Raw genomic sequence first — 72089 nt, forward strand, 5'->3', positions numbered from 1 at the left:
TCATTTTACACTTGAATGAAGAAATTATCTTTTTCCAGATTCTTGTTTCATCTCTCTCAATCATGTTCATGGGAAAAGTTGAAATGGTATCAGAGCTTAATCTAAATTCTTCATTCCACTTCCGCTGATCTTCATCAATTCATCAAAGGATCGATCATGTTCTTCGGATTTTAATTCAGATTTGCGATTCATCAATTTTTTTTCTTTTTTTTTTCTCTCTTCGATCGATTCGTTTCATCAAAAGCGATTGATCTTTGTTCTTCCTTTTCCTCGATTGATCGATTTCAATGGCCGATTCATCTATTTTCTTTCGGTGCTGTTGATTATCAACTGATCTCGAGCTTGAAGAACTTTACTCACCGATCGATTCATCAATTTCGATTTGGTTCATCTGTTTCACTATTGATTCAGATTTCTATATTTTTCTTCATCGAGCCCTGATCTCCTCGAAGTCAGCTCCAATTTCTTTGAATCGAGCTTTCACCTCTTCATTTGTTAGTTTGATTCCTCATATTTGAGTTCTTATCCTCGATTTTGAGATCAGATTTCCTCGATTGTCTGATTTGTTTGTTTGTTTGAAGCGATTAATCATCTCAAATCGTCTTGTATTTTCAGAATTTTCTTCTGGTTATTCCGCCAGATTTATGCTCCATTTTTTTGTCTGGATTTGTGCTCGATTTGCCAATCTCCAGCTTCTTCTCCGATTAAAATCGGATTTTATTCTTTCAATGATCGATTATTCCGTCGATTCCTTGGTTAATCCACCGATTTGTTGGATTTATACGGTTGTTTACAGTTGTTGATGCTCCAGATCACTTTTGATTCCGCCGCAAGAAGCTTGTTGATGCGATTTCAATTGATCCACATATTGCTTTAGTTTATCACGGTGTGGTGATATCGTTGCACTTGTTCAGTGATTACTTTTGTGATGGAACCATTTCCTGGTTTTGTTGAGTCTATGGCTCCACCATGAGAGATTTTTGTCGATGACAATTTATTTGGAGAACATCCATGGTTGAAATTGTTGATTGAGCCGGTGTTGTCGTTCGGATCTCTTCCGCGACCACCAGATTTGCAATCTAATGAGGTTAGTTCATGTTTTCTGACTTTGCTCTATGAGGTATTTCACAAGTAGATATGCTCATCGAGAGGGGGAGCTATAGTTAGACAGTTTTAAGGAGATTCTTTCATATGGAACTGATAAAGGCTGTTTAGACTTCTTTGAAGCTAAGGTTATGAGGTTGTGCAACTTTGAAAGTTTGCGAGTAATAGCTGCTGTTATTGATGGCTTTCATGCCACTACAAGTGCTACTATGTGTTGGTGTCGGATCCCGCACCAGAGGTTCGGGACCAACTAAAGATTGCCACGTAGTTGGGTTAACAGCCCATAAGGGATAAAGCCCGTTAGACCTGCAAGTCAAAAGGAACATTCGAAGTGGTTATCACCATAAGGGGAATCCGAAGTGACTGCACCTCGATACAATTCCGGAGACGAAGTCACGGTTAAGATGGTTCAAGGACATTTGGGCCAAAAGGCGAGGCCCACTAAGATCGGAGTCAACACAAATTCAAATGTTGAGCATTAAAGTCAAAGACCAAAACGGTCACATTTAAGAGAGAATAATTGTACTTAATTAGCCCATTAAATGTCATTTTTCTATGTATAAATATAAAGGCCAATGACCATGTAAAGGGGGATCTCTTTCTCGAATAAGAAATATTACAGCAATTTTTGTAGCAATTCATAAGCTTTTTGCATATTTATTTTTGTCTCTCAAGAGTAATCTTTCCTACTTAATAAAAATACTTGAGTGTGTGAATCCGACATCCACATTTTGGCGCCGCCTGTGGGGATCGAGGATTCTTGAGTGGTCAGATTTTTTCTTTACTACATTTCCGAAGATAAGCAACAATGTCCGGAGGAGACGCTGCTGAATTATCATTGGCCGAAACCCTTAAAGCCATGCAACAAACCATGTCGAAAATGTCGCAGAAGTTCTCGAATGTGGAAAAGGCTGTCGACACGTTACAAACATCCTAGGTATCTCTTAGTCAAAACGTCAGTACTATACAAACTCGTGTTTGCTCTTTAAGTGCAGGAAACCCTGTGGGTATCCGAAGAAGGATACTCAACTCGCCAAGTTCCGTTGCGCGAAATGAAACCAGCGGACAAACAACTCCTGGTGCTACTAATAATGTAGTTCAGCCATTGGAGGAAGAGACACAGCTCAAAGATGAAGTTCAACTTGCAGATCAATACGAGCAGGAAAACCTCGACCAGTTCGAGACTATGAGGAAGGTTAGCCAAGAACTAAAAGAATTGAAGTCAAAATTCCATCAGGCTACAAGTTCGGAGCCGGATATCAATCGAGTCATTGAAGAAGCTAGGCGAACACCTTTCGTTCCGCGAATCGCAAGTTTAAGAATCAAAGATTCTCGGAAGCTCAAGTTGGACCCTTACAGCGGATTAGAGGATCCAAAAAGCTATCTCGCAGCTTTCCTGATAGCTGCCGGAAGAGTCGAATTGGATGAAGCCGATGAGGATGCAGGGTACTGTAAGCTTTTTTCGGAAAATCTATGTGGCCAAGCTCTAATGTGGTTCACCCAATTAGAGCCGGGTTCGATCAGCAATTTCGACGAACTATCAGATGTGTTCTTAAAACAATATTCCATCCTTATGGACAAAAGTGTTTCGGATGCCGATCTTTGGAACCTGTCACAAGGATCAAATGAGTCACTTCGAGTTTTTATCACCAAGTTCAAAGGAGTACTGTCAAAGCTCCCAAGAATCTCACAACAATCAGCTTTGTCTGCCCTACGGAAAGGATTGCGACATGATTCAAGGTTTAAAGAAGATTTAGTACTTCATAAACCAGACACAATTCAGGATGCACTCTTCCGCGCAAACAACTGGATGGAAGTAGAGGACGAAAAAGAAAATTTCGCCAAAAGAAATAAGCAAGAAATGCCGGCAATCACCGTCCCTACCAAGAAGTTCGAGCCTAAGGAGAACAAAGGACCAAGAAAATTTTGGTCGCAACCCTTTAACAGTACCGTCGGAAAGCAATTCCAAGGAAAAAGAAGGTCAAACACTTGGGTCCGTGATGAAAGTTTATATTGCGATATTCATAACATAACCGGACATTTAACCAAGGATTGTAGTGTCCTTAAGAGGCATCTCGCGAAGCTTTGGGCCAATGGAGATCTTTCCAAATTCGATATAAAAAATTTCGTAAAGGAATACCACAAATCAAAGGATAACTCCAAAGATCAAAATTCTAAAAGACCAAAGTTATCCAATGAGGAAGAGCCAAGGAGTTCGAAGGGTAAGATCAATGTGATTCTAGGAGGTTCTAAATTTTGCTAAGATTCGATAAGTTCCATCAAAAAACATAGGCGAAATGTTTTACTCAAAGCAAGTTTGAGTGAAGAAGTCGAGTTTCAAGGTGCATCAATATCATTTGACGAAGAAGAAACGCGGCACCTCGAGAGACCTCATGATGATGCATTAGTCATTACCCTGGACGTTGCCAACTTCGAAGTATCAAGGATTCTTATCGATACAGGTAGTTCGGTCGATCTAATCTTTTTAAGTACTTTGGAAAGGATGGGAATTAGTCGGGCAGACATTATAGGGCCTCCATCTCCGTTAGTGGCATTCACAAGTGAATCAGCTATGTCCCTCGGAACAATCAAACTACCAGTCCTTGCTAAACGGGTGTCAAAGATCGTGGATTTCGTTGTCTTCGATAAGCCCGCGGCTTACAACATCATCCTCGAGACTCCCTGGATTTATCAAATGAAAGCAGTCCCCTCTACATATCATCAATGTATCAAATTTCCAACATCAAGAGGAGTGGAAACAATTCGGGGAGATCAAGAAGCTTCACGGACGTGTTATCTAGCTAGCCACCGTATGAAGATTCAATAGCAATTAACGAAGCCCGCAAAAGAGGGACTAAGAACAAAATTTCCTAGCAGGCAGAAAAAAGATGATGTAGTAATCGAAGTGGTGTTGGAAGAAGACAAACCGGACCGGAAAATTCGAATTGGGGCAACTTTGACTGGCCAAATAAAAGAAGCTTTGATCGAACTTTTGAGAAAAAACATAACATCATTCGCATGGTCAGCGGCAGATATGTCCGGCATAGATCCAAGCATAATTTGTCATGAACTAAACGTGGATCCAAGCTTCAAGCCGGTAAAACAAAAAAGAAGAAAGCTCGGAGCGGAGCGAGCAAGAATAGTAAATGACGAAGTGGACAAACTCTTAAAGATAGGATCCATAAGGGAAGTGCAATACCCGGAATGGGTAGCAAACACTGTCGTTGTCAAAAAGAAAAATGGAAAAAATAGGGTTTGCATCGACTTCACAGACCTCAATAAAGCATGTCCCAAGGACAGTTTCCCGCTCCCGCATATAGATCGACTTGTAGAATCCACCGCTGGCAATGAGCTGTTAACTTTCATGGATACTTTTTTGGGTTATAACCAAATAATGATGAACCCCGAAGACCAAGAGAAAACGTCATTTATCATGGATAGAGGTATCTATTGTTACAAAGTGATGCCTTTTGGTTTAAAAAATGCAGGAGCAACTTATCAACGGTTGGTAAACAAAATGTTCCACAACCATCTCGGGAAGACAATGGAAGTCTACATAGATGACATGTTGGTTAAATCATTAAAGAAGGAGGATCACGTTAAGCATCTAGAGGAATGTTTCGATATTCTCAATAAATATCAAATGAAGCTGAACCCGGCAAAGTGCACATTCGGAGTCCCATCCGGAGAATTTCTTGGCTATATAGTGACAGAAAGAGGGATTGAGGCCAATCCAAACCAAATCAACGCCTTTCTAAACATGCCATCTCCAAGAAACTTCAAGGAAGTACAACGGTTGACTGGGCGGATTGCGGCTTTGAATCGTTTTATCTCGAAATCAACAGATAAGTCGCTACCTTTCTACCAAATTCTAAAAGGAAACAAAGGATTCCTTTGGGATGAGAAGTGTGAAGAAGCTTTTGGGCAGCTTAAGGCATACTTAACTACTCCACCTATATTATCCAAACCAGAAGTGGATGAAAAGCTTTATTTGTACGTGTCGGTTTCAAACCATGCAGTTAGCGGAGTCCTGATCCGGGAAGACCGCGGGGAGCAAAAGCCGATTTACTATATAAGTAAGTCAATGACTGATCCGGAAACCAGATATACAATGATAGAAAATCTCGCACTCGTAGTGGTGATTTCAGCTCGGAAGCTGCGCCCATATTTTCAATCTCATCCGGTTGAAGTATTAACCAACCAGCCACTCCGAACAATACTTCATAGTCCAAGTCAGTCCGGACGTTTGGCAAAATGGGCGGTGGAATTGAGCGAGTACGACATAGAATTCAAAAGCCGAATCAGTATGAAAGCTCAGGTTTTAGCAGATTTCCTAACCGAGCTACCAATACCTGGAACGATAGAGCAATCGGAGAACCAAACTTGGAAATTACATGTAGATGGGTCTTCATCGAAGCAAGGATCCGGAGTGGGAATCAAGCTGGAATCTCCAACATCGGAAATTCTAGAACAATCATTCCGATTATTATTTAATGCTTCCAACAATGAGGCAGAATACGAAGCCCTGATTGCCGGACTTCGATTGGCACAAGGAGTTGGAGCTAAGGAAATAGTCGCTTATTGTGATTCGCAATTAGTAGTTAACCAGTTTAATGGAGACTACGAGGCCAAGGACTCAAGAATGGAAGCATACCTCGAAGTGGCAAAGGATCTATCTAATAATTTCTCGAAATTCGAATTAATTCGCATACCCCGGGGAGAGAATACAACCGCGGACGCGCTTGCCGCGTTAGCATCAACATCAGATCCTGACTTGAAAAGAGTTATCCCAGTAGAATGCATTTCGGAACGAAGCATTCAGGATAACAAAGAAACACTCATCGTTACAAGATCTCGAGCAGTGGCACGTGACCGTGACAAACCGGAGGTCGAACTGCCACCCATCAAACGGAGGAAATCAAAGGGATCAAACACATATAGTAAGGAACCCGTTGTCTTAGCAGAAGATGTGATTCTAGAAACGATATTAGAAACCGATCCATTAATCGAGGAGGATGTTCTTGAACCAAACAAACATCCCGAACCAGAGCCACGAGTATTTCACAAGGATGACCAAATTACGGCTAAAGACTGGGGGGTTGACTGGAGGGAGCCAATAAAGCACTACATCACGACAGGCGAGCTCCCAAAGAATAAGTGGCAGGCCAGGAAAATGAAAATCGTTAGCGCAAAATTTTGTCTATCAAAGGATGCATTATATAGACGAGGTGTCAGTGACCCTTACCTATTATGCATTTTTGGGCCCGAAGTCGAAATCTTCATGAGCGAAGTGCATGAAGGGTTATGCGGGAGTCATTCATCAGGAAGAGCTATGGCTTTTAAAGTTAAAAGAATGGGATACTACTGGCCCACTATGATCACAGATTGTGTTAAATTCGCCCAAAGATGTAAGCGCTGCCAACTCCATGCACTATTGATCCATCAACCTTCGGAGTTATTCTCTTCCATCTCCGCCCCATACCCGTTTATGAGGTGGTCAATGGACATCATCGAACCATTGCACAGGTCAACTCGAGGTGTACAATACCTTTTGGTCTTGACAGACTACTTTTCGAAGTGGATTGAAGCTGAGGCATATGTTGGCATCAAGGATTCGGCGGTGAAGACTTTCATTTGGAAAAATATTATATGTCGACATGGAGTTCCGTACGAAATAGTCACTAATAACGGGCCACAATTCATTTCACAAGAGTTTGATGCCTTTTGTGCGGACTGGGGAATCAAAGTCAGTTACTCTACTCCACGATATCCGCAAGGAAACGGTCAAGCTGAAGCCGCGAACAAGACGATACTGAGCAATCTCAAGAAACGTTTGAATCATCTAAAGGGAGGATGGTATGAAGAACTCCAACCTGTCCTATGGGCCTATCGTACAACCCCTAGGTGACCTACCGGAGAAACTCCATTCTCTTTGGTTTATGGCATGGAGGCAGTAGTACCAGCTGAACTCAACGTGCCCGGACTTCGCCGAACAGAAGCACCATTAAATGAGGAAGAAAATTCAGCAATGCTTAATGATTCACTAGATACCATAAATGAAAGGCGTGATCAAGCTTTGATTCGGATTCAGAACTACCAGCAGGCAGCAGCCCGATATTACAACTCTAAAGTCAAAATTAGGTCGTTCTTCGTGGGAGATTATGTGTTAAGGCGCGTTTTTGACAATAAAAAAGAAGAAGGTGCCGGTAAACTCGGTATTAATTGGGAAGGACCTTACATTATTACCGAAGTGGTTCGGAACGGTGTTTATAGATTGAAAGACTTAGAAGACAGGCCAGTCAAGCGACCTTGGAATGTGATCAACCTAAAGAAGTTTTATGTTTAAAGCTACATGCATTTTTATGTACATGAACTACGGTGTGGCTTGATCCCGAAATGGGTACGTAGGCAGCTCAGAAACGAGTTCAGCTATTAATAAAAATTTTGTTTTATTTCTTTATTAAAGGAAAAGGTTCGACTGAGTGAACAAGTGAAGCAAATAAAGGTTTGGCTATGCGAACATACAAGAGATTGGAAATAGAGCATTTATTCAAACAAATAAGACGGAATGTCCCTTATCGTACACTTCGGATTAGGGAAATCTTGTTGACGAGCAGAACACTTCAACTCCTTGACCAGCAAAATCGAGGATTGGCATCATGCAGTCCGGGATTCGAGCGAAGTCAGAGATTCCAAGCTCGATCCATTCACCGGGGTGAGAGCCAAGGATGTGAAGATCTCTCGATACCGTGGTAAGCCTGCGTTGCATCCGGATAATCCTCTTCCGGAGTCTCCTCTTTTCCAAAGTAAGCTTCCGATGTTGAAGCGCAAGTGCCTCTATGAATGCCATCGCTGTTCCTTGGTCTCTGATTGGGAGATCCCTGATCAAAGCACACGGAGCTTGGATCTGAGATCTGAAGAAGCCGCGAGGTGGAAGAGGCTGCCTGTTTGGCTCATTTGGAACATCTTCGTTTATCATTCCGATCCTGGAGAAGTCGGGCATAGATTCTGAACATCGAAGGTTGAACTCCATACCTGCTAAAATAAAAAAGAGTGGTGAGGAGTAAAGGGAATTGAGACTATAATTTATAGGAACGTCATGTCCCTAGTAAACCGCGGATTTTATCCTAGGAATGGAGTGATTCGCGGAGAGATTTACGCTCTTAAACCGATCATGCATTAAAAGATAAATCTCCGAGAATATTTTGAAGAATAAGGAAAATTGCGAATTTTTTCATAAATAAAAAAGGGAAATCACAAGCCCATTACGAGTTCAAAAAAAAAAAAAGGAGTAGAGTTAGGGAACATTTAAGGAAGAGGCTCAGGAACAGGCTCCTTCATCGCCGGTTTAACTTTCGAAGTGGACGCCTTGTTCTTGGCATCCACTTCGGAATGATCCCGAACGAGTTTCCGACCGGTGCTGGCCTCCTCCTCGTCTTCTTCCTCGCTATCAGATGGAACGGTATAGACCGGGGCATTCACAGGACCCGGAACTCCTTTAGCACGGAGATACATCCGAAGCATCTTCGGGATCTCAGCAACAGAATCGAAGTTCCGCCATTCCCATTGAAAGGGATCACTTTCCAGAGCCCTTATCTTCCTCTCCACCTGAGTGATGCGAGCCTCAAGTGTCTGCCTTTTAAGACCCAGCCGCTGCCTCTCCTCACACAGGCGATGGTATTTGTCGGCGACCTAGCATAAAGATGAATGAATTAAATGAAACAAAAAGTTTTTAATCAAGGACGACTGATGTTAACCTTGTCGATAAAATCGCAAGCCTCTTTCTTCTCCTTTGAAGGAAAGTGAAAGACGGCGTAAGGAAAAAGAACGCCAGCCAGTTCAAAGCCATCGCCGAACAGAAAAAGCGGGCTGCCGGGATCAACGGGGACTACGTTTTCGTTTTCCATTGACGTGGTGCTTGTTGAATGGATTATGAAGTTTCTTGAGAAAAGATTAAAGGCAAACAATCTCCTATTTATAATAGGAATAGGGTTTGTCTTGGAAACAAAAAATCATTAATGATGGTGTGCCCAAGTAACTTAAACCATTTTTGGAAATCGAGAAAAGGCAGTTATTGCATTAAAGACAAGCCGCTTTTCCTACTTTCAAGAAATAAGAAGGGAAAGAGCAACCGTCGCATTAAATACAAAAGTTTCTAAGGCCCAAGCCAAATAAATTTACCGAGTTGACTAAACCCGAAGTGGGGAACTCGCTTTAAGCCGAGCTTAGTTCTCGCATTCTAAAGAGAAAGGTCTGATCAGCCTAAAAATCTTGAAAGCATAACCACAAGGCCACAAAGGGTTAAAAGCGGACTTTGCAAACCCGCACATAATTTTAACCAAACCCCCTTGGGGTCAAAACCTAGAAAGGTTTAAAAGCCTCCTCAGGCAAATATCTTGTTCAAAAGAAATGATAAAGCCTCCTTAGGCAAAAACAAGTTCGAAATTAAGTTTTAAAATAAATGGGACAATTCCCAGTTTAAAGCGGACACATCCACTACGGATCGACAGCCACCTCGGATTCCGGCTCGGCTGTCGAAGTTTCATTCGCCTCCTTGACTGGTGTTTGGTCAGATGAAGCTCCTGGTCCGCCCTCCACGGTACAACCATCCTCCGGGGTGACCTCCGGTGCCGAAGGAACTTCGGGTGGGGCGACATCTTCCGTTCTACTTGAGCCTAGGAAGGACAGTTCCATTCGATTAAAAAAATATAAGGCAAGAAAAAGGTAGTAAGTGTCAGGAGCCAAAGGTTACCTGCCCAGTCTAGACCCGATTCACTTATGGGAGGTGATTCTGTGAAGAACTCCTCGAAGTGATGAGGATTGAAGGTCGAAGTAGGAAGCGCTGCCAAGTGACTCCGCTTTTCAGAAAGATTAGCCGATAGTTCGGTCCTCTCTTGCACCTCGGAGAAATCTGTTTCATGGATTTGATCCAACAGAATCAGGTTGTTCTCGTGCTCCTTGATGTCTGATTCCAAATCTGACCTAGCTTTCTCGGTTTGAATGAAGCGGATGGCTCCTTGGATCAACTCCATCCCGCGTCCCTTAACCTCTTTTCTGGCTTTTGATGCCGACCTCGCCAATTCGGAATCACGCAATTTGGTGATCGCCTTGTACTTCGCGTTAAGCTCAATAAGTTGGTTGTTCAGGGTATCGCCGGTTGATTCGGATTCATGAAGTCTACCTTGAACACCAGAAAGTTCATCCTGGAGTTTGTAATTCCGGTCATACTGGTCCTGCAGCTCCCCCTTTATCTTCGCAAGCTCGGATGTTAGACTATCGACCTTGTCCTCCAGATCATGCTTGGAACCGGTGGAAGAACAGAGTTCAGCTTCAAGAGCAGAAAGTTTTTTCTTCCACGCGTCAATCTCCTTTTCCCGACCAATGACCAACCCCTCATATTGCTCAATCATGTCATTAAGCTCGCCGTTAGCCTAGTATTATACAATAAAACCGGGATGGCGAGTCAGTTCGAAAAATGGCAGCACAATCAGAAAAATAAAGCGGAACTAACCCGAGATGAATGATGAGCGTGAAGCAAGTAGCGTTCACGGATCGCAGGGCGCCACTTGTCAAAATCTGGCAAGATTGCACCTGATCGGGTCTTGAAGCATCGGAAAACGCTGCCTTCTTTCTCCATAGCTGTGAAGGAAGAAGAGTTGTAAAAATTGGAATCTAAGCAGAGATAAAAACTTTTAAGCGTATGTAAATCGTCAAACCTGAAAGTGATTTGATTTGAGGGACAAGAGCAGGCTTTAACTTCGAGGAAGCATCTCGAGACTCAGAATCTCCCTTTTTAGGAGATGCACTCCGAGCAGTCTTCGCTGTCAGGCTGGGAAGAAGAAGACATATCAACAGGTCGAGGAGGACCCATTGGTTCAGTGGGAGGGGATGATCGAGGTGAACGGTCAGTCCGGGCCCTTGACTTCTCCCTTCGCGGAGAAGAATCACTACGAGATGACTTGTCTCTCTTCCTGCGAACCAAGTTCTTAAGTGGTTCATTGCTAAAATCATCTCGGAGAGGACGAGGAGAATCACGACGAGGAGATCGGTCCCTCCGAGGAGAACGTTCGTCACGACGTTCGCGACGAGGAGTTAATCTGAAAGCAGCGACGGACCTGGCTCCCTCGGTGCTGTTGTCATCAACCAGCAGGGTCTTGCTGTTGTCATCAACCAGCAGGGTCTTGCTGTAGTCTTTTTTGTCAATGGCGGCCGCAAGGAACGCCTTGTTTTCATCACAACCCTCCGCTATCGGCTTGGAGAGTTTCTTACGCTGGGCAGTGAGGGCCCGAGCTGACATTCCCTGAGTTGAGGGAGGAGGCGGAAGACGATGAAGTTGATTGGGGGTACTCATCCTGAGTTTTTGATTGGCCTCAACGAACCGATCGAGGGTGAAAGAATTCCAAAGGGTTTCCCCTTCAAGGATTGTTTTGAAGAACCTGACGAATTCTTCGGTCGGAAGAGTCGAAGCGATGACAGCTGCGAAGTGAAACAACGAGTTTGGTCAGAAAAAAAATAAGACAACCAGGAAAGGAATATACGACCTAGTTTCTACCAGGCTTCGCAGTCCACTTCGATGGGAGTACATCGGAAAGATTTCCAATCGAAGTAGGAGTTTTCTTAATCAGGAACCAAGGATGGTGCCAGTTTTCATCCTTGTTTGGGAGGTGCGAGATGACGTTCCTGTTGGCATTCGGATACGCCGAGAAGTACCCTGTTTTCTTTGACGAACTTCTCACGCTTAGAAGTTCGTTCAGCTCGGGGACTCCAATAATGTAGTCTGCTTCCGCCGCAACGGTTATGATCCCGAGGATGGTTCGGAGGAGATTGGGGGTTAGCTGAGGTAAAGCGATCTCAAGAGCCGCCAAGTATCGAACCAGGGCTTCGGGAAGGGGGAAGGTCAATCTGCAGCCCTTGAAGTAGATTTCATAAACACAAAAGTAGCCGTCGCGGTGATTTTCCGGGGACTCCGTAGGGTCGGCTATCTGCGCTTCCGCTATGATTCCAGGGGAAATCTGGCAAAGCCCTTTTAATCGCTCTAGGGATTGAACGGTACAGGTGGATCTGTAGTGCGGACCAGCAATGTCGTTAGGACGAGTGCATTCGTCATTACTAGAGCCGCCTTCAAAGGATGGAGACTCGGGTCTTTCGGAATCAGAAGTCATCGGAGAAATTTAAAATCCGGCAAAGAGAAAATCGGCGAAGAAAGGGAAGAGAGAAGTTTCGATTAAAGCGTAAGAGTAAAAAAGTGATGATGAAAGAAGTTACCTCACGAAAGCTAAGTGATAATGGTGAAACCGCCTTGGGAATCGTGGGGGAAGTGGAAAGTTTCCCGCTTTAATAGTAAATAATTAAGATACGGTCATAATGGTGACAGATGTCACGCGACTAAACATGGATAGCGCCGAAATTAAAGGACTGACGGGATCTTGGCGGGAAAATCAGAAGATTCCTCAGAACGCAATCTTTGGTCATTAAAGCATTTAAAGTCCTCCGAATTGGAATGGCACTTCGAAGAACTTTAGGGGCTAATTGTTGGTGTCAGATCCCGCACCAGAGGTTCGGGACCAACCAAAGATTGCCACGTAGTTGGGTTAACAGCCCATAAGGGATAAAGACCGTTAGACCTGCAAGTCAAAAGGAACATTCGAAGTGGTTATCACCATAAGGAGAATCCGAAGTGACTGCACCTCGATACAATTCCGGAGACGAAGTCACGGTTAAGTTGGTCCAAGGACATTTGGGCCAAAAGGCGAGGCCCACTAAAATCGGAGTCAACACAAATTCAAATGTTGAGCATTAAAGTCAAAGACCAAAACGGTCACATTTAAGAGATAATAATTGTACTTAATTAGCCCATTAAATGTCATTTTTCTATGTATAAATATAAAGGCCAATGGCCATGTAAAGGGGGATCTCTCTCTCGAATAAGAAATACTACAGCAATTTTTGTAGCAATTCATAAGCTTTTTGCATATTTATTTTTGTCCCTCAAGAGTAATCTTTCCTACTTAATAAAAATACTTGAGTGTGTGAATCCGACATCCACACTATGGTTCATCACTTAAACCTCTATGTCAAGACAATATTGATTCAGTTTCTCTGGTTTCGTTTGATCTCTATTGATATGGAACAAGCCATTGCCACAATTGATTTTTGGCTGATGTATGGCAAAGTGATTGTTGGGTTCAAGGTTTCAGAGAATGAGTTGAAAAGACATGCTTCATCAACATTTGTTCCAAGACAGGGGGAGTTACCAGTGATGTTTTTTGGACTGGTTATCACAGAGATATCACATCATGTTGATTCATCTACTTCCTGCACAAGTGTATGAAGGTGTCCAGCTTTATACAAGGAAGAAGCCAAATCTGTTGCAGTTATTCTTTATTGGAAATCAAAAGTTGCAGCAGCTCTTCTCACCAACGATGTTTTTGCTCTTTTACTTCATGGCGATGTTAGCTTTGTTGGGCAAGAGCATGTGGATGATAATGGTCGTTTAAGCACATTAATCTTTGGATTACTAACAAGATCACCAGAGACTCATTGTGTTTTTAGTTTCAAGCCATGGATATTCATGTCCATTGATACTTCTACTATTGAGAAAGTTATGGAGGACACACACTAATGGAGTTTTTCAAGTCCAAGATGAAAGTTCCTTGATACTTTCATCTTGAGGGGGAGTATTAGAGTGTATATAGCTGGTTTAGTTATGGTTTAATCTCTTGTATAGTTAGGTTAGCATAGTGGTTTAGTTTTACTTGTATTTAACTATACTTTGTATCTCATTTTACACTTGAATGAAGAAATTATCTTTTCCCAGATTCTTGTTTCATCTCTCTCAATCATGTTCATGGGAAAAGTTGAAAGTTTGGATATGTTACTAATTTTAAAATTATAATCGCATCAAAATGGATGTATAAAGTAATAACTTCAAAATGATATGCGAAGATGTAGCGTTGGATATCGGATACCATGATCGTAAAGCTGTACGAGAATGATTTCTATTGCTAACCCAAAAAATGACGTACTGATATTGATCGGTGATGAGGATCGAAAACTCCAAACAATGACCTAGCTACAGAGAGACAACCACGTTATCGTGAACCGGATGATTAATCTACTAAAAAAAAGAACAAGTAATAGATGGGACTTTCTCCGAATGCTCCAAAGGGAGGCACATGAGAGAGAAGAAGAAGAAATAGAGAAGAGAGAATGACGAAAGAAGAAAAAGAAGAAGAAAGAGCCTTAGATACCTTGTAGTAAATAATCCTTAGAATAAAATAAAGAATATAACCACATACCTTCTAGTAAATAATCTCTTTATTTTGTTTTTCGAAAGTTTTATTTTTATCTAAACAATTTAAAAATTTCACCACTCCGAATTCCGAATTCAAGCTAATCAGGAAGCTTTTGCTAATTGCTTGGCAATCCTCTATCTACTTGATCTGGACAGAATAAAGAGTGAAAGAAGTTGTATGTGATTGTTCTCAGCTCTTTTAGTCTTGTATTTAAGTTGTACTTTTTTAATTCAATAATATATACTCACTCTGTATCAAAATATAGGATGTTTAAGTTAAAAGCACGTATTTTAAGAAATTCATTGTTGTTTTTAAAACTATTATTTAATATTTAATTTTTAAAAATCCAACCAATGATATAAAAGACTACAGAATACAAATGGTCATAACACATCAAATGCATTTAAATGTTGCATAGAAATGTGTAAAACATCCTATATTTTGCAACAAAAAAAATCTCTAAAACATCCTATATTTTGAAACAGAGGGAGTACAAGCTTAGAGCATCTCCAACTCACATCTATTTTTTTTCTCTATCCCTTATATAATAATAGAGAAACACTCTAAAAAATAAATCTTACATTAACGTGTTATTAACAAGATTGTCATGCTGACGTGTCGCTCTCAGAATGATTTGTCACCTATTTAAATATTTGCCTAAATTTTATTAGACTATTTACAGAATTTGCCATTAATATTATACATACATATATTCCATCAATCAAAACGAATTTCTAATTAAAATTGCAAATAATTATGCAACAAATCTTTACCACAAACTTAAACAAATGATTATGTAACTAATCTCTTATATATTAATAGAGAAACACTCTAAAAAATAAATCTTACATTAACGTGTTATTAACAAGATTGTCATGCTGACGTGTCGCTCTCAGAATGATTTGTCACCTATTTAAATATTTGCCAAAATTTTATTAGACTATTTACAGAATTTGCCATTAGTATTATACATACATATATTCCATCAATCAAAACGAATTCTAATTAAAATTGCAAATAATTATGCAACAAATCTTTACCACAAACTTAAACAAATGATTATGTAACTAATATTAGTAAGAGAGGCTTCGAGACTACCTTTATTTCTATATTAGCAAGATCATTAAAATGTAGTAGAGGCTACAATACTTTGCTAATGTTGGTGAAAGCATCCAAAATTAATCTTGATTGATGCTAAAGTTAGTTTCTTTGATTCATTTAACGTTTTACTATTTCTTTTACTTAACTTATAATCATGCTATAATTCGTTTAATAATATGTAGTAGTGTAAAATCTATAATACGTTCAATAATATGTAGTAGTGTAAAATCTATAATACGTACTCCATTTGCTTAATGTTTCTCCATTAATCGTCTATAATCATGCAATTTCTTTTACACATTTGTATCAATGTTTTTAAATCTGATCCAAACAATGAAGCAGACTTCTTTCTGAGTCACTAGGTTAACCGGGTTCAAACACGGGTCAATTGATTATTATTTTAATTTATTTAAAATTTATAGAGATTATATAGTTTTTTAAAAATATAAAAATTAAAATTAAAATAATCATATCATGTTTTACAAAATATGAAGTCTAACAATAATAGTAACATGATTAAATATTTTTAATCTAACTAAAACCATAAAATATACTAAGATAGTAGGATAGTGAATATGAAAAACTGAAAAAGTTAAAAATAACTAAATAGTGAATACACAAACAATTTAAAATCCTATCTTTTAACGGACATTAGCACTAAACTTAAACCGGAGATATGTACGAGTCGCATGTTAACCAAACATACCGGACGGTTCTGATCGTACGTAAAAATACTGATTTATACGTACAGGCCCGGCCCACCCATAAAGCAGTCAAAGCATCTGCTTTAGGCCACAAAATATAACAAAGATTTTAGACCTATATTATTAAGAAACTTCGTTAGTCTAGTGGTTATGTAGTCTGTAAAATAGTGTCTTGTCCCAAGTTCGAATCTCATCTTTCACAGTTTTTTTTTTTTTTTAAATTAATTTACTATTGAAGTATGCTTTAGGCCCCTAATATCCAAGGACCGGGCATGTATACGTATATAAAGAAATTTATTAAAAGACAGAAATTATTTAACCTTTTTAAAGATTGAACAATTTTTTTATTTATACAGAAAATTGTGACCATCAACCTCCTCCGGCGCAAGGCGCGGGTTCTGTATCTAGTACTCTATTATAGAGTGAAATCCACTCTAACCCACTTCTATTTTCACCTCTAAAATAGATATCTCTTTTTTCCTCTATATATAGATGATTTCTATTTTTCCTCTATATTTTTTCTCTATAATAGAGTTAAAATTTTTAGAGGAAAAAATAGAAGAATACGTTGGAGCAAAACTCAACTCTATTATAGAGTTTCTCTATTTTAAAGACAAATATAGGAAAATACATTGGAGATGATCTTACAAGAAAAATATATGGCCCAATGAGACCAGGTGAAAGAAGATCACCAACTAACATTATATTCTCAACATTACAATGTGGTGATCTAGGTTGCATGGAATCAGAAGCGGGTACGCGGAAGCAAAGCGTTTGGAAACGTGGAATCGATTTTTGTAGAAATTATAGAAAATGGGTACGTGTTGGAAGCGTATATAAAAATTAATATATATATATATATATATATATATATATATATATATATATATATATATATATATATATAATAAACATTAAACATTATATCATATAAAAAATTATAATTAACATACAAATCTAATACATAAATTCTAAATATCTCTCTATATTTAAAAATCAAATAGTGTACGTTTACAATAGAGAAAAGTCAAATAGTTCAAAGTCAAAAATTTAAGATCATTCTTCATTCTCATTTTACTAATTCCATCAAATAAAATTGTTTTAAATTTTTTTTACCAATAAAAACATCATCAAACTCAAATTTCTCAAAATTAATTTAATTCAATTAATCATTTCAACATCTCTCTAATAAATGATCCATGCTGCTATCATTTTTCTAACTATGATATTTTAAAAAATAAAATACAAAATTAGTATGCAAAATTAGTTTTGGTTTTTCTTTTGTTGTATAAAAAAACTATCAAACATAATTTCATATTTCTTATTTATTTTGTGACATCAAATTTTTTAAATGGAATCGCAAGCTTCCAAAATAGAATCGTAAGCTTCCAAGGAGCTTCCAAAATGAATTTTTTAGAAGCGTTATGGAAGCGAGATTCCGAAAGCTTCCGAGAGCTTCCGATTCCGACTAAGATTCCGAAGCGGGAAGCGGACGTCCGACGAAGCTTCCGTGCTTCCTAGGTGGTGATTCAGAAAAAAAAAGGGTACAGGGAAAGCGGATCACATTAATGATCGTATACTATATAAATCAAAGTTCCAACAACATCCCAACAAATAAAATATTTGTTCGATGAAAACATTAAATACGATGCATTAATTAGTGATTAGATATTAATAAGATTAGAACCTAAACAATAACTAAGCTAACAAAGTAGGCTTAGGAGTAAAAATAAGTGAGAGAGAGGTGTCTTCAGGTGAATGCATAAACTTGCAATTAGGGCACGCCGGTGATGCTTTACACAACATCACTAGCATATGGCACTTCATACACACTCTCGCAACCATCTCTTCCTCGTTTCCCCCGCCAACACCACCGCGGTCGCAACAATCTTCATCGAGATCAAAAGCAACCCTAGACATGCTTTTCCTTGTCTCTAGCCCCAAGACCAAATCCTTCTCCATCATCTTCTTCTTCCTTTCATCGTCCTCATAACTTTTGTAGTAATTATCTTGATGATGATTTAGATCGATGAGAGATGGTGACAAGTTGAGTTCAAGATCAAGGCTCATGTGGTGGTGACTATATCCTTCTTCGATATTATTATTCATATTTGTTGAATCTTCACTGTATCTTTTTCTCTGCAACATAAGATCAAGAAAAATTATTTTACACACCTCCTAATTAAAAATATATGCATGTTCAACGACATCTAATCTTTTACCATGATTTTTTTATTCTAAAACCTTCTCAAAACATCAAATATCTGTGTGACAAAAAAGTTGTTTGCACAAAATCTTAAAATATTTATACGACCCAAAATATGTTTACCTTCTGATCAAACGAAGTATGTGTAAAGTTTTGTGATTCGGATCTTTTGACGACCTCATCGTTTGCTACAAATTCTTGACCCTTTCTTTTTCTAGAACCTTCCTCAGCTTCCATGCAATAAGATGAAGCGATCTTTGGTTTCTTCAACAACCAGTTTAGATTTCCTTTGTCTAGAAATTCTAACATCATATAGAAATATTTATACGTACGATGTGCTTATTCTTGTGTAGGCCAAACTATTTCGACGATCTTTATATAGGCAGTTGAATATTTTGCCTTTATTAGTTTATTACAAAATATTGTTTTAGAAAAATTTAATGGGCCTACACTGCCCATGCATGACGTGCATTCAAAGTTTCGCCTCTTCAATTACTGCAACCAGAGAGCTAATTTAAAACCTTCAGATGTATATAAATATATCCAACGCTCTATTCCTACCTTCCCATAAATATAATAAAATTAAAAGGCTAATTCAATTTCAATAAGCTATTGGATGTATTTGAAAACGGGTCACAATTTATTACCTTTATTTAATAATCTTCTGTTGTCTTGGACAGTTTGTAATTAATTTGGCCGCACTCAGGCAAAATAATCTGATATCTACTGACTTGTGTCTATTGGTAAGAACTACGTAGGTCGAGAGTAAAACAAATTAAGTTGCGTAAGTAGCATAGTATTGCTTACGTACCAATTAGATGCCTTTTGAAATAATCGGAGTTTTGCGACACTATACAATAATATTTTTAATTATATCGGTGTTTTTTCTAACTTATAAACTTAGATCAACGATTGGAAACCCTTTAGAGAAAAATAACTTACACGAATAAATCGCAAGATAGATTATTTCCAATGCATTTTTATTGTAAAATAGAATAACTCTTAAAATATAATATAATTTCTCTATAATGTATTACTTTATTTTTACTCTAAAAAAATCTTAGTGTAAGAAATAGTGTTACTCTAAACATAAAATAATCCTCTCATCTTTTTAATCCGGTTAAACCTGACTAAGTTCTGGGTGAATATAACGGCCAAAACATCTTATCTACCGGCTTTTGCCTTAGCTCCAACCATGGCCACACATGTATTTTTGTTTTCATAGCTATACCGAATATGCGGATGCGAGATTACATCATACCTCATGAGTTACGAGCCTCAATCACTGGACAACCGTCGCTATAATGTTCATTCAACTTAATGATCAACACTAATTAGCTACTTTATGACATGATATAATAAATTAAAATATAAGCTAAATCATCAGCTCAGTACATAAAACATTTATAATGAAAAATCGTACATAAATTACATAATTATTGTTATTAGACATAAGTATGAAATACAATAGCAGAGGAGAAGATCTAGTGAAAACAACAGCTAGAATCAGACAAGAGAACTTAAAAATAAATCTGAAACTACAACCATAGATTTTAAGAAGTAGATAGACAGGTGCAACAATAAAACGTTTTTCATAGTAATATCATTAAATGAGGGATTGTATTACACTGTACCAATTTTCGGGTGTCCCTTAAATGGAGGCGGTGAAGGTTCCATTTAATGTCAAAGAGTCATATCAAAAATACAGTTGAATTGGAGAAGAAGATGAAGAAGGATGCGAGACTTCAATGCCCTTGTACATTTCAAAGTATATAGGTTAAATTATCCTACTCAGTTTTTACTCTGATAATAAGATTTTTTAATGATGTATCGTAGAGATTGTATACTTGTGATCTCCTCATGAAATTATGTTATTTCTATGCTCAAAGTACTTTGCTATTTTTATGATGGAGACTAAACATAACAACTCAATTTTATTTTTTAGATTTATAAATTATTTCAAAAAGTTAATTTTAAGAAAAACCAACAATAAATAATTTAAACAACAAATAGACTTCTTCTTAAATTTGATTGATAATTTCTGTATTATAGTATACTAAGATTTTAATACTATAAATTAAATGCACACACACATATATATAAAGCATGTAACCCACTGAATTGCTAAAATTGTCTGATTCGATGTTTGATATGATCAATATAAGAAAACATGACTTGTTGAACCCCGTAAATCGCCATAAGTTAGTCGTAAAACACCTATTTAGGACGGTTGCGTGACACACCAAATTCGTAGCAAATCGTCCGTCGCAAGATGCCTATGGTCGCAATTGAGTCGTACATTTGCAACGCTTTTAGAACGTCTAAAGATAGTCTTATATCAGTGACTAAAATGAGACATTATAGCTGGGTCCTAAATGTAAGACTATTATGTGACCAACTTTAATATCGAACATTCGAACTAAGTTGCAACGAACTATGACGTCGTAGAATCGTGACATAAACGTGGTCGCGAATAAATCCCAGAATCTTGTGTCAAAGGGTCGCAAATTAGTCTGAAAGTAATGCGACCAATTTAAGAAAAACAGTTGTAGTCAGTGATTTGCAACTGTTTTGTCAATATGTATTTAACTTATTTTGTTTGCAATCAGTCACAATTTATTGATTTATTGGATACTACTTAGTAACTCATTTATATTTATTTCATATATAAAAGCTGAATTTATATTGAAAATGCTAGGAAAAACGATTTGAAACGTTAAATGTGATTAACCAGAAAAGACAATCTCTAAACAAAATACCAAACATGTACATTTGTTTCAGCATAATCAAAAGACGTAACAAAAGTTCCAAAAGCCAACATTAGTTCCAAAAAGGTTCAAGTCTAAATGATTAAAGAGAAGGATAGGCAGAGGAAATGGGCAAACCATTTCATGTGGTGGCTTGTTCATGTAGAATTAAATTTGAAACAATTCCAATGATTTTTTGATCAAATTTTTTACGTGGCTTATGGGACGACAACAAAAGATATGTTGAACAATGCTAACATTTTGAAAACAAATATCCAAATTCTCCAAAAACAACTTTAGAAGTCTTGTTGTTCATAAAACATGAAGTCAAAATGTGTGGTAGTAGGCTAGTAGCTAAAAAGTAAAAATAATCAATTGAGAATAAAATATCAGAAATTATGAAGCATTAAGACGAAAAATACAATCGAGATTCTGAAAAAATTCATATGAAGATAATCGATCTCATGAAGTCGCCGATGCAACTTTGACTTGAGCTCCAAACAGAAAAATTATCCCCTAAAAATTCAAAAGAGATAATAAGAAAACAACATACAATAAAAAGAAAAAAAAAATGTTTCTGATGCACTAGTTTCAGCTTTCTCTTTTATTAAACTCAAATTTCCGATACACTAGTTGTAAAAACTTTATTTTTTTAAAAAATAATATTACATAAAAAAAGACACATTAAGAGTCTTACTATTACAAATATCTTTGTAAAAACGTTATTTTTTCTTTAGATATAATATTACATAAAAAGGTACATTAAAGTTTTACAATTACAAATATCTTTATTGTAAATTGAAATTCCGCATACATTTTTGGACCGATTGTTAACGACTGTTATTTTTGGCTGTAGAGAATTTTACTGTAAAACTTTGACTATAGAGAATTTGGTTGTAGAGACTTTAACTGTAGAGACTTTATCTGTTAACGTATGATTGGTAACAAAAAGTTGTAGAAGCTGTGACTGTTATTTTTATTATATATTGTTTAGAAATATAAATTAGACTAAAAATGAATTTTTGTGGCAATATAGTGCGAAATTGTTTTTAGTAATAATAAAGTTTAGAAAAAAATAAAAAATAATTAAATAGATAAATATTATCAACATATAAAATATATTTAATCCATATAAATATCTAGTTTGGTCTTTGGATTCAGAAACTATCACTCTGACCAGATTGATTATGGCTTATGATGATTGTTGATGCAAAAAAATATGAAAAATGGATCTCAAAAGAATAGAAATAAAAAGATTTTTGTTAAGTAATCAAAATATATTATTTGAGATAAATTTTTCATAGATTCAGAAATGGCTTTTCAATCATTATGGGGATGAAGAAAAAGAAAATAAACAGATTTTATTTTATTATTTATTTTCTACAGTCCAAAAAGTCTCTTATTTGTTACTTAAAAAAAATTGAAAGTAACTTGAATACAAAATGAGCTGTTAAACGTTAAAAGCTTTAGAAACAAATAAATTGGTAATAGTGTGATTGGTAAATTTTTAGCTTTTAAGATTTGACATAAAAAAGTTCTTAAAGTCTCTCCCAATCACCCTTTGTTTTTTGCAAATCTAAGTCCAACGGGATATCTACAGGCTTACAAATCTTTTCCGCAACACAAATGAAAAAAATATTTTTCTATAGACAAATTCATAAATCATTATGTAATTTTATATTGAAACTTTTATATACTTTTCTTATTATGTGAGTCAATACAAATACGTATCAAATATCTCAACTCAATTAATCGAAGAAAGTGTTTATTATTTATGTTCAACATTAAGTAATAATATAAATAGATTGCCATTTCAAAAAAAAGTTAAGCCACATTCTATATGTCTTTACTTACTAGATTTTGTATACTGTAAAACCTCTATAAATTAATAATGTTGGGACCATGATATTTTATTAATTTATAGTGATATTAATTTATCTATAAATTAATATTTATTAATTTATAGTGTAAATTAATAAATATTAATTTATAGAAAGTTTTGTTTTAATAGTTAAATTTGTTTAAAAAAATATGAGGGAAAACAATGTGATCTCAATAAAATTAATGTTTTGGATGTTATAAATTTTATAGTTTTAGACTTAAACATTTAATATTTCAAAGAGAAAATAATTTTTTTTTTTTTACAATGAATAACAAAGATTATAGAATTTACATATATAAACGATATACATAAATTAAAATTTATAAATAATGACATCTATAGTTGTATTTGAAAAACCTATACGACTATTAAAACAAAATGATGCATATTCAATATTTGAAAACTTAGAGTAAATTTTGGCTATTTTTATGAAAATATTAATATATATATATATATATATATATATATATATATATATTTATATTTTACTTGATTATTAATTTATGTTATTATTGGGACAATATTTTTATATAGGAATTTCAAAAAAATTATCATCTTATTATCTTATTGAATTTAGTTAATTTTTACATTGCCCCGACTCGGGACCGGCAAAATTTATTAGTTTATCGTGTTTATTAATTTATCGAGTATTAATTTATAGAGGTTCTACTGTATATTAATATGTTGCAGTCTAGTTTACTTCTTTTTTTTTTTTTACTATATTTAAGATTTCTTTCTATAATTTATCATCTATATATTAAGGGAGTTTTCGTGCTTATGTGTCAAGTGCACAATTATTCTCATCTTTTTTTGTTTTACATTTATTTAGTTCTACTATCCATCTTGCCAAACAATTTTAATTCTATCTAGTACTTATTCTTACTAATTAAACTTACCAAGACTAAATATATCAAAATTTAAATAAGAAAACTTCTATATAAATATTTTTTTATATTAAATGCATTATTTTTTTTCAATTGAAAATTAAAAAATAGAAACATATAGTATATGAATTTTAACATCAACAAATTCTTTTATATATTATAAAATTTTAAATTAAAAACAAAAATCTATAAGTCTAAATTTATGAATGACGTAAATGCAATTTTATTTGCATGTAAAAATCATTAAAATATTTGTAATCATAAATGACGTAAATGTCGCTATAAAAGTTTAATGAATTTAATGAAAATGTTATATATGATGTGGAGACTTTTAGAAGAGAGACCAATAGAGAGAAAAAAAATAAAAATATTCAAACCTCTCGACTCATTTAATGGGAGAGATTGAATTTCTCTTATTTTGTTTTGCACATATCGTCAATAATCACCTCCTTTATAAACACACATCCCTTTTTTATTTTTTGCATTGTAAATACTGACAAATAAACCATATTTAAAGATGTTGCCATTTTTATTTCTTCTTTTTTCTATATATACAAGCTTGTTTGGGTCTTTATGCCGATGACAACATTGAAGTAGTGTGGGACTTACGTCTTATGCAACTGACGGCTATGCGATAAACATTGGTTATTCGTGAAATTAAAAGAACTATGAAATATAATTCACTGAATATGAAGAGAGAAGTTTTTTTTTTCATTTTTTACGACAATTTTCTTGCGTAGCCAATTCGGCAATTCATTTGTTAGTATTACTTTTTCAGTTGATTTTTTTTTGTTATTTGTTTGAAATTATTAACATTGTTTTTTTTGGTAAAGTTCCATTATAAGAGTGCATTAATGCATGTAAAAGATTTATAACTAAGTGAAAATTTCAGTTGTTGCCAAGAATGTAACCTATTTTTCTAAATTGTTCAATAATTATCGTGAAATTTTTTATTTAAAAATAGACTGTTCCAAATCGAAATATTTTAAAGAGTTGCAGATGTAAGATTTTAAATAATTAAGCCTTACACAATTTATTTTTAATATACTAACTAATGCCATATATCTACCTATGTGTTTGATGCAAATGATTTGCCTTTATTTCTAGCACAAATTTTGCATTTTATGCAAGTATTAAGTTACCAATTGTTGTATATTTTTCTACTGTTGCATTTGTTTTCTTATTATATTTCAGATTCTTGTGTATTGTTTTTTTTAAAATAAAGTAAGGAAATATATATTAAAATATAAGAGTAAATTAAGCCACTAAATTTAAATTTTAATGAAATATGTATTTTGATGATGTAGAGGCCTTAAAAGAAAAAATGCTTAATTATATATTACTAGGTGTTTTATTAATCAAACGTTTATAATACCATAAATGGTAGCAAAACCATCTAATTTTTTTTTTCTATGATTTTTTTAATTATAAACTAGATCATCACCCGTACTACAGTACGGGTTAAATTTTATTTATTACAAAATTTATATATTATATATTTTAGAATAAAGTTGTGATATATAATTGAAAAAATATAATTAGATTTTTGTCAGTCCCTATATATAATATTAGAATGAATATATTTTCTTTTTTTAATTATACTCAATTATAGATATATTGTTTTAAGATATGAAAACGGAAAATAGATATATTTTTTGGCGGAAAAATTTTTGGCGGGAAAAATTTACAAGGTATTTTAAAGGTTTTACAGAGTATTTACAAGTGTTTTATAAGGTTTTACATTTGTATTTTACGGAGTATTTACAAGTGTTTTGTAAGGTTTTACAATGTATTTTAAAAGGTTTTACAAAGTACTTATAAGGTTTTATTAGGTATTTATAACTTGTAAAACCTTATAAAAAACTTGTAAAACCTTATAACTTGTAAAATCTTATAAAATAGCTTGTAAAATCTTATAATATTTTATAAATACCTTATAAATACGTTGTAAAACCTTTTAAAATATATTGTAAAACCTTATAACCTGTAAAAAACCTTTAAAATACCTTGTAAATTTTTCCCACCAAAACAATTGCGGAATCACTTTTTCCGCAAAAAAAATTTTTGGCGGGAAAATTTTACAAGGTATTTTAAAGGTTTTACAAGTTTTTACAAGTGTTTTGGCGGGAAAAATTGCGGGATCACTTTTCCCGCCAAAAAATATTTTGTATTTTGTGGACCTAATTTTGTTATATTTCCTTATATATTTTTGATATCTTTTATTAAAAGAAGGGTAATTTAGTCATTTTGTACATAAAAAGGGGTATTTTTAAAAATGGACAGCCAAAGAGGGCATTTTTGAAAAGGGGTATTGAAAAATGGGCATTTTTGTGAGTCTCCCAATATTATAAATGAATCGCTTCTAAAACGTAGATTATTTTTAATTAATTAAGAAAGTTAGCTAATATTTTGAATTAATTTAGAAAATTCTTTTTTTCAATTTCTAATTCTTTGGTTGTTTAAATAGAGATTGTTTGAGGTAACTAAGGAATTTACCAATTATTCGCGTAATCGAATATGTTATGAACATATTTAGTATATAATATACTAAATTCAACCGGTGCGTGAAGTCTATATTTTTATTTTAGAATCCTAATGAAAATATTGCGTGCACAATCTATTATTCGTTGTTTCCAAAATTGCTTGCACAATCAAATTTTCAAATATTTTGTGGTGTCAACCTTATTTAATCTATCTGATCATATAATCTTAACATGTCGTCTATTCTAAGGATCATAATTTTATATCATATAATATATTACATTTAACCCTCCGCCTACTATAACTATTTTAAATATATTATTTTAGAAAATCAAATTAAAGTATTTATAATTTTTTTTATCGTTTTAATCTATTAAATATTTATGATATTCATTAAAATATTAAATTAAACTATTTTTAAATGTTCCAAATTAATATCTTTAAAAATATTTCTTGTAGTATATAAAATTATGTAATTCAAAAAAGAATTATATGAAATTAAATAGAAATATTCAAACACTTATAAGGATCATAACTCATTTGTTATATAATATATTATATTTAACCCACTGCCTATTATAAATATTTGTTTAAAAAAAATCAAATTAGAGTATTTATTGATGAAATTCTTTAAATATTGATGAAATTCTTGAAAAATATCAAGTAAAACTAATTTTATATGTTGCAAATTAAAATATATAAAAATCTTATTGTAGTATATAAAATAATACATTTCAAAAAATAAATGTATGAAATTGAATATAAATATTAAAATTCTGACCCGTTACTCAGTCGAAATTTTTGTTGAACTTATTTTTGGTTAAAAGAAATATATTACTCAAATGTGAATTTTTGACCCGTTAAATTATTTTTTCATAGATTTAACAATTTATATTCGTTTTTAAAAATTCAAATCTTGGCATATGTAGAAAAAAAATTAGTTTTTTTTTTGTTATATGGATGATATGATGATTTATTTGTTTCATAAAAATAGAATCATATAAAGATGAGAGGTGAAGTATAATGATTTTAATATCAAATTAATATGGTAAGTTAATATCAAATCTTATATGTTCATTTTGATTGGTCATTCTTTTTTTTTTAAAAGTTAATAATATATTTTTGTTTTTAATAATTAAATTAATTAAATTGCATAAATTAGTATTTGACTTGTTTATCCTTAATGAGCTGAATTAATTTACTCTTTAAATTTTTATCTCTAATGGCATTCTAATGTAATAACTTACAAAGGAGAAGGTTATTAAAAGGTAATTATAAATTTTTTTTTTTTGTCATCCGAAATTAATTAGAGTTCAAAAGAGTCATTCCTGAGGAATATTGTTTACATATGTGATATGAAACGGTTCTGTACGAATTTTTCATGCTAGATTATCCTCTTTTACATTAGCATTACGAGAAATTAAAGATAAAGAGAAGAATGAGAATTCTTCCTTGTCGCTCTGGAATTCCTCCAAGTACACTGAAAACGCCGGCCATTCGGTTGGAGAAGACACCATCTTCAATTCACCAGGTCAGAACAGTCTGTAAAGAATGCTACCTCTTGATTATCTGCACCAATCATACACTTCATCGCCCAGAGAAGAGCCTCGAATTCTGTATGTAATGGAGATAGACTTCTACGGAGGTTAGCAGCTCCCATGGTTGGCAGCTCTCCGTTTGATAATGTACAGAACCAACCTGTACCGGAGAACTTATCACTTTCTTTCCACGATCCATCCACAAAGCAACGACATCCAGAATAATTCAAATCAAGTGAAGCATCCTCTACTCGAGAACGAGTTACCAATTCCACAGTGCCATTATTTTAATGATGAAGCTCGATTTGGGCTGATTGCCACAATTGTGCTTCTTTTTCCACTAACTGTAATACCTCTAACGGATCTTTATCAATATTTTCAAAGATTTTTTCATTCCTTACTTTCCAAATGTACCAGATAATCCATGGAAAGACCGAAGAATCAAAATCCGAAGGTATTCTCCAAAATAAGTGGTCTAAATTCGCAAAAAAATAGACTCCGTTGGGAAAATTCCCATTACCGTAGGAATCTGGGAAAGTGCCCAAACCTGTCGTGCTGGGTGGCACTGGAAGAGTGTATGATTGATTGTTTCCACTGGTTCACCACACCTAGCATAGCCTGTGTCACAATCAATTCCTCTTTTCCGTAAATTTTCTGTAACTGGTACACAACCCGTTAATATTTGCCACAAGAAATGACGTATCTTAGGTGGACACTGTACTTGCCAAGAGTGTGATTTTAACGGTTTGATGTCTGGGCCAATCAAAGATAAATTGGTCTCCACCTTTTCTAACCTTGTGGTATGATATTCTGATTTGACTGTATATTTTCCGGATTTTGTAAAATGCCAACCCAGTGTGTCTTCCTTAGTTGGCGCACCCACTGGTAAGGCACTTATCATGGCGACATCTTTAGGATCAAAGATCTCCTCTAAGAGAGCAATATTCCAAAAATTCGACCGACTATCTATAAGATTGTTAACTTTTAACAATGGGTCAACAAGTGAACTATTACTTTTTGCTGTCTCGGGAATTGAGCTGGAATCCAGGGATCATCCCAAACTGTGATAGATGTTCCGGATCCGACCCTTTTAATAAGTCCTTTTTTAACCAGAGATCTAGCTGAGCAAATACTGCGCAATCCATATGATGGGGAGTATGATTTTATATTTTCCAAAGGATTGGATTTCCGAAAATAACGCCCTTTAAACACCTTCGCGAAAAGAGAATCCGGAACCGTAATCAACCGCCATAATTGTTTGGCTAATAGGGCTGAATTAAAATCGTCTACCTGCCGAAAACCTAGTCCTCCTTCCGATTTGCTATTGCACAACTTGTTCCAAGCCATCCAGTGCATCCCTCTGGAATCCCCATTTGAACTCCACCAAAAATTAGCAACCGCACTAGTAAGTTTAGAAGTGATTGTTTTCGGTAGTCTGAAGCACGACATAACATAAGTTGGTAATGCTGCAGCTACCGATTTAATCATCACTTCTTTCCCACCTTTCAATAAAAATTTTGCCGACCATCCGTTAATTCGTGTTTGCAATCTATCTCTAACAAAGGAGAAAATTTTCACCCAAACTCTCCTTTAAACCGAGATAAGAGCCCATCCCACCGATATTAGTGATTCTCAAGGTAGATTTGACTTCATCTTTGATATCCTCATCTACCTTATGTCCAAACTGAATCGAGGATTTTAAAAAAATAATCTGCTGTCCTGAGACCGCTTCATACTTCTTTAAAATCCCCAAAATTACCTCACACTGGTCCTTGTTTGCCTTACAAAAGAATAAACTATCATCCGCAAATAACAGATGTGAAACCGAAGGACTTGCATTTGCTATAAATTGTACTCCCCAAATAATAGTATAGATCCTCTTAGAAATTCAATTTCTTTCATTTCACTCTAATTATCATTATGAAATATAAAATTTCAGTTTTGGATATGATGCAAACTGCTAGAAAAATTATTTTTATAGTTTCATCTTTGCCCAAAAGGAATGTAAATAATTATGAACAGAGTTTTCATTGGACGTCAGAATCTTCGTTCAATGTTCGAGTTTCATCAGAGTTTACGTAGCAACATAACAATTAGTCTCCTATAAACATTGAAGATTTTTGTTATTGGGCTTTCTAAGCCCAATCCAACTCCCTTTTTAGTATGATATTGTCCGCTTTGGGCCTACATGTTCAAGCCCGCACAGATTTGTTATTGGGTTCCTTCCCAAAAGGCCTCATACTAATTAGAGTTGGACTTTACTTATATATTAGAAACTTCTTTTCTAAACTTCCGATGTGGGACGTTGGTTTGTACCCAACAATCTCCCCTTCAAACCACAGACGACGAACATTAGGCCTCCTCTTCAGCAAAACCTTGGCACCCTAACTCGGCACCTTCTTATTTGCGAAGTTCTTGAGGCACCTTCTTATCGTGTCACATTTGAGGGCTTCTCCCACACCGAACTTTAGCCCACACTCCTAGGTCCACATTTTTGACCTACGCTCTGATACCATTTATTGGGCTTTCTAAGTCCAATCCAACTCCCTTTTTAGTATGATATTGTCCGCTTTGGGCCTACATGCTATTTATTGGGCTTTATATGCCCATTCCAACTTCCCAGTAGTATGATATTGTCCGCTTTGGGCCTACATGCTCAAGCTCGCACAGATTTGTTATTGGGCTCCTTCCCAAAAAGCCGCATACTAATTAGAGTTGGACTTTACTTATATATTAGAAACTTCTTTTCTAAACTTCCGATGTGGGACGTTGGTTTGTACCTAACATCTCCCCTTCAAACTAAGGACCACGAACATTGGGTCTTCTCTTCAGCGAAACTTAGACACCCTAACTCGGCACTTTCTTATTCGCGAAGTTCTTGAGACACCTTCTTATCGTGTCACATTTGAGGGCTTCTCCCACACCGAACTTTAGCCCACACCCCTAGGTCCACATTTTTTAACCTAGGCTCTGATACCATTTATTGGGCTTTCTAAGCCCAATCCAACTTCCTTTTTAGTATGATATTGTCCGTTTTGGGCCAACATGCTCAAGCCCGCACGGATTTGTTATTGGACTCCTTCCCAAAAGGCCTCATACTAATTGGAGTTGGGCTTTACTTATATATTAGAAACTTCTTTTCTAAACTTCCGATATGGGACGTTGGTTTGTACCCAACATTTGTCTACAATTAGGGGGTGTTATTGGTTCTTAATTTACATGGAATTTTGATGACTTTAATAAAATCATAGAAAGCAAACAAATGAAAGATTATAAACTATTGTTATAGAGTTTTTGAGAGTTTTCTATTATCTTGTTGATTACTATGTCATAATCTTGTAGATTTTTCCAGACAATCTCTCTATTTTGATGATTTTGTTTTGTGAAGAAAAGTTTAGAAAGTCATAATCCAATAACATAATAATTTAATTCATTAACAATCATAGATTATTTTGTTGTAATTGAATAACACAAAACTTTTAATGACTTTATAAAACTATGAATCCAATAACTCCAGATTTATGAAGATTTTAGATTACTTTTTACAAATCTTAAACTAATAACGCCAAACTTTAACAAACTTTAACAAACTTTTAAAAAATCTTCATTGAATAACAACAGATTCTGCATAACATTTAAAGTCACCAATACTCTATTTAAATCACAAACCAATAACATCCCTTATTATATTGTAGATTTTTGGGAAGTCATAAGTTTTTTTTAACTAATGAAAATATAGATGAAAGTGTAAGAGTAAATCGAAGCATTCAGTGTTTATATGTGGAGACCTTAAAAGAAAATAAAACTATCTAAATGTTCGGTTCTAGGTTTGGGTCAAGTTCGGTTCTAGTTTTTCGGATATATAAATTTAGGATCCATTCTTGTATTCTATCGGTTTTGGATTTGGTTCGATTTTCATTTTTTTGATCAGTTCGGTTTGGTAGTATTTTGTCCAAGCCAAAGTAATATTTTTAATTTGGATTGTTTTATTACCTAAAATCATTCTTTTAATTTTCATTAATTAATATAAAACCAAATTCTCTAATGTTTTGAGTTGAACGAAAATAATAATTTTTAAAAAAGAAAATGACTAGTATGGTTGTTTATAGTATTATCAAATGAAAGAAATATTAAAATAGAGGTTTTCAAAAAAAAAAAAAAAAAAAAAAAACAAGAAATATTAAAATAGAGAAGAAATGTTGAACCGTACATGAAACACCTCAAATTTGAGGGTATCCTACTGTTACAGGCGGATCACTAATGTTACTCATGTTTTTAGAAACGCCACAGTGAAATCAATATTTTTTAATTTTTTAATAAAGAACCACATAATTAACTTTTTCTTTGGTGAATGGAAGCATAATTGCGTTTCTGATACACTAAAGGACGTTCTGCTACTTATCTGTGCTCCCATTCACAGCCAAAAAGTCCAAAGAAAGTGTTTCTAGTGACAAATTGAGATTATTAACGACAATGTTTCACGAAATTAAAGGCAGAAAAATAAGCAGAGGATTATGAGGCATATGAACATTGATATTATTACAGCCTAAGATCAGAATTCATATTATCTTTGTTCGATTATCCATCTATGGAGCCAGACTTATTGCATTCAAGAACCTATATGAATGTTACAAACTTGCACAATGTAACATAGAAACAAAATAAAACAAGAAACTCCAAGAAGACCCTCTGTTTCATTTCGAGATTTTCGCGGCTAATTCTCTAACAAGCTTAGCAGCGACCATTGCTGTCATGCCGTCAACAGTATCACGTTGCGGGTTGAACTCGACAACATCAGCCCCGACAACATCTGCCTGAAGATTATGTAAGATGTTTAGGACATCACGGAAAGAGAGACCTCCTGGTTCGATGTGGGACACTCCGGGTGCAAATGCCGGATCAAGACAGTCAACGTCTATCGAGATGTATACCCCCTTCACTCCTTCCCCTAATTTCTGTACAAACCCATTCAATATATGACTTGAAATGTACCAAATGCACAAAACTTCTAACAAGTAAGAAGGAATGCATACAAAACCCCGACCAAATTCCTCAAACTAAAGCTGAACTGAACTTTATTTTAAAACTTAACCGAACTATAACTTAAGATCACCAAGTTTCAAACTGAATGACCACCCCTACATCTAATACTCTTCGTCTAGTCTAAATATTGGGACAGATAGAGATACCAGATTTTCCAACATTGGACGATCTTTTGAGAAGGTTCGCATCTCATACTGTTCTACTCCAAACCTCTTGCCTTGTTCCCGTCCTTCCTGGTTTATCGATCTGATCCCAACCTACAATAAAGTTTGGGTTCTCCTTAGAAGATTATCTTTCCCAGAGATTGTAATGTATATACAACAGAGAAATCAGACCAACCTGTAAAAGCCTACGCGCATAGCCACCTTCCATGATACGAGCAAAAGAAGATGCATGAGAGTACTTATTTCCTTCAAAACAATCATATATATCCGGATGTGCATCAAGATGCAGAATGTCCACAGGCCCTCCAAGCTTCTCAGAAACCGCTCTCACAACAGGATAAGATATAGAATGGTCTCCACCTAGGACCAGCGGGCGCAATGGTTCCTGTCACAACAAACAAATGCTCAGTTACTAATACAACTCTGTTCCATGTACAACAACTAAAAAATGTGTCGATCTCAAACACTAAGATGTCAAAAAAGACTTCTCCGTAGATTTAAATCCTAAAAACTATTAACTGAACTACGTAAAGCGGCATAACACTACTAGCTTTACCTCATCCATCACCAACTTCACAGATTCACTTATAACATTCATCAGTCTATCATCATCAACCCCACAATCTCTAATCTCTTGTACCGGAACATCCCCAACATCAGTTAGAACCCGTGGATCCTTCAACTCCTTCCCTGCAATATCAATATCAAAAGACAAATAAGTATACCGCAGACAACGGTAAAAATCCAACACCAATGACTGCATAAACCATTGAATAGCACAAGTTAGATGATCTAATAACAACAGAAACGTATCATTGCACTCTCTTAAACCATCAAATGCGAGAAAAAACAACGCCGCAATCAAAAACATCCACATTCAGAATCAACAAAGTTGCTATACAAAACATGTTACCTTCTTCAGTTGCAGAGTTTGTACTACCACACCAAATAGCTTCTCTAATACGAGGAGGAGCAAAAGCAGGACCTTGAAGAAAAGAAGAGTTGTGACCAAGTGGTACTCCAAGAAGAGATGTTGAAGCTTTAGCTCCACCTAAAAGACGCACTAACTCTCCCTACACAAATAATCTCACATAAACAGACAGAACATAAAAACAATGATAAATGACAAAGCTTTACAAAAGTTTTTACTTTTAGTTTTGCCCTTTCACGAATGAGAGTTAACGAAGCATCAATGACACGATTTTGCCCTTTCTCGATTGATGAAGCAGATACGCTCGTGAACGACGCAGAATTGAGTCTATGGATATAGTTAATCCCTCTTTTCCCAATAATCTTCGACATATCTGAAATTGGATCGGAACTTGAAGATCGGAACGCAGGTTTGGTAACGCAATCAGTGATGATGATTACTTTGCGAAAATTTCTGTTTTGGCCGCTCGGAAATTTCTCGGTGGAGCTACGAAAGCGAATCAGTGACGAAGATGGAACCAAATCAAAAATTAGATTATTTAATTATTTCCTTTTTTGATAGAACCAAAAATTATTTTATTTTTTAGTCTTGGAAATTTTATACCAACACGGCAGTCTTCTAGACTTTCTATTACTTTTTATACATACACTAGGTTCTGTTTTTAGTAATATTTTGTATTACTAATAATATTTATTGAAAATATGGAAATATATGTTTTTATTTTTCTACTTCTTGTTAATAGCCTAAATTTTTGAATTTAAAATTAGCGTATAGTTTAATTTAAATACACAACTAAAAAAAACTCTAACACAACTTTTAGGATTTTACAACATTTATCAAAGGAATATGTTTTTGTTGAATTTCTTTCTTTAGCTTTTTTGGATGACCGGAACTTTTCACATACGACATTTTGATTGAATGTCATGAAATAAATTGCTGTATGGAGATTAACTTCGACGAATTTTTCATTTTGGTATGCGCAAATTCACTATTGTTTTTCGTCTATCTCACTGCATTAGTTAGACCATCAGCAGTGGCAAATGTGTTTGTGTGGGTGTAAGTATTTTTTTAGTATTATAATTTAAAGCAAAAGAGAAAAGAGAAAGAGAAAGAAAGAGAGAGAGAAAGAAAGAGAGAGAGAGAAAAAGTGTTACACCCGAGTATAAAGTAACACCCGGGAGGGAAGAGAGAGACAACATTTCAATTATTTTTCTTTTGTTTATTACTCACACCCGGTCGATGAGTGCTCCACTGCTGATGCTCTTAGTATAGCTTTTGTAAAGATAAGTTTCTTTATAAAAGTATATTCATAAACTTATCTATACTTTTTTTAAACAACTCATATTTTTCCTTTGACAAAAGAAAAAAAAAAAGCAACTCATATTTTTCTCACATTCTTTTCAATATGTATATGAATTTTTGTCTTCACAATATTTTTTCGAAAGCTATCACTATTCACAAAACTCAGTCGGACTCTTTCGGCTTTACTCTCCTCAAAATAATAAAAACTCTCACGTGATAAAAATAACAAAAAGGCTGATCTCTACGGAATATAGCATCTGGAAAGGAGGAAAGTCAAAGTGATCCATTAGATGTGGATGTAATGCCAGAGTGAGCCACACACAAAAAAATGAGATAGTAACAATCAATGATGAGAGTCAAAATAAAAATAAAATCATAGTATATAGATTAACTTTCAAGCATAAAAACATGGTTATGATTTATGATTAGAGACAAAAGCAGAGATGCCATATCAAATTATGAGTATGAGAGAAAATTTAAATAAAAGAGATTTAAAGCATCAACATGTGTAGTTACGATTCTTAAGGTATTGACATGTATAGCTGCTCATGGGTTTGTCATAGTTTACTTGAGATACAAGTATCTAAGTGCCAAGATCAAAGAAGAAGAGAAGGTCAGCCAATTCCACCGCCAACCAAATCTCTTTCTCCCACAGTCTCCCAATCTTCCCACGAACACAGCGTCTAAGTCGCTCTTAAAAATTGAGACAAACGTCATCATCACCATTACAATCATTAATCATCAAAAGTCGCAACTTTTGATCCGATTTCATAAATGTTGTAACGCCCCGACCGTCCCTACCAGTGGGCCCCACATCCTCTCTCGGGCCCATGGGCACACCTCTGTCCGACGGCCAGTCCGCTATATCCGGAAGACTTTAAAAACTTGTTTACCGACCCTATAAATCACCACATGATTTTTCCCAGTGTTTTGTCCTTACTCACACAGTTCCGACATTCACTTCCCTGAAGGTCACCCATCCTGAAATTGCTCCAGCTCAAGCACCCTTAACTGTGGAGTTCTCTCAGGACCGTTGACCGAAAAGATAAGTGCACTTTGGTGACATAGGTGGCCAAATCAATTCTCTTAAACCTCTCCGCATGCACCACCATATTCCGGAAACCGGGGTGTTAAAATTCAACCCCACTAACAGATCGCAATGTCCTCGTTGCGCACCAAGACCGTCACCCCCGATGGTGTGAGCCCTCTTCACCCTACACTCGCCTGGGTTCGGCTCTGATACCACTTGTAACGCCTTGACCGTCCCTACTAGTGGGCCCCACATCTTCTTTCAGACCCATGGGTCCACTCCTGTCCGGCGGCCGGTCCGCTATGTCCGGGATGCTTTAAAGACTTGTTTACTGATCCTACAAATCACCACATGATCTGTCCCTGTGTTTTGTCTTCACTCATACAGTTCCGACAATCACTTCTCGGAAGGTCACCCATCCTGAAATTGCTCCAGTTCAAGCACCCTTAACTGTGGAGTTCTCTCAAGACCGTTGACCAAAAAAATAAGTGCACTTTAGTGAAATAGGTGGCCAAATCAATTCTCTTAAACCTCTCAGCATGCACCACCATATTCCTGAAACCGGGGTGTTACAAATATGATCTTCATCTTTGTTAGGAAATGTAATTAAAATAGCGGATGAACAAACCATCTCTCTCCTCTATTAAAATAAAGGTCATCTTTTTTTTTTCCATCTTCTACTTAAAAGTTTTGTGTGATTCTTCTTATTAAGAAACAATAACATATACACGTTTTTACAAACCTACCGACTAATTTTCTTTTAAGAAAGCTCACCGGTGATTTTGATATATCGTCACCAACTACCCAAATAATTTTAAAACGTAGCAGCTGGATATGAGCTGACGAAAACCCTCGTCAATGTATTTATACGGAATCAAGAGGCAGTGAAAACTTTAGAAAGTTTTTCTTTAACTCGACGACATCTATAAGAGAAAGAATAATTCTATGATGATATATACTCGTCATTATCAACTTATTTTCTTAAAAATATTATGGCCAGAAAGATATATTAATCTTCTTTATATGAACTTTTAATTTGGAATATATTGTATTAAAAAATTTTAAGAGGTGGATTTTTTTTTAAAATATAACCAAATATAATATTGAAATCTATAATTTACATTTGTCTTATTTATTCTATATGTTGTTGTTTAAAAAATTCACATTTCTCTTCTTTCCATAAATTTTGTGTCTTTCCCTTTCTATTAATATTTAATATAGAAAATATTAGAATTTAAAAATGTTTATTAATGAGATGGAAAAAATGTTAATTAGTGAAATGACTAATCACAATTTGTCGTTTAATATTCCACATGGACAGCTTTAGAAGGTTATAGCTTCTTATTTTCATTTCTTAAAAGATATTAATAAAAAATTTATATGAACTTTTAATTTAGTATATATTGCATCAACATTTGCTTAAAAAAAAAAAGAGTTTCGGTCAAATATAGCCAAAGATAATATTGAAAGATATAATTTACATTTGTCTAATTTCTTTATGTTGTTGTTTCAAAATTCATATTTCTCACCTTTCTATATATTGTTTTTCTATTCCTTTTCATTAATATATTAGTATAGAAAATATTAGAACTCAGAAATGTTAATTAATGTGATGGTATATATACTTTACATTTGTCATCTTTCCATATACTGTTTTCTTTTCCTTTTTATTAATATATTAATATAGAAAATGGTAGAATTTAAAAATAAATTAATAAGAAGACTATTATGATTAACTAAAATTTTATATTTAGAATTTTGTACATATTTTCATTATTTTCATTTATAAATGTAATAAACTTTAAAAAAAATTACATTTTGATTCATTAATTTATTTTATATATTTCCATATGAAATATTATATCTAGAAAGTTTTCCATATTTCCATATATTTCTCATATTTTCATATGCTATTTTTTTCCTTTTTTAAAAAATCTTAATATAGAAAATTAATAAAATCTAAAAATGCTAATTAATGAAGTGTCTTATCTCGATTGGTCGTTTAAAATCCCACGTGGACAGCCTCAAGAGCTTATAGCCTCGACTTTTATATAGTATAGATTATTATAACTATGTTACTTCAAAATCCAAATATGAATAAATCATTTAGACAAAACCAATTCTTTCTTTGTTTCTAAAGAAAAAAATTTCAAAAAAACTTTTATGTTTTCTTAGACAGAACATATCTACCTAAATCATTCTCACTCATTAAGTAAAGACTCGTATATATAACTAAAAAAAATGTGTCAATAAACTGATAATCGGTTTATTGACACATTTGTTTTAGTTAAAGTTACTAACACATGTATAGCTAAAATCAGCAAGATCTATAAAATGGATTAAAAACAGAGCAGAGTAATTAGCAGAGACTAACAAGAATCTTTGTTTAACACGATAAAAGATTTTCATCTACACTACCCCACATGTTTGTTTAACTCCATAAAAAATGTTAGAAAGTTGACGAACAGAGTAATTAGCAGAGACTAACAAGAATCTACTAATGGTAAACAAACTAGAGGAACTAGAACAAGAGTATTTTACCTGTAATATGATGCTTCTATGTTTGTTTATGTTGTCGGAATGAGAACTCAAGTGGAAGAACAGAACTAAGAGGATAGAAGAACAAAGAGTGTAGTTGACGTTTGTAAGAGGGAGGATTCAGATTTTTGGGTTTAGTTTTCAATAAAATTCAAACATAATGCAGATAATGAAACCAAAACTAGAGTTATTTCACCTCTTGTTGTATTGAATAAAATATTCTCACCAATCTACTCCAATAAAATAAAATTTATTATAACAATGGGAAGAAACTCCACAGTTTTTACATGAGTGAAAAATAAGAACCAAAGAAACGAAGCAAGAGAGAAAAAAAAAGTAAGAAAGAAGAGCGATGTTTAACTAGTAATTGATTAGAGAACCATAATTAGTTAATCTCAAACCAAAACGGAAACGAAAGTGCATATGCTTAACTACTTGATACAGACGCTTAGTGATGATTGAACATGAAAGAGTCTAACCACCTTGTGAGACGTTCTAAAGGTGACAACTTTGGAACATTGGCTGTTGGTCCAACCACAACTTGGAGCTTAAGTCCAGCCTCACAGTGACCTGGTTCTGAGCTAATGAAATAATGGATTCCTGGTTCGGTGAGCTTGACGAGATCGTGGCCTGTCTTGTGCACGGCTACGGGAGAAATCGGGTCGCAGTATAGGAATTCAAGGTCGCCGCTGATCTCGAAGACATCATTGACTTTGTTGTTGTTTTCAAAAAGGAGACTGTCTCCAACATGGAACTGTTTCTCTTTACTCCACTGGTAATAGAACTCACTGTCGTAAACGCTCCATCTTTTGGAGTCGCCTACCTTGTAGATATTTCCAGACGGAAGAATCTTGCTCGGTGATTTTGGAGGAATCGGACTCGACGGGTCATGGGTAACAAGAACGTCCAGCTTCCGTCTTAGAGAATGATACAATTTATAAACTTTATATATAATAAAAATCATTAAATTTTAAAATCACTACTTTTAGAAAACAAATCACGGGACGGGTTTAGAAATTATGGGACGGGTTATATTTTGGAACGAATTTATATGGCGAACGGGTTTGAATCAATATTTATAAAATTTTAAAATATCATTAACATGCTACTTTAATACGAGTTAAATCCAAAGTTTATTATTGTTCCGTGAACTCGTGATATACCGTTACTTGATAATAATTATAAAATATAAAACATAAATATTTTATAAGGAGATACAATTTATAAAATTTTATATATACTAACTTTAAAAATAAATCATCTCGCGGTGTACCGCGGGTTAAAATCTAGTATACATATAAAAATATAAAGGATACAAGTATCTAGTAGAAGCAGTGTTCTAAAAAGCGGTCTAGGCGGTCGCCTAGACCCCGACTAGGCGCTAGGCTCTCATGCGACGTCTAGATAACCGCTTTGACCGCCTAAAATTACATAGATCTTGTTTAATGTATTTTTTCAATTTTAATTAGAGTTTTATTTATATATATAGTTATAAATATTTATATATTGTTTAATATAAATATAAATAAATGTTTTGTCTAGTTTTTGTTTATAATTTCATATTTTTTAGTTTTATATAGATATTTTATATAACTTTTATATATAATATCATATTTATAATGTTTTATGTTATAAACGTCTAAACCGCCTAAAAAATCGCCTAGGCCCCGATTAAGCGTTCTAGGCGCTAGGCACTGGGTCACCGCCCGCTTAGCGCCTAGCGCTTTCTTGAACACTGAGTAGAAGATAAGCGATGACAAATTTCCATAATAAATGCTGCCAAATTGTTAAATCCTTTAAAGATCAGATAATTGTAGATTCACTATTTAGAATCAAACTTTACAAAACCAAAATGTTCACTAAATTTTCAGAAGCAACCAGAGCATTGAATCAAATATTTTGTGTTTACCTGAATATTAACAGATTCTTGATTAAACACATTGAAGAGTAAGTGTCTATAAGCCTTTGTTTTGTGAAGAATCAAGTCGATGAAAATAATCTGATTATTATCAAACACACACAAAAATCAAAACTTGATGAACACAAAAGCATAAAAATTGAAAATTGAAGATAGTGACATAGAGGTAGTCAGATAGACCAATAGCTCACACTCGACATATTCGTCTGCTACTTTCCTCGCAATTCTCCTACCCAAAAAAAAAAGTTTTAAACTTTGGGAAAATTACAAGTAGAGAGATTAAGAACCCAAAAAACAAAAGAGATTAAGATCACTAATTGTTGTGTGAGTCAATTTTGTGTGTCGCTAGGCAACCGTTTGGCAAATTTTTGTGCTTCCTCTAGTGATCATTTGGTCTTCGGCGATTATGTTAGCGACAGTCAAATTTTATGTGTTTCATCTACCGATCGTTTGGTCTTTCAAGATTAAGTTGGCGTTAGTCTATTTTGTGGGGTTTTGTCTAACGATCGTTTGGGCTTTGGCGACTAGGTTCATTAGTCATTTTTGTGTGTTTTCTTGTGCTTCGTTGCTCTCTACGTGTGTTTTCTTGTGCTTCGTTGCTCTCTACGCTCCCTCTCACACACACACACACTCACACCCAATACATACATCTATGAATACATACACTCACACCCAATACATACATCTATGAATACATACACACACACCCTATACCCTATATACTCTATACATATCCATCTATGCGTCACACATATCCATCTTTCATCAAAAAAAAAATATTACATACATACACAAATCTGGTTAACTTCAAAGGTTGGCCAAGTAGAAGATGGAGAACTCCGGAGACAGTACCTAGGCTTTGTATCATCTGCAAAAAAATTTAGTTAAAAACTTAAAATCAATCATCATTGGTCATTACAATCCTTTTTCCACCTTCATAAAAACTTTTTATACATACATTATTATAACTACGTTACTTCAAAATCCAAATATGAATAAATCATTTGGACAAAACCAATTCTTTCTTTGTTTCTAAAGAAAAAAATTTCAAAAAAAAACTTTTTTGTTTTCTTAAACCGAACATATCTACCTAAATCATTCTCACATCATTAAGTAAAGACTCGCATATATAACTAAAAAAATGTGTCAATAAACTGATAATCGGTTTATTGACACATTTGTTTTAGTTAAAGTTACTAACACATGTATAGCTAAAATCAGCAAGATCTATAAAATGGATTAAAAACAGAGCAGAGTAATTAGCAGAGACTAACAAGAATCTTTGTTTAACTCGATAAAAGATTTTCATCTACATGATTGTTCGAGTAATTACTCAATACACTTAACCGCTAGGTAGTATATTCGAGGTCGATCCACAAGGACCAAAGATACTCTAAGGATTTCCGAGACTTGTTCTTAGCTAAAACTAAAAGATTGTTTTGTTTTGGGTTTTCGGAATTGTAAATAAAAATGCAATTAAAATAGACGATTTAACTTCAAGATTTAAAGACATTGGGCGTTAGGGTATTTCAGAGATCAATAAACAATGGAAACATGAGACAAGGAATTCAACAATTACGAACCGTTCTTGAACATGAACACATTTAGACCAATTCCCTTTCAAGACATTAATCACTAAATTTGACTATTCGATTACTAAACTTTCGCATGCAATTTCCTAGTCAAATTCGCATTACCAAACAAGTTCATTAAGTTCACAATGCGTCCTAACGTCAACTTTCGTTGGCTAGAAATACATTGCTCAATTCACATTCTTTCAGGCATTCTATCGAACACTTTTGATGCATAGAAAAACCTAGACTCTACAACAGGGTGATCAATCCTATTCTAGCATTAAGAACATGTGAATCAAAGAACCTAAAGAATGAAATTCCTAATAACAATCAATCCATTAATCCATTGAATCTCCTAATTAGAACCCTAAAACCCAATTGAGAAACTACTCACTCATGGCAAAGAAAACAACACAAAGAGATGAAGAAAGCATAATTGAATTGCAATGAAAATAAGAAATAGGGTTTAGAAATCTTCTCCAAATTGTCAAAGAGGATGAATCTCTAGAATCCCAAGGTTGCTTACAAGAGAAAAGTCTCAGGAAAATTGCAGAAAGAAAACGTGCCTCAGAAAATTAGGTCTCTGGGGTTTTTATACCCAAGTACAGAAAAAGGAAGACAAAACCCGGTTTAGGAAAACCGTCTCGGGACGTCGAGGCTCGGATCGATCGATCCCATGGGTGGATCGACCGATCCAGATATGCTGAATCAATTGGTCTTGGACGGATGAGGGTTGGATCGATCGATCCCCTCCTGGGATCGATCGATCTCGAGCTACTGGAACTTTTGGCTTCATCGTCACAATTGGGATCGATCGATCCAGGCCTTGGATCGATCGATCCCCAGCTCCTGGTGATCTCTTGTACCGTTTCTCCATTGTTTTAGCTCCGAATAGGCTCAATCATGCACAAGATGCTCCGAATCCAGCTCGAGCACCTATAGCCTGCAAAGGACTCAAGACACAACCGAAAAGACGGACTTTGACACGATAGATGACTCAAAACATGGACTAAACCAAGACTCGAAACCGTTAAAAACGCAACACATCAAACTCCCCCCGACTTAAATCTTTGCTTGTCCTCAAGGAAAGCAGAAATCCTTATCAAGAGAAGAGGTTTGAAAACACGAGAACTCACATTTTCTTCGGGATCATGTTCTATCAATTGCCTGCAAACCACTATCACACAACTCATCAAACCGTACTAGACTGTACTTCGCCATAGCCGTAGCAACAAAATTAAGTCCCGAATCTAAAAGAATTTTCAGAATCAGATAACTTAACCTTTTAACATTCATTAGCAGTGGCGTGTATTCTCACAAAGGGGGTATCGAACACGTTATGGGCTTGGTCAAAAAGGGCTAATATTTAGTGGCTCAAGGTGTTTCGGGTACTCAACAGTATAAACGGATGCACGTCATTATGCGAAATCACAGTGAGACACAGACCAACTAGGAGGTACATAGCTTCCCTTAAGCTCGGATCAAATCAACAAACATATTATCCCAATCAAACCAATGACTACCCATGATGCTTAACAATATAACCAATGGTAACTCGACATTTCCGGTTCCAATCACTCTCCTTTCCCGCTTCTTCTTTTCATTTTCGTTTTTTTTTTTTTTTTAAGCGGGGGAGTGGAACCGGTGTCTCACAAAAATCTGCATCAAGAAAAATCGCAAACAGCAGCATACACCCATGAATATAACCTCTAAACCACAATGGCTCAATCTCATCACATATCGACAACCAGTAAACTACAACTCACTATCCTAACAAAAGGAAAGCTATGTCGGTCCGTATACTCCGTAGTTTTCGCACATGGATGCATATCATGATGATCATATAAGAATGCATGAGGTTTCAAACAATGGGTGGGGAAACAGGTGCGGTACTAGACTAAAAATGAGTCTAGCTATTCAGAGTTAGCAAAGAGTGATAAAAATGATGCGAACAAAACTCTGAATGTATGATCCATTACATGATTCTCAAGCCCCTAAGTGAGATAAATTAAGTCCAGATTAAGTTCAAGTATATAAGATTAAGCTCAATTCATCCAAATTTCAAAGAGATAGGGACTACTATAAAGCGATCAAGTGATGGACTTTCCTGAACTTCCAAGTTATCGAATAGTGCTAAAATGAGCCCAAGGCAATGAAATCAAACATGGTGCAATTCCCTAAGAAAAGATCATAGTTCTCAGACAACATTTTGACTCAATAAAAGACACGATTTTGACTCGATAAAACAGACTCGATGACTCAAAAAGAAAAACATCAAAATGACTCAAGGAAACATCAAAAATGCGAACTAGATTAGTAGACAAGTGGCAGCCTCCCCCCGACTTGCTTCACACCGACTCGGTGTGAAAACAATTCGAAAGGAAGATGCCAGACACACTCAAAAGAAATTTAAAAAAAAAAGTGAAAATGCGAAAAGGAGAAAGAGAAAACTTACTTGGGATACATGGTGGGTTGCCTCCCACTAAGCGCTTGTTTTAGGTCGTAAGCTTGACCGCTCAACACAAAATATTAATCATAAGAATCAAAAGGTTGTGCCAGTGGACCTTTTGTCCTTCTCCTGTTAGTGAAAGAAATGAGATGTGCCAAGTAACACACAATTATCCATGGTAAAGAGATAAAATTCATATCAAGAAAAATTACTACAAATGTAGCATATACTCTGAAATATTCCTTGATGGTTGAATGCTCATGAGGATCAAATGCATTTGGAGGAAAAATGAAGTCAATTTCCGGGTTACATGAGGTTTGAACAAAATAATCAACTTCATCCCCATTAATCTCATATAGCACAATATCTACATCCATATAATCAACCTCAAGATCTTCATTCACATGCAAAATCTTATCAATATCAAGCACAACTCCTAGGAAAGATTCATCAAGAAGAGATCTAGATAATTTCAGGCATTGAAAACTTAGACTCGAGATCATGAACATTCAAAGCACAATGATATTCAATATCAAAACATATATCATGGTAATCCCTAGCAAGTTTTGCTGCTCTTAAAGCATCTAGTTGTTGAGACTCACATATCAAATCAAAACATTCATCAATGATCATGGGAGTATGCAAACTAGAAGTCACATCTTCAATGCATGGTATCTGAATATCCTCAACATCATGAATTTCAAGGGTTGAATTGCATGTACCTTCTAGTTCGCTTGGTGGAACCCAATATATTACCTTTTCAAGAGCATGGGCTTCTTGTTCTTCATAGAATGTGATTTCTCTTCCTTCACAGGATGCTCGGTGTGATAAGAGGTTCAACCGGATCAAAATCGCTAAATCACTCCTTACCAATGTCGGATGTTCGTTGTGAAGTTCATCCAACTTCACTTTTTGTTCCGGTGTAAGAACACTCTCATCAAATGGTGGCTCCACATATGGCTCATCCTCTTCTTCCCAATCATTATATTCCATAGCCAATACCTAAAAGAAAAACGAGTGTGATAGTTAGTAATAAAAAAAAAAAAAAATGCTTTAGACTAAAAACTAATCCTAAATCCTTAGGTAACGCAATTGGTCCCCGGCAACGGCGCCAACTTGATTGCTCGAGTAATTACTCAATACACTTAACCGCTAGGTAGTATATTCGAGGTCGATCCACAAGGACCAAAGATACTCTAAGGATTTCCGAGACTTGTTCTTAGCTAAAACTAAAAGATTGTTTTGTTTTGGGTTTTCGGAATTGTAAATAAAAATGCAATTAAAATAGACGATTTAACTTCAAGATTTAAAGACATTGGGCGTTAGGGTATTTCAGAGATCAATAAACAATGGAAACATGAGACAAGGAATTCAACAATTACGAACCGTTCTTGAACATGAACACATTTAGACCAATTCCCTTTCAAGACATTAATCACTAAATTTGACTATTCGATTACTAAACTTTCGCATGCAATTTCCTAGTCAAATTCGCATTACCAAACAAGTTCATTAAGTTCACAATGCGTCCTAACGTCAACTTTCGTTGGCTAGAAATACATTGCTCAATTCACATTCTTTCAGGCATTCTATCGAACACTTTTGATGCATAGAAAAACCTAGACTCTACAACAGGGTGATCAATCCTATTCTAGCATTAAGAACATGTGAATCAAAGAACCTAAAGAATGAAATTCCTAATAACAATCAATCCATTAATCCATTGAATCTCCTAATTAGAACCCTAAAACCCAATTGAGAAACTACTCACTCATGGCAAAGAAAACAACACAAAGAGATGAAGAAAGCATAATTGAATTGCAATGAAAATAAGAAATAGGGTTTAGAAATCTTCTCCAAATTGTCAAAGAGGATGAATCTCTAGAATCCCAAGGTTGCTTACAAGAGAAAAGTCTCAGGAAAATTGCAGAAAGAAAACGTGCCTCAGAAAATTAGGTCTCTGGGGTTTTTATACCCAAGTACAGAAAAAGGAAGACAAAACCCGGTTTAGGAAAACCGTCTCGGGACGTCGAGGCTCGGATCGATCGATCCCATGGGTGGATCGATCGATCCAGATATGCTGAATCAATTGGCATGGACAGATGAGGGTTGGATCGATCGATCCCCTCCTGGGATCGATCGATCTCGAGCTACTGGAACTTTTGGCTTCATCGTCACAATTGGGATCGATCGATCCACGCCTTGGATCGATCGATCCCCAGCTCCTGGTGATCTCTTGTACCGTTTCTCCATTGTTTTAGCTCCGAATAGGCTCAATCATGCACAAGATGCTCCGAATCCAGCTCGAGCACCTATACCCTGCAAAGGACTCAAGACACAACCGAAAAGACGCAAAAGACGGACTTTGACACGATAGATGACTCAAAACATGGACTAAACCAAGACTCGAAACCGTTAAAAACGCAACACATCACTACACTACCCCCACATGTTTGTTTTACTCCATAAAAAATGTTAGAAAGTTGACGAACAGAGTAATTAGCAGAGACTAACAAGAATCTACTAATGGTAAACAAACTAGAGGAACTAGAACAAGAGTATTTTACCTGTAATATGATGCTTCTATGTTTGTTTATGTTGTCGGAATGAGAACTCAAGTGGAAGAACAGAACTAAGAGGATAGAAGAACAAAGAGTGTAGTTGACGTTTGTAAGAGGGAGGATTCAGATTTTTGGGTTTAGTTTTCAATAAAATTCAAACATAATGCAGATAATGAAACCAAAACTAGAGTTATTTCACCTCTTGTTGTATTGAATAAAATATTCTCACCAATCTACTCCAATAAAATAAAATTTATTATAACAATGGGAAGAAACTCCACAGTTTTTACATGAGTGAAAAATAAGAACCAAAGAAACGAAGCAAGAGAGAAAAAAAAAGTAAGAAAGAAGAGCGATGTTTAACTAGTAATTGATTAGAGAACCATAATTAGTTAATCTCAAACCAAAACGGAAACGAAAGTGCATATGCTTAACTACTTGATACAGACGCTTAGTGATGATTGAACATGAAAGAGTCTAACCACCTTGTGAGACGTTCTAAAGGTGACAACTTTGGAACATTGGCTGTTGGTCCAACCACAACTTGGAGCTTAAGTCCAGCCTCACAGTGACCTGGTTCTGAGCTAATGAAATAATGGATTCCTGGTTCGGTGAGCTTGACGAGATCGTGGCCTGTCTTGTGCACGGCTACGGGAGAAATCGGGTCGCAGTATAGGAATTCAAGGTCGCCGCTGATCTCGAAGACATCATTGACTTTGTTGTTGTATTCGAAAAGGAGACTGTCTCCAACATGGAACTGTTTCTCTTTACTCCACTGGTAATAGAACTCACTGTCGTAAACGCTCCATCTTTTGGAGTCGCCTACCTTGTAGATATTTCCAGACGGAAGAATCTTGCTCGGTGATTTTGGAGGAATCGGACTCGACGGGTCATGGGTAACAAGAACGTCCAGCTTCCGTCTTAGAGAATGATACAATTTATAAACTTTATATATAATAAAAATCATTAAATTTTAAAATCACTACTTTTAGAAAACAAATCACGGGACGGGTTTAGAAATTATGGGACGGGTTATATTTTGGAACGAATTTATATGGCGAACGGGTTTGAATCAATATTTATAAAATTTTAAAATATCATTAACATGCTACTTTAATACGAGTTAAATCCAAAGTTTATTATTGTTCCGTGAACTCGTGATATACCGTTACTTGATAATAATTATAAAATATAAAACATAAATATTTTATAAGGAGATACAATTTATAAAATTTTATATATACTAACTTTAAAAATAAATCATCTCGCGGTGTACCGCGGGTTAAAATCTAGTATACATATAAAAATATAAAGGATACAAGTATCTAGTAGAAGATAAGCGATGACAAATTTCCATAATAAATGCTGCCAAATTGTTAAATCCTTTAAAGATCAGATAATTGTAGATTCACTATTTAGAATCAAACTTTACAAAACCAAAATGTTCACTAAATTTTCAGAAGCAACCAGAGCATTGAATCAAATATTTTGTGTTTACCTGAATATTAACAGATTCTTGATTAAACACATTGAAGAGTAAGTGTCTATAAGCCTTTGTTTTGTGAAGAATCAAGTCGATGAAAATAATCTGATTATTATCAAACACACACAAAAATCAAAACTTGATGAACACAAAAGCATAAAAATTGAAAATTGAAGATAGTGACATAGAGGTAGTCAGATAGACCAATAGCTCACACTCGACATATTCGTCTGCTACTTTCCTCGCAATTCTCCTACCCAAAAAAAAAAGTTTTAAACTTTGGGAAAATTACAAGTAGAGAGATTAAGAACCCAAAAAACAAAAGAGATTAAGATCACTAATTGTTGTGTGAGTCAATTTTGTGTGTCGCTAGGCAACCGTTTGGCAAATTTTTGTGCTTCCTCTAGTGATCATTTGGTCTTCGGCGATTATGTTAGCGACAGTCAAATTTTATGTGTTTCATCTACCGATCGTTTGGTCTTTCAAGATTAAGTTGGCGTTAGTCTATTTTGTGGGGTTTTGTCTAACGATCGTTTGGGCTTTGGCGACTAGGTTCATTAGTCATTTTTGTGTGTTTTCTTGTGCTTCGTTGCTCTCTACGTGTGTTTTCTTGTGCTTCGTTGCTCTCTACGCTCCCTCTCACACACACACACACTCACACCCAATACATACATCTATGAATACATACACTCACACCCAATACATACATCTATGAATACATACACACACACCCTATACCCTATATACTCTATACATATCCATCTATGCGTCACACATGTCACCGATTTTCATCTACACCCTATATACTCTATACATATCCATCTTTCATCAAAAAAAAAATATTACATACATACACAAATCTGGTTAACTTCAAAGGTTGGCCAAGTAGAAGATGGAGAACTCCGGAGACAGTACCTAGGCTTTGTATCATCTGCAAAAAAATTTAGTTAAAAACTTAAAATCAATCATCATTGGTCATTACAATCCTTTTTCCACCTTCATAAAAACTTTTTATACATACATTATTATAACTACGTTACTTCAAAATCCAAATATGAATAAATCATTTGGACAAAACCAATTCTTTCTTTGTTTCTAAAGAAAAAAATTTCAAAAAAAAACTTTTTTGTTTTCTTAAACCGAACATATCTACCTAAATCATTCTCACATCATTAAGTAAAGACTCGCATATATAACTAAAAAAATGTGTCAATAAACTGATAATCGGTTTATTGACACATTTGTTTTAGTTAAAGTTACTAACACATGTATAGCTAAAATCAGCAAGATCTATAAAATGGATTAAAAACAGAGCAGAGTAATTAGCAGAGACTAACAAGAATCTTTGTTTAACTCGATAAAAGATTTTCATCTACATGATTGTTCGAGTAATTACTCAATACACTTAACCGCTAGGTAGTATATTCGAGGTCGATCCACAAGGACCAAAGATACTCTAAGGATTTCCGAGACTTGTTCTTAGCTAAAACTAAAAGATTGTTTTGTTTTGGGTTTTCGGAATTGTAAATAAAAATGCAATTAAAATAGACGATTTAACTTCAAGATTTAAAGACATTGGGCGTTAGGGTATTTCAGAGATCAATAAACAATGGAAACATGAGACAAGGAATTCAACAATTACGAACCGTTCTTGAACATGAACACATTTAGACCAATTCCCTTTCAAGACATTAATCACTAAATTTGACTATTCGATTACTAAACTTTCGCATGCAATTTCCTAGTCAAATTCGCATTACCAAACAAGTTCATTAAGTTCACAATGCGTCCTAACGTCAACTTTCGTTGGCTAGAAATACATTGCTCAATTCACATTCTTTCAGGCATTCTATCGAACACTTTTGATGCATAGAAAAACCTAGACTCTACAACAGGGTGATCAATCCTATTCTAGCATTAAGAACATGTGAATCAAAGAACCTAAAGAATGAAATTCCTAATAACAATCAATCCATTAATCCATTGAATCTCCTAATTAGAACCCTAAAACCCAATTGAGAAACTACTCACTCATGGCAAAGAAAACAACACAAAGAGATGAAGAAAGCATAATTGAATTGCAATGAAAATAAGAAATAGGGTTTAGAAATCTTCTCCAAATTGTCAAAGAGGATGAATCTCTAGAATCCCAAGGTTGCTTACAAGAGAAAAGTCTCAGGAAAATTGCAGAAAGAAAACGTGCCTCAGAAAATTAGGTCTCTGGGGTTTTTATACCCAAGTACAGAAAAAGGAAGACAAAACCCAGTTTAGGAAAACCGTCTCGGGACGTCGAGGCTCGGATCGATCGATCCCATGGGTGGATCGATCGATCCAGATATGCTGAATCAATTGGCATGGACGGATGAGGGTTGGATCGATCGATCCCCTCCTGGGATCGATCGATCTCGAGCTACTGGAACTTTTGGCTTCATCGTCACAATTGGGATCGATCGATCCACGCCTTGGATCGATCGATCCCCAGCTCCTGGTGATCTCTTGTACCGTTTCTCCATTGTTTTAGCTCCGAATAGGCTCAATCATGCACAAGATGCTCCGAATCCAGCTCGAGCACCTATACCCTGCAAAGGACTCAAGACACAACCGAAAAGATGCAAAAGACGGACTTTGACACGATAGATGACTCAAAACATGGACTAAACCAAGACTCGAAACCGTTAAAAACGCAACACATCACTACACTACCCCCACATGTTTGTTTTACTCAATAAAAAATGTTAGAAAGTTGACGAACAGAGTAATTAGCAGAGACTAACAAGAATCTACTAATGGTAAACAAACTAGAGGAACTAGATCAAGAGTATTTTACCTGTAATATGATGCTTCTATGTTTGTTTATGTTGTCGGAATGAGAACTCAAGTGGAAGAACAGAACTAAGAGGATAGAAGAACAAAGAGTGTAGTTGACGTTTGTAAGAGGGAGGATTCAGATTTTTGGGTTTAGTTTTCAATAAAATTCAAACATAATGCAGATAATGAAACCAAAACTAGAGTTATTTCACCTCTTGTTGTATTGAATAAAATATTCTCACCAATCTACTCCAATAAAATAAAATTTATTATAACAATGGGAAGAAACTCCACAGTTTTTACATGAGTGAAAAATAAGAACCAAAGAAACGAAGCAAGAGAGAAAAAAAAAGTAAGAAAGAAGAGCGATGTTTAACTAGTAATTGATTAGAGAACCATAATTAGTTAATCTCAAACCAAAACGGAAACGAAAGTGCATATGCTTAACTACTTGATACAGACGCTTAGTGATGATTGAACATGAAAGAGTCTAACCACCTTGTGAGACGTTCTAAAGGTGACAACTTTGGAACATTGGCTGTTGGTCCAACCACAACTTGGAGCTTAAGTCCAGCCTCACAGTGACCTGGTTCTGAGCTAATGAAATAATGGATTCCTGGTTCGGTGAGCTTGACGAGATCGTGGCCTGTCTTGTGCACGGCTACGGGAGAAATCGGGTCGCAGTATAGGAATTCAAGGTCGCCGCTGATCTCGAAGACATCATTGACTTTGTTGTTGTATTCGAAAAGGAGACTGTCTCCAACATGGAACTGTTTCTCTTTACTCCACTGGTAATAGAACTCACTGTCGTAAACGCTCCATCTTTTGGAGTCGCCTACCTTGTAGATATTTCCAGACGGAAGAATCTTGCTCGGTGATGGTGGAGGAATCGGACTCGACGGGTCATGGGTAACAAGAACGTCCAGCTTCTGTCCCGATGTACATTGAGTATGGTTTGAGGTGATGAAGTAGTAAGACCCTGGTTCCTTCAAAGTTACAACATCGTGGCCTGTGTTGTAGACGGCTTTAGGGAAAGAAGAGTCGCAGAATTCGTACTCCAAACCGCCGGAAACTTGAGTAACATCGCTCAAGTTACGATCATATTCAAAGATCAGGGAATCTCCCACGTGGTACTCGGGACGGTCGGTCCAGGTGTCGTCTTCCTTAGCGGTCCATCCATCGGAGCCTCCCACTATGTGGACCGTTGCCGAACAACAACCCAACATAACCGTGAAGGTTGTTATCACGAGCAACACGAAGCCGAAGATTGTTTTGGCCATGGTTAGAGGAAAAAAATGAGAAGCGAAGAAGAAAAATTGTGGTGAGATCACGAACTAGCAAAACAGAGAGATAGTAATTGTGTTGTGTTGATGAATGATGAGTTGTGAAGAGAGCGTAGCCTATCACTATTTATATAAAGTTTTGTAACTCCTAATCTTTCTATGATTTTGTTTTGTATATTCACCTCTATCTTCAATAAAAAAAACACGGTTTGAGATCTCTTCTAGCTAAGTCTAGAGGAAAAAAAAACGGTTTAAGATCTTCTCAATAATAAATCTAGAGGAAAACAAATAAAAGAAGATCTTTTCTAATTATGTTTATCTTTCTTCTTATTATTGAAATTAATCAAAAAGTTATAATTGGATATCTATTTTTCGTTTTTATGAAACAACATATATCTTTTATCAAGTTATTTTTAATTTGCGTCAAAAAAAAAACCAAGTTATTATCAATTTTAGGAATAATTTTCAATTTTCAAATGCTGTTTTTTTTCTTTTTTTTTTTCTTAAGCCTGCCTTTTAACTTTTTTTTTCTTAGTTTTATTAGGTTATTATACATGTCTAAACCCTCTTTCTCTTAATCACTTCTCTCTCTCAACACGTCCGGTTTAGACATGTTGATATAATTAAAATGAGGACGAGTTTTCTGATTAACCGGAATCTTCTTCCCGTTTTTTTGTTCTCTGTTTTTTCGATCATTTTTTAATCTTTAAATCAAATTTGTTTTCCGCTTTGGCGGATTAATCTTTGATTTATTTTAGCATGTTTTCTTCTAAGTTTGGTCTTTTAGTTTTATCATGTAAAATCTTAAATCTAATCCTACAAATTATCAATTGGTTCTCTTTTGATCATAAGTTTGCTTAACTCTTGGTTAAATGATAAAGTAATATTTTCGTCAAAAATTATTTCGTTATTATACGAAGTTTGATCTTAGGTCATAAGGCGGAGCTTCTATCTTTGAGATTTCGAGTTAAAAAGTACAGGATTTGAATTTTCAATACCAAAAAGCTTGAGACGTTCCCAATTGATGAGACGGTTTAAAATTGTAAAAGGATTTTCAAGTGGATCTTCTTGGTGGTAAAGCGGTGATAAGATGGATACGAACAGAGCTTACGGTAAAAGATGGTCTAGCTTGATTAAGCAAGTAGGACTCCGCAAGGCTCTCAAGGACTCTTAAAAGTTTGATTCGTTTGAAGCCATATGTTGTGAACTTTATGCGCTGCGAGGTGGAGAACAGTTTTCATGCTTCATTCTGGTTTGACCGTTGGACTGCCCATGGTCCCCTGATTAGCTATTTAGGTGCGAATGGGCCAAGGGATTTAGGAGTCACGAGAGAAGCTCTTGTTGCTGAGGCAACTAGAAATGGAGATTGGTGGATGACGGGTGCTCGATCTGAGGTGCAACAACAACTAACGATCACAATCACAACCATTACTCCCATTATCTCAAATGGACATGATATTTATCTATGGTGTCGATTGTCAGGAAATTTGCTGAAATTTGGCATAAGGGATTATGGTTCACTCATGCGACACCAAAATACTCCTTTTTCACTTGGCTTTCTATGAAGAATCGTTTATCAAACGGAGACCTAATGTAGACTTGGATCTCGGGTTCAATGTCTATTTGTGTTTTATGCCAAAATCACTTGGAGATAAGGCACCATCTGTTTTTTACATGTCGCTACTCGTAAGAAGTTTGGAAAATGCTTATGCAGCCCCTACTTCAACGTCACTTCTCAACGGATTGGCGGAAAATAGTCACATGCATCTCAAACTCTCCGTTGGAAAAGATACACACCTTCTTGGTACGTTACAGTTTGCAAATAGCAATCCACTCGATATGAAGAGAATGTAATGGGCAGAGGCATGGAGAGCATCAAACTTCAGCGACGCAACTGCCATATGGATTGAGAAACAGATTCGTAATAAACTCTCTGCATCTAGACACTAAGTCAAAATTCATGTATTTCTATTTTTCTAGTTTTTCACTAAACGTTTACATAACTATGTACCCAAAAAAGCTATTTTTTTTTAATATAATTTAACATTACATTAAAAAAAAAATTTTTTTTGTTGAATTCTTCTCTTCTAAAGAAATTCGGAAGCAATTAAGAATTCACTCTCCTTTGTCGCCTTGGAGCAAGGTGGTCTGGTTCAAGTTAACGGTACCACGATTCTCCTTTATTACATGGCTGTTGGGGTCGGATTTCATCCTTTGGCGCCGAGCCAGACTTAGAGCACCTCGGGAGTTTTTTAGTGATCACCTCGGGGCATCGCATCATTCACCTCGGGTTATCCATCTAATCAGTTTAGGGTACCCGAGCCCATCGCCTCGGGGGTACCCGAGCCCATTGCCTCGGGGTATCCGAGCCCATTGCCTCGGGGTACCCGAGCCCATTGCCTCGGGGTACCCGAGCCCATTGCCTCGGGGTACCCGAGCCCATTGCCTCGGGGGTACCCGAACAAGTCATCCTAGAGTACCCGAGCCAGTCCTTCCTGTGTACCCGAGCCGATTGCGCAAGTTTTCCGAGGCGAAGTCTTCATCATCATCCGAGGTAAAGACTTAGTTAATATTCGTCTTCAAAGTATCATTTCCAAGCAAGGCATCATTTCCGAAAAAGAAGGATCATTTCCGATAAACCCGGAAATGATAAAGAAGAATCACGAAGGATCAACTCAAATCAGGAAATCTTCCAAAAGACTCCGAAGAATAAGGAAACTATCCTAATCCGCGATATTCTGCGCCGACTTCAAGATAAATGGAAATCTTCCGAGAATATCACTGGAGAGGCGGTTTATCACCCTTATATAAAGAGACTCAAGGCTCTCGCAGATGGGGAGGGGCTCTAGAATTCATACTACACAAAGCTCTTTAGCACAAACACCTTTTTTCTTTTACGATCAGACTCTTGTACGATCAAAGCTATCTTTTTCTCAATAATATCAAGAACACCATCTTTGGTTTCAATCTGTTCTGTCGTTCTTTGAGAATTCTCGCAAATCGTATCCCTAAATTAAAACCCTAGACAAATCTTGATTGTGTTAGTTTCGACTTCCACAGTTTGGCGCCGTCTGTGGGGAATACTTCAGAATTCTCTTACCCTAAGAGCGCGAGACTCGAATACCAGAGAGGATGGTAAACGAAGACGATCGTCAGATACCGCCAGCCGGAGGAGGGAACCCCAATGCTCCGAACCCTCAAAATCCTCAAGCCGATCCAACGATTACAGCGACCCTAGCCGAACTGAAAGATATGATGGTTAAATTCCAGAAGAAAGCTAACGATCAAGAGAAAGCTAACAAAACCTTGGCGCAGCGAATCGACGAAATCGCAACCCGTGGGCAACAAAAAACCACGCGTTTCCAGACTCGGCCGCCACGAGCCCGGAGGGACTTTCCTGGCATCAACCCAACAAGACTCACGTTCGCGACACCAACCGACAACACCAGAATCACGACCCGAGCCGACCTTGCCAGACGCGAGAGTCAAGATGAGCCCACCGAGCCAGACGCAGCGGACTTGACGAACGAGCCGGATGATTTGTAAGACGAGCGCATCCGAGCCGGAGCTAACTCCGCCGAGCGAACCGACCTCACTGATGACGAAGAAACCGAGGAAAACATAAGGTGGGCCGAAGAATCCGAAAGAGAAGACGAGCTAAGCAAGATCCGAGCCTCCCTAGCCAAGGCGGAAGCTGATATGAAGCTCGTCAAAACCTAGATACATAGCATTTCGTCCTCCGCATCGAACATCGACCGAATTTTGGAAGAGTCTTGAAAAACTTTTATGTTTTCTTAGACAGAACATATCTACCTAAATCATTCTCACTCATTAAGTAAAGACTCGTATATATAACTAAAAAAAATGTGTCAATAAACTGATAATCGGTTTATTGACACATTTGTTTTAGTTAAAGTTACTAACACATGTATAGCTAAAATCAGCAAGATCTATAAAATGGATTAAAAACAGAGCAGAGTAATTAGCAGAGACTAACAAGAATCTTTGTTTAACACGATAAAAGATTTTCATCTACACTACCCCACATGTTTGTTTAACTCCATAAAAAATGTTAGAAAGTTGACGAACAGAGTAATTAGCAGAGACTAACAAGAATCTACTAATGGTAAACAAACTAGAGGAACTAGAACAAGAGTATTTTACCTGTAATATGATGCTTCTATGTTTGTTTATGTTGTCGGAATGAGAACTCAAGTGGAAGAACAGAACTAAGAGGATAGAAGAACAAAGAGTGTAGTTGACGTTTGTAAGAGGGAGGATTCAGATTTTTGGGTTTAGTTTTCAATAAAATTCAAACATAATGCAGATAATGAAACCAAAACTAGAGTTATTTCACCTCTTGTTGTATTGAATAAAATATTCTCACCAATCTACTCCAATAAAATAAAATTTATTATAACAATGGGAAGAAACTCCACAGTTTTTACATGAGTGAAAAATAAGAACCAAAGAAACGAAGCAAGAGAGAAAAAAAAAGTAAGAAAGAAGAGCGATGTTTAACTAGTAATTGATTAGAGAACCATAATTAGTTAATCTCAAACCAAAACGGAAACGAAAGTGCATATGCTTAACTACTTGATACAGACGCTTAGTGATGATTGAACATGAAAGAGTCTAACCACCTTGTGAGACGTTCTAAAGGTGACAACTTTGGAACATTGGCTGTTGGTCCAACCACAACTTGGAGCTTAAGTCCAGCCTCACAGTGACCTGGTTCTGAGCTAATGAAATAATGGATTCCTGGTTCGGTGAGCTTGACGAGATCGTGGCCTGTCTTGTGCACGGCTACGGGAGAAATCGGGTCGCAGTATAGGAATTCAAGGTCGCCGCTGATCTCGAAGACATCATTGACTTTGTTGTTGTATTCGAAAAGGAGACTGTCTCCAACATGGAACTGTTTCTCTTTACTCCACTGGTAATAGAACTCACTGTCGTAAACGCTCCATCTTTTGGAGTCGCCTACCTTGTAGATATTTCCAGACGGAAGAATCTTGCTCGGTGATTTTGGAGGAATCGGACTCGACGGGTCATGGGTAACAAGAACGTCCAGCTTCTGTCCCGATGTACATTGAGTATGGTTTGAGGTGATGAAGTAGTAAGACCCTGGTTCCTTCAAAGTTACAACATCGTGGCCTGTGTTGTAGACGGCTTTAGGGAAAGAAGAGTCGCAGAATTCGTACTCCAAACCGCCGGAAACTTGAGTAACATCGCTCAAGTTACGATCATATTCAAAGATCAGGGAATCTCCCACGTGGTACTCGGGACGGTCGGTCCAGGTGTCGTCTTCCTTAGCGGTCCATCCATCGGAGCCTCCCACTATGTGGACCGTTGCCGAACAACAACCCAACATAACCGTGAAGGTTGTTATCACGAGCAACACGAAGCCGAAGATTGTTTTGGCCATGGTTAGAGGAAAAAAATGAGAAGCGAAGAAGAAAAATTGTGGTGAGATCACGAACTAGCAAAACAGAGAGATAGTAATTGTGTTGTGTTGATGAATGATGAGTTGTGAAGAGAGCGTAGCCTATCACTATTTATATAAAGTTTTGTAACTCCTAATCTTTCTATGATTTTGTTTTGTATATTCACCTCTATCTTCAATAAAAAAAACACGGTTTGAGATCTCTTCTAGCTAAGTCTAGAGGAAAAAAAAACGGTTTAAGATCTTCTCAATAATAAATCTAGAGGAAAACAAATAAAAGAAGATCTTTTCTAATTATGTTTATCTTTCTTCTTATTATTGAAATTAATCAAAAAGTTATAATTGGATATCTATTTTTCGTTTTTATGAAACAACATATATCTTTTATCAAGTTATTTTTAATTTGCGTCAAAAAAAAAACCAAGTTATTATCAATTTTAGGAATAATTTTCAATTTTCAAATGCTGTTTTTTTTCTTTTTTTTTTTCTTAAGCCTGCCTTTTAACTTTTTTTTTCTTAGTTTTATTAGGTTATTATACATGTCTAAACCCTCTTTCTCTTAATCACTTCTCTCTCTCAACACGTCCGGTTTAGACATGTTGATATAATTAAAATGAGGACGAGTTTTCTGATTAACCGGAATCTTCTTCCCGTTTTTTTGTTTTCTGTTTTTTCGATCATTTTTTAATCTTTAAATCAAATTTGTTTTCCGCTTTGGCGGATTAATCTTTGATTTATTTTAGCATGTTTTCTTCTAAGTTTGGTCTTTTAGTTTTATCATGTAAAATCTTAAATCTAATCCTACAAATTATCAATTGGTTCTCTTTTGATCATAAGTTTGCTTAACTCTTGGTTAAATGATAAAGTAATATTTTCGTCAAAAATTATTTCGTTATTATACGAAGTTTGATCTTAGGTCATAAGGCGGAGCTTCTATCTTTGAGATTTCGAGTTAAAAAGTACAGGATTTGAATTTTCAATACCAAAAAGCTTGAGACGTTCCCAATTGATGAGACGGTTTAAAATTGTAAAAGGATTTTCAAGTGGATCTTCTTGGTGGTAAAGCGGTGATAAGATGGATACGAACAGAGCTTACGGTAAAAGATGGTCTAGCTTGATTAAGCAAGTAGGACTCCGCAAGGCTCTCAAGGACTCTTAAAAGTTTGATTCGTTTGAAGCCATATGTTGTGAACTTTATGCGCTGCGAGGTGGAGAACAGTTTTCATGCTTCATTCTGGTTTGACCGTTGGACTGCCCATGGTCCCCTGATTAGCTATTTAGGTGCGAATGGGCCAAGGGATTTAGGAGTCACGAGAGAAGCTCTTGTTGCTGAGGCAACTAGAAATGGAGATTGGTGGATGACGGGTGCTCGATCTGAGGTGCAACAACAACTAACGATCACAATCACAACCATTACTCCCATTATCTCAAATGGACATGATATTTATCTATGGTGTCGATTGTCAGGAAATTTGCTGAAATTTGGCATAAGGGATTATGGTTCACTCATGCGACACCAAAATACTCCTTTTTCACTTGGCTTTCTATGAAGAATCGTTTATCAAACGGAGACCTAATGTAGACTTGGATCTCGGGTTCAATGTCTATTTGTGTTTTATGCCAAAATCACTTGGAGATAAGGCACCATCTGTTTTTTACATGTCGCTACTCGTAAGAAGTTTGGAAAATGCTTATGCAGCCCCTACTTCAACGTCACTTCTCAACGGATTGGCGGAAAATAGTCACATGCATCTCAAACTCTCCGTTGGAAAAGATACACACCTTCTTGGTACGTTACAGTTTGCAAATAGCAATCCACTCGATATGAAGAGAATGTAATGGGCAGAGGCATGGAGAGCATCAAACTTCAGCGACGCAACTGCCATATGGATTGAGAAACAGATTCGTAATAAACTCTCTGCATCTAGACACTAAGTCAAAATTCATGTATTTCTATTTTTCTAGTTTTTCACTAAACGTTTACATAACTATGTACCCAAAAAAGCTATTTTTTTTTAATATAATTTAACATTACATTAAAAAAAAAATTTTTTTTGTTGAATTCTTCTCTTCTAAAGAAATTCGGAAGCAATTAAGAATTCACTCTCCTTTGTCGCCTTGGAGCAAGGTGGTCTGGTTCAAGTTAACGGTACCACGATTCTCCTTTATTACATGGCTGTTGGGGTCGGATTTCATCCTTTGGCGCCGAGCCAGACTTAGAGCACCTCGGGAGTTTTTTAGTGATCACCTCGGGGCATCGCATCATTCACCTCGGGTTATCCATCTAATCAGTTTAGGGTACCCGAGCCCATCGCCTCGGGGTATCCGAGCCCATTGCCTCGGGGTACCCGAGCCCATTGCCTCGGGGTACCCGAGCCCATTGCCTCGGGGTACCCGAGCCCATTGCCTCGGGGTACCCGAGCCCATTGCCTCGGGGTACCCGAGCCCATTGCCTCGGGGTACCCGAGCCCATTGCCTCGGGGGTACCCGAACAAGTCATCCTAGAGTACCCGAGCCAGTCCTTCCTGTGTACCCGAGCCGATTGCGCAAGTTTTCCGAGGCGAAGTCTTCATCATCATCCGAGGTAAAGACTTAGTTAATATTCGTCTTCAAAGTATCATTTCCAAGCAAGGCATCATTTCCGAAAAAGAAGGATCATTTCCGATAAACCCGGAAATGATAAAGAAGAATCACGAAGGATCAACTCAAATCAGGAAATCTTCCAAAAGACTCCGAAGAATAAGGAAACTATCCTAATCCGCGATATTCTGCGCCGACTTCAAGATAAATGGAAATCTTCCGAGAATATCACTGGAGAGGCGGTTTATCACCCTTATATAAAGAGACTCAAGGCTCTCGCAGATGGGGAGGGGCTCTAGAATTCATACTACACAAAGCTCTTTAGCACAAACACCTTTTTTCTTTTACGATCAGACTCTTGTACGATCAAAGCTATCTTTTTCTCAATAATATCAAGAACACCATCTTTGGTTTCAATCTGTTCTGTCGTTCTTTGAGAATTCTCGCAAATCGTATCCCTAAATTAAAACCCTAGACAAATCTTGATTGTGTTAGTTTCGACTTCCACAGTTTGGCGCCGTCTGTGGGGAATACTTCAGAATTCTCTTACCCTAAGAGCGCGAGACTCGAATACCAGAGAGGATGGTAAACGAAGACGATCGTCAGATACCGCCAGCCGGAGGAGGGAACCCCAATGCTCCGAACCCTCAAAATCCTCAAGCCGATCCAACGATTACAGCGACCCTAGCCGAACTGAAAGATATGATGGTTAAATTCCAGAAGAAAGCTAACGATCAAGAGAAAGCTAACAAAACCTTGGCGCAGCGAATCGACGAAATCGCAACCCGTGGGCAACAAAAAACCACGCGTTTCCAGACTCGGCCGCCACGAGCCCGGAGGGACTTTCCTGGCATCAACCCAACAAGACTCACGTTCGCGACACCAACCGACAACACCAGAATCACGACCCGAGCCGACCTTGCCAGACGCGAGAGTCAAGATGAGCCCACCGAGCCAGACGCAGCGGACTTGACGAACGAGCCGGATGATTTGTAAGACGAGCGCATCCGAGCCGGAGCTAACTCCGCCGAGCGAACCGACCTCACTGATGACGAAGAAACCGAGGAAAACATAAGGTGGGCCGAAGAATCCGAAAGAGAAGACGAGCTAAGCAAGATCCGAGCCTCCCTAGCCAAGGCGGAAGCTGATATGAAGCTCGTCAAAACCTAGATACATAGCATTTCGTCCTCCGCATCGAACATCGACCGAATTTTGGAAGAGTCTTGGAATACGCCTTTCACCAAAAGAATTTCCGAAACGACGATGTCCAATCTGGGGAAGTTCAAAACAAAATCGACTCTTACAACGGATCAACCGACCCGAAGTGTCACATTAAATCGTTCGTGATATCCGTGGCCCGAGCCAGGTTCAAGCCCGGGGAGAAGGATGCAGGTCTATGCTTACTATTCGTGGAACATCTCAAGGGACCCGCATTAGAGTGGTTTTCAAGATTGGAACGAAACTCGATTGATAGTTTCGACGAGCTGTCGACACTGTTCCTCAAGCAATACTCCGTGCTCATCGACCCCAGAACCTCCGACGCAGATCTGTGGTCCCTGTCTCAACAACCCACCGAGCCGTTAAGAGATTTCCTCATGACCTTCAAATCGACGCTAGCCAAGGTTGAAGGAATTACAGATGTAGCCGCTCTTTCGGCTTTGAAGAAAGCTCTCTGGTACAAATCAGAATTTAGGAAAGAATTGAACCTGTCTAAACCGACAACAATTCGCGACGCGTTGCACTGATCTTCAGATTTCGTCGCCCATGAAGAGGAGATGGTGCTGCTAGCAAAGAGGCATGAGCCAACGAAGCAGGCGCCCCGAGCCGAGAAAACCGAGAAAACCCAAGCGATACCTCCGGTCCAGAAGAAGACGCGTGAGAGCGGTATGTATACGCATCACGAAGGGCGCAATTTCTCGGGATACAATAACTACCAGATTGACACACCCCGAGGCTGAGGCCGCGGCAGAGGCCGAGGCCGTGGGCGAGGAAGAGAATCCTTCACCTGGACAAGGGATCAACCACCGAGCAATGATCCAGAATATTGCGAACACCACAAAATTTTTGGCCACCATACCTCGAGATGCCGAAGTCTCGGCGCTAAGTTAGCAACTAAATTCCTAGCTGGAGAGCTCGGGACGAACGTCACACTTAAGGACCTCGAGCCAGAGCCAGAGCCCGAACAGACCAACCCGGGAAGAGACCCCGAGCCAAGAAATCAGGAGTCTTAGAAAAGAACCCGGGGGACGTAAGACGAAGACCGAGACAATACACGGCAAAAGGTCCTCACCATAATGGGTTGATCGCCGTACTGTCCTGAAATCGTAGCGGCAATCAAAGCTTACCAACACCGAGCCGAGGCGCCAAGCAACTGGATAAGACCCTTCGATCGACCGAACGATGTAATCACATTCGAGGAAAACGAGACGAACGGGCTCGACATGCTTCATAACGATCCACTCGTCATCACATTAGCGATAGGAGACATGATATTTACCGAGTATTAGTCGACACTGGCAACACGATCGACGTGATCTTTCGCGAAACGCTCCGACAAATGAACATCGACATGTCACAGGTAATTCCGACCCCAAGGCTAGTCCTCGGATTTTCAGGAGAAACGTTAATGACGCTTGGAACCATCCAATTACCAGTCCGAGCCGGCGGGGTGACAAAGATAGTCAACTTCTCGGTCACTGATCAACCTACCATCTACAACGTCATAATGGGGACGTCGTGGCTAAATCTAATGCGAGCTGTCGCCTCAACATATCATCTCTGTGTCAAATTCCCGACCTCCAATGGCGTGAAAATGATCTGGGGCAGTCAGAAGAATTCTCGGATGTGTTTCATGGCAGCACACAAACTCCGAAATCCTGTCACTGAAGCAAAGGCTGAGACCGACCACAAGAAATCAAAACTTGGCCGGAGTGAAGAGAAGGTTATATCTAAACAGTTATAGCAATTACAGATTGAGGAGGCGCGCGAGGAGAAGAAGCCTACCTCGGATCCCGTAATCTCCATTAGTCTCGATGACGAACGGCCTAAACGATGCGTGGAAATCGGCAGCGACTTAACCGAAGAGATAAAGACCGAGCTCATCTCATTCCTCAAGGAGAACATCAACACCTTCGCCTGGTCGGCTGAAGATCTACCCGGAGTAAGCATCAACGTAATCTGCCACGAGCTGAATGTTGACCCATCTTTCAAGCCCATCAAGCAAAAGCGAAGAAAATTGGGTCGGGATCGCATAGATGCCGTGAATGCCGAAGTAGAAAAACTCCTGAAGATCGGCTCGATCTCCGAAGCGAGATATCCAGACTGGTTAGCGAACCCTGTCGTGGTTAAAAAGAAGAACGGCAATTAGAGAGTGTGCGTCGATTTCACCGATCTGAACAAAGCTTGCTCTAAAGACAGTTTTCCACTCCCACATATCGATCGCTTAGTAGAAGCAACCGCGGGAAATAAGTTGCTATCATTCATGGATGCTTTCGCAGGATACAATCAAATTCTCATGCACCCTGACGATCGCGAGAAGACAGTATTCATCACAGACCGAGGTATCTACTGCTACAAAGTCATGCCCTTCGGACTCAAGAACGCTGGCGCAACGTATCAACGGCTCGTCAACAGGATGTTCTCTGAGCAGCTCGGGAAAACGATGGAAGTTTACATCGACGACATGCTAGTCAAGTCCCTTGAAGAAAACGACCACATAGCCCATCTACGCGACTGCTTTCGCCAGCTCAACAAGCACAACATGAAGCTCAACCCGGCAAAATGTCGTTTCGCGGTAGAGTCGGGTGAGTTCCTAGGATATCTCGTAACCCACCGAGGCATCGAGGCGAATCCAAAGAAAATCGATGCTCTGTTGAACATGCCCTCACCACAGAACAAGCGCGAAGTCCAACGTCTCACCGGGAGAGTCCTAGCCTTGAACCGATTCATCTCGCGATCCACTGACAAATGCTTGGCTTTCTACGATACTCTGCGCGGAAACAAGAAATTCGAATGGACTGATCGTTGTGAAGAAGCTTTCCAGGAACTGAAGAAGTATCTGGCTAATCCACCGGTTTTGGCAAAACCAGTCCCGGGCGAGCCATTATTTCTGTACATCGCAGTCTCTGATATAGCGATAAGTGGAGTCATAGTCAGGGAAGACAGAGGAGAGCAGAAGCCGATATTTTATGTCTCGCAAAGTGGAGTCATAGTCAGGGAAGACAGAGGAGAGCAGAAGCCGATATTTTATATCTCGCAAACTTTCACCGACGCGGAAACACGCTACCCGCAAACTGAAAAGCTCGCTCTCGCCGTAGTAATGTCAGCTCGGAAGCTACGGCCATATTTCCAGTCCCACTCGATTGTCGTCATGGCGCCCGTGTCACTCTGAACCATCCTGCACAGTCCGAGCCAGTCGGGACGCCTGGCCAAATGGACAATAGGACTCAGCGAGTACGACATCGAATATAGGAACAAAACATGCACAAAATCTCAAGTCCTGCACGATTTTATCATCGAGCTGCCCACAGAAAACACCCGAGAAGAGTCGCCCGACGCCGTTTTGATCCTCCACGTCGACAGATCATCCTCAAAACAAGGTTCTGGCGTCGAAATCCGCCTAGCATCACCAGAGGGTGAGATCCTCGAACAATCTTTTCGGCTTAATTTCGACGCGACTAACAATGTGGCAGAGTATGAAGCACTCATAGCAGGACTTAAGCTGGCTCGAGGACTTAAGATCCAGAAGCTGCGAGCCTTTTGCGACTCCCAGCTCGTGGCCAATCAATTCAATGGAGAATACGTGGCTCGTGACGAACGAATGGAAGCATATCTTGCCCTCACGCAAGACTTGGCGAAACAGTTCGGAGAGTTCGAGTTAACCAGAATCCCACGAGGCGAGAACACGTCGGCCGACGCCTTGGCGGCTCTAGATTCAACCTCCGACCCGAATCTGAAGAGAATCATACTGGTTAAATTCATTGAAAAGCCGAGCATTGAAGATAGTAGCAAGGATCAAGTTCTAACAGCTCGGGAGACGGAAGAACCGGAAGAAATGGACATCGAACTGCTAGACCAGCAAACTACAGACGCGACCGAGCCCGAATACGGAAGCGACACCAAATGGATAGGAGCCATCCGAAGTTACATAGCCGATGGAGAAGTTCCTACTGAAAAATGGGCATCTCGGAAGCTTAAGGCAAAAGCAGCGCGGTATACTCTGATCAACGGAGAACTCTTTAAATGGCGATTCTCCGGACCCCTCCTTATCTGTGTCGAAGGAAACGAAGCTCGGAGAGTCATGGAAGAAGTACACGGTGGATCTTGCGGGAATCACTCTGGCGGCAGAGCCCTAGCCATAAAGATCAAGTGCCACGGGTATTTTTGGCCGACGATGGTCAAAGACTGCGAAAAGTTTTCTCAACGGTGCGACAAATGCCAGAGACACGCACCAACCATTCATCAACCCGCCGAGCTCCTCTCTTCCATCACCTCGCCTTACCCCTTCATGCGCTGGTCCATGGACATTATCGGACCTCTACAAAACTCCAAGCAGAAGAAACTTGTCCTCGTACTAACAGACTATTTCTCCAAATGGATCGAGGCGGACTCCTATGCCAGCATCAAAGATGCACAGGTCAAGAACTTCGTCTGGAAGAACATCAAATGCCGTCACGGGATACCTTACGAGATCGTTACAGACAACGGATCGCAGTTCATTTCGGCTCGATTCGAAGGATTCTGTGAGAAATGGGGAATTCGCCTCAGCAAGTCTACACCTCAGTACCCTCAGGGAAATGGACAGGCCGAAGCGGCAAACAAAAAGATTCTCGACGGAATAAAAAAGCGCCTCGACGCGAAGAAAGGCCTTTGGGCCGATGAATTGGAAGGAGTATTATGGTCGAACAGAACAACGCCGCGGCGTGCCACAGGAGAAACACCTTTCGCCCTCGTTTATGGCACGGAGTGTGTAATTCCCACCGAAGCCGAGATCCCGGGAATAAGAAGACGTTTGCCACAGGAGAAACACCTTTCGCCCTCGTTTATGGCACGGAGTGTGTAATTCCCACCAAAGCCGAGATCCCGGGAATAAGAAGACGTTTGCTCCCCGAGCAGGAAAATTCCAACACTCAGATGATGCTGGACGAACTAGACTTAATTGACGAAAGAAGAGATTTGGCTTTGGTCCGTATGCAGAACTATCAGAATGCTACAGCTCGGTACTACAATTCTCATGTGAAGCATCGCCGTTTCCACAAGGGAGATCTCGTACTGCGCAAAGTTTTCCAGAATACCGCCGAACAGAACGCTGGTAAGCTCGACGCGAATTGGGAAGGACCTTACACAATCGCAAAGGTGATCCGTCCCGACGTCTACGAACTGATCAACACGAACGGCAAAGCGGTACCTAGATCCTGGAATGCAATGCATCTAAGGAAATATTATCGCTAAGAACCTAAGGTACGCACATACTTGAACTACGGGGTGGCTTGATCCCTGAAAAGGGTACGTAGGCAACTTGTCCTCGGACGAGTTCAGCTACCCCCCCCCTAATTAAAAAAGGGGGGGAGTGGATCCGTATACATATACTCCCACTAAAATTTTATAAATTCTAAGTTTACCCTTCGGGTTTTCCATTCAAATCCACCTCGACATCTTTCCCAAAACTCATCTTGGGAACTTTTACGGTCCTCTTATCGACCCACAAAGCCGACAGTTCGGACGATGGCCACGTCCACGAACAGAGAGCTCATTTCACCGCTTCGGTTACAGCGCGCTATATAAGCATTCAAGACAATTCGGTCGGAGATATCTTGCCATAAAGAAATTGTCTTCAGAAAACCCAGTTGACTTCGACACTGGTATCCCAGTTCGCTTCTAAGCACTGGCAATCGACTGTATCAGCTCGGGTCGCAACCGAAAAAGATATTAGTCCCACTTACCAAAACCCAGTTTCCTTAACACTGGTACACGATTCGCTTGGTCGTCTCGGAAACTAAAACAGTGGAAGTTTGACTCCTACTTGACCGAAAACCGCTGAGTTATACGTACTAAAACCCAGTTGCTGCCCCAGTTCGTACTAAACACTGGATTAACGATGGTTCGAAAAGTTAAACTCCGAGACTAGAAATTTGTCGAGAAACCAAAAAATACATTCATTATCAATGGATAAAGCGGTCCAGGCATCAAGTCTTACAAAGATTCAAAATAAAAAGAAGAAAGGAATACGCCACGGATCTACTCGTCCTGCTCCTCCGGAACATGTGCGGCTTCGGAACTCAGATTCGTGCCCGCCTGATCCGTAATGCCAATCCCCGCGGCAACTCCCTCGATTGACCTGTTTCCGAAACTATCTTCAACAGAATCTGGAGAAGCCGGAGGAAGCCTCAGATCCTCTCGCAGCTCGGTTCCAATCCGCACAAACTCTTCCTCAGCATCTCCATACTCCGCTTTCCACTGGAGTACTTCCTCCTTCTCATCTTCGACATTTTTGCCGCCTTCAAGATCGGCAATCTATTCGGCATTAGCCCTGGCCTTGACCAGGAACATGTAGCGCTCGGACGCCTTCCCGTACAGGTCTATCTTCGCCTCTATCGCCTCAATCTTCTTGGCGAACTCATTTTTAGCCGCTTTCCTCTCCCGACCTACTTCCTTCTCCCTAAGAGACTTCTCCTCGGTGAATAGCCGGTTCAAGCGTTCGACTTCAGCCTCCAATTTCCGACGAAGGCGAAGACCATCCTCGGCCGTCTTCAACCGCTCGACCTTCTCTGCCTTGGCCAACGCTTCGGCTTTCCGCCTGGCCTCATCTGCCTCGGCAATCTTGGCCTCCGCCTCGGCATTCTTGGCATCTGCCTCGACGATCCTGGCATCGGCCTCAGCAATCCTGACCTCCGCCTCGGCTCAGGAAGTCTCGTATTTCTGGTTCGAAGAGTCGTAGGCTCGAACCATGCAGTTCATCGAATGGAAAGCCAGGTACGCAAAAACTTAAGTTAGTACCAAGAATTCTAAATTTTAAAAGGCCTAGGATGCCTCGGAGATGAACCAATACCGTCAGGAATCCCGTAGCGGTTTTGCGGTAATTTTCAGCCTCCAGCAAGGCCTCGGGCGCAGCTAGGGTCGGACCCGAACAAGAAGCGATAAGATTAGCAGAGGCTATCTTATCCTTGTAGATGGGAGCCTCATTACGGCTCCTCTTCTCCTTCCTACGGCCTCCCGAGCTATCACCTCGGGGCCTCTTAACCTTCGCCTTAGCCTTCGCCTCGGCACCTAGAGCAACGATAGCCGAGGTCCCTGCCGCCTCGGGGACTTGTGTCGATAAAACGTCAAAGGGCTTGGCCCCAACCAGCGCCGTGTCTTCCTGAGCTCCGTCGATCGCCTCGGTATCAACAGCGACCTCGGAGTCATTCCTGACTTCGGGGGGAGTAGGTGGTTTGAAATTTGCCTCCAGTATCGCCCTCTCCCGAGCCGCTTTCCTCTCGGTAGCCTTCTTCGCTCTCAAAGATTGCGCGGCACCCTGCATCTCGATAAGATGATCTAGGCGATGATCGGACGATTTGGAAGAGGATTGGCAATGAGCTCCGTGCAACAAACGTAGGGCCCTTTCAATTCTATCTCGGGAGAAGTGTTTCGTCCAGTCACACTTCCGAGCTATTAGTTCGTCGTGAAGATCTAGAAAGCCCTTGGGAATGTCTTCGAGAAACGACGGGTTCCGATCTGCACGAACAAGAAAATGGTCAATAAGAAGTTTAAAATAAAGCGGAACAGCAAATACGACTTCAGGTATAATACCGATTTTTCTCCACTTTCCAACAACTTTCCCTAAGTAGTCCTCATGGACACTATACTCATCCAAGGCTACGTAGAAGAAGTGGTCGGTATATTTCTCATCCTTGCTTGGGAACCCGCCGATAACCCTCCTATTCGGCCTCGGAGAAATATAAAACCTCTCAACAGGTCCCGGTATGCGCCGGAGTTCTAGCAGATTCCTTAGGTGGCTAAGGTCCACAATGTTGAGCGTCTCGATACTTCGGACCAGAATCCCTACAAGATGGCGCAGGCCTCGGGTTGTGATCTGAGATAAGGCAATCTTGTACGACCATAGAAACGCCAATATAGGCCTCGGAATCGGAAGCCAGAGGTAGCAGTGGTAGAAGAACCCCTCATAAAGGGTGAAAAACCCCTCGGGCGGATCATCCGCTCGCTCATTCGGAGTTGGAAGTCTTAGTTCAATCCCCTAGCTAAAACCGAATCGGGCCTTGAGATCCCGAAGGGAATCCTCCGTGCATAAGGTGGAACCCAGAGGATCGGGTTTCCTAGCTTTCTTGGCTCGTTTTCTCTTCTGTTGACCCTTGGTTGCTTGAACTTTAGCTTGAAGCAACTTGGCCGCCTTGTCAGAGTCATAATGAACCTCCTCGGCCATAATAGGAAGTAGAGGCGCCTCGGGGGCATTTTGCCAGTGCGAGACTCCAGCTTCACCAACTGCCGGTGGATGGACCCCCCTCCTATTCAAAATCGCCTTGGGATCATCAGGCAAATCTTTATCCCGAGCCACATCTGCAATCGTGTCTTCCCGAGCAATGAAACGGCTCGGGTCTTCTTCCCATGAGGCCGACTCTGCATTACTACCGCAGTACAACTCGATCTGACGGTCTGTGGTGTCCGCCTCGGGGTCTCTCGAAGAACTCCAGACCATTTTTCTCTTGTAGACAGGGAGAAGAGTGTCGCCTCGCGGCGTATCACTGGAATCAGAGAGAGACATTTTCTAGCTCGGGCAATTGAAGAAATTGATCGGAAGAACAAAGCTTGGCAGATTGGAGAAATCACCCTAGATCTAATAACGGTGGCGCTATGACGGAAGTATACGGAAAAAATATAAAATAGAAGAGCTCAAGATCAGAGAGAGAAGAGAACGAACCTTGAAAATTTTCCTTTGCAGTTGCGAAATGAGAGAATGAGTCGGAGACTTAACATTTATAGGGATTTAGGGCGCGTCGGGTACGAACGAGCCGAATAAAACACATCGTGTCCACATCTAAGGCGCGTCGGGCACGCGCGAATTGAATAGGATACTTCACATCCGCACGAATCTCGGGAATCAGCGAAGGACCTTTCCACTTCTCGAAAAGGAATCCCAACCGTCACACGCCAAGAGAAGATGAAACGACAGAGGAATTCGAATCGCCAAAAACAAAGAAGGTGCCGAACCGACCGAAGTAAACGGCTCGGCCCAATTGTCATAAAGCTCGTCACGCTTGGTTCTCCAAACTAACAAGCTGGGGGGCTAACTGTTGGGGTCGGATTCCATCCTTTGGCGCCGAGCCAGACTTAGAGCACCTCGGGAGTTTTTCAGTGATCACCTCGGGGCATCGCATCATTCACCTCGGGTTATCCATCTAATCAGTTTAGGGTACCCGAGCCCATTGCCTCGGGGTACCCGAGCCCATTGCCTCGGGGTACCCGAGCCCATTGCCTCGGGGTACCCGAGCCCATTGCCTCGGGGTACCCGAGCCCATTGCCTCGGGGGTACCCAAACAAGTCATCCTAGAGTACCCGAGCCAGTCCTTCCTGTGTACCTGAGCCGATTGCGCAAGTTCTCCGAGGCGAAGTCTTCATCATCACACGAGGTAAAGACTTAGTAAATATTCGTCTTAAAAGTATCATTTCCAAGCAAGGCATCATTTCCGAAAAAGAAGGATCATTTCCGAAAAAGAAGGATCATTTCCGACAAACCCGGAAATGATAAAGAAGAATCACGAAGGATCAACTCAAATCAGGAAATCTTCCAAAAGACTCCGAAGAATAAGGAAACTATCCTAATCACTTTATCACCCTTATATAAAGAGACTCAATGCTCTCGCAGATGGGGAGGGGCTCTAGAATTCATCCTACACAAAGCTCTTTAGCACAAACACCTTTTATCTTTTACGATCAGACTCTTGTACGATCAAAGCTATCTTTTTCTCAATAATATCAAGAACAGCATCTTTGGTTTCAATCTGTTCTGTCGTTCTTTGAGAATTCTCGCAAATCGTATCCCTAAAT

General features: G+C 37.9%; 7 protein-coding genes across 7 annotated transcripts; all 7 read right to left on the bottom strand.

The window, feature by feature from the left end:
• Window positions 1–8377: 8377 nt before the first annotated feature.
• On the bottom strand, window positions 8378–9121 carry LOC110227495. The gene is made up of 2 exons (XM_021021861.1): window positions 8862–9121; window positions 8378–8796 (listed from the first exon to the last, which is right to left on the bottom strand). Exons 1-2 carry the CDS (start codon window positions 9009–9011, stop codon window positions 8413–8415), a joined length of 534 nt encoding a protein of 177 aa, XP_020877520.1. The 5' UTR covers window positions 9012–9121; the 3' UTR covers window positions 8378–8412.
• A 619-nt stretch (window positions 9122–9740) lies between these two features.
• On the bottom strand, window positions 9741–12266 carry LOC110227389. The gene is given in 8 exon segments (XM_021021477.1): window positions 9741–10229; window positions 10293–10403; window positions 10491–10535; window positions 10616–10743; window positions 10821–10889; window positions 10927–11517; window positions 11734–11827; window positions 11829–12266. Coding segments are annotated over 8 exon segments (1926 nt in total). The 3' UTR covers window positions 9741–9779.
• Window positions 12267–17764: 5498 nt separating this feature from the next.
• On the bottom strand, window positions 17765–18804 carry LOC9308437. Its single transcript, XM_002874460.2, has 2 exons — window positions 18534–18804; window positions 17765–18343 (listed from the first exon to the last, which is right to left on the bottom strand). Exons 1-2 carry the CDS (start codon window positions 18720–18722, stop codon window positions 17903–17905), a joined length of 630 nt encoding a protein of 209 aa, XP_002874506.2. The 5' UTR covers window positions 18723–18804; the 3' UTR covers window positions 17765–17902.
• A 13639-nt stretch (window positions 18805–32443) lies between these two features.
• LOC9310574 (arginase 1, mitochondrial) lies at window positions 32444–34629 on the bottom strand. Its single transcript, XM_021021825.1, has 6 exons — window positions 34299–34629; window positions 34063–34222; window positions 33706–33839; window positions 33325–33534; window positions 33132–33242; window positions 32444–32897 (listed from the first exon to the last, which is right to left on the bottom strand). Exons 1-6 carry the CDS (start codon window positions 34449–34451, stop codon window positions 32637–32639), a joined length of 1029 nt encoding a protein of 342 aa, XP_020877484.1. The 5' UTR covers window positions 34452–34629; the 3' UTR covers window positions 32444–32636.
• A 17361-nt stretch (window positions 34630–51990) lies between these two features.
• Window positions 51991–53226, bottom strand: LOC9310577. Its single transcript, XM_002874464.2, has one exon. It carries the CDS (start codon window positions 53021–53023, stop codon window positions 52208–52210), a length of 816 nt encoding a protein of 271 aa, XP_002874510.1. The 5' UTR covers window positions 53024–53226; the 3' UTR covers window positions 51991–52207.
• A 4192-nt stretch (window positions 53227–57418) lies between these two features.
• Window positions 57419–58656, bottom strand: LOC9310578 (early nodulin-like protein 2). Its single transcript, XM_002874465.2, has one exon. It carries the CDS (start codon window positions 58449–58451, stop codon window positions 57636–57638), a length of 816 nt encoding a protein of 271 aa, XP_002874511.1. The 5' UTR covers window positions 58452–58656; the 3' UTR covers window positions 57419–57635.
• A 9629-nt stretch (window positions 58657–68285) lies between these two features.
• Window positions 68286–71440, bottom strand: LOC110227390 (uncharacterized protein At3g60930, chloroplastic-like). Its single transcript, XM_021021478.1, has 4 exons — window positions 71427–71440; window positions 69097–69454; window positions 68646–68942; window positions 68286–68561 (listed from the first exon to the last, which is right to left on the bottom strand). The coding sequence occupies exons 1-4, from the start codon at window positions 71438–71440 to the stop codon at window positions 68286–68288; spliced, it is 945 nt and encodes a 314-aa protein (XP_020877137.1).
• Between the last annotated feature and the right edge of the window lie 649 nt (window positions 71441–72089).

The sequence above is a fragment of the Arabidopsis lyrata genome, assembly GCF_000004255.2.
Source record: "Arabidopsis lyrata subsp. lyrata unplaced genomic scaffold ARALYscaffold_6, whole genome shotgun sequence".
Lineage (NCBI taxonomy): Eukaryota > Viridiplantae > Streptophyta > Magnoliopsida > Brassicales > Brassicaceae > Arabidopsis > Arabidopsis lyrata.

Excerpts from the sequence above, each read along its gene's own strand:
- LOC9310574 (XM_021021825.1), bottom strand. The coding sequence starts at position 34,451 with ATGTCGAAGATTATTGGGAAAAGAGGGATTAACTATATCCATAGACTC. Across the intron at positions 33,243-33,324 it reads ATGCGCGTAGGCTTTTACAG|GTTGGGATCAGATCGATAAA; the intron begins GTTGGTCTGATT and ends ACTTTATTGTAG. Across the intron at positions 32,898-33,131 it reads GTCCAATGTTGGAAAATCTG|AAATTAGGGGAAGGAGTGAA; the intron begins GTATCTCTATCT and ends GGGTTTGTACAG.
- LOC110227390 (XM_021021478.1), bottom strand. Across the intron at positions 68,943-69,096 it reads CCGCTACGGGATTCCTGACG|GCGGAGGTCAGGATTGCTGA; the intron begins GTATTGGTTCAT and ends TCCTGAGCCGAG. Across the intron at positions 68,562-68,645 it reads AGTTCGCCAAGAAGATTGAG|ATTGCCGATCTTGAAGGCGG; the intron begins GCGATAGAGGCG and ends AATGCCGAATAG.
- LOC9308437 (XM_002874460.2), bottom strand. The coding sequence starts at position 18,722 with ATGATGTTAGAATTTCTAGACAAAGGAAATCTAAACTGGTTGTTGAAG. Across the intron at positions 18,344-18,533 it reads ATACTTCGTTTGATCAGAAG|AGAAAAAGATACAGTGAAGA; the intron begins GTAAACATATTT and ends CTTATGTTGCAG.
- LOC110227495 (XM_021021861.1), bottom strand. The coding sequence starts at position 9,011 with ATGGAAAACGAAAACGTAGTCCCCGTTGATCCCGGCAGCCCGCTTTTT. Across the intron at positions 8,797-8,861 it reads CTTGCGATTTTATCGACAAG|GTCGCCGACAAATACCATCG; the intron begins GTTAACATCAGT and ends TCTTTATGCTAG.
- LOC9310578 (XM_002874465.2), bottom strand. The coding sequence starts at position 58,451 with ATGGCCAAAACAATCTTCGGCTTCGTGTTGCTCGTGATAACAACCTTC.
- LOC9310577 (XM_002874464.2), bottom strand. The coding sequence starts at position 53,023 with ATGGCCAAAACAATCTTCGGCTTCGTGTTGCTCGTGATAACAACCTTC.